The 72,089-nt window shown below is 40.8% G+C and overlaps 1 protein-coding gene across 5 annotated transcripts; it reads right to left on the reverse strand.

Annotated features, from left to right (window-relative positions):
- Positions 1–1,857: 1,857 nt before the first annotated feature.
- LOC105465683 (interleukin 20 receptor subunit alpha) lies at positions 1,858–51,858 on the reverse strand. Of its 5 annotated transcripts, none has more exons than XM_011714258.2 (7): positions 51,654–51,858; positions 17,471–17,606; positions 11,819–11,997; positions 9,882–9,991; positions 9,160–9,304; positions 5,181–5,320; positions 1,858–2,936 (listed from the first exon to the last, which is right to left on the reverse strand). In XM_011714258.2, the coding sequence occupies exons 1-7, from the start codon at positions 51,736–51,738 to the stop codon at positions 2,139–2,141; spliced, it is 1,593 nt and encodes a 530-aa protein (XP_011712560.2). In that variant the 5' UTR covers positions 51,739–51,858; the 3' UTR covers positions 1,858–2,138. The 5 variants fall into 5 exon arrangements, with proteins under 5 accessions (XP_011712560.2, XP_011712559.2, XP_011712562.2 ...); XM_011714257.2 differs by having other exon boundaries at positions 9,882–10,057; positions 51,654–51,853; XM_011714260.2 differs by lacking the exon at positions 51,654–51,858 and adding an exon at positions 51,108–51,128 and having other exon boundaries at positions 9,882–10,057.
- Between the last annotated feature and the right edge of the window lie 20,231 nt (positions 51,859–72,089).

A 72,089-nucleotide genomic window follows, 5' to 3' on the forward strand; every position in this document is an offset into this window, starting at 1 on the left:
AGGGATAGAGATGGAATCTGAAGCAGACCAGAGGGTGGCTTCTTGGAGATGGTGAGGCCTGGCCACAGAAGGAACAGGATGCATGACAGCTGCCTCCCACACAGATATACCGCATCTAAGAAGATGTCACCACCCCCATGAGAAATATATACTGTATGCTCATGTTTGTGTGTGTATATCTATATAGATTCAATATATACATATGTTGCAAAGAACTGAAGCAGCAAAATTAGAGAATGCTCAATATTTCTGACATGCTTGGAATAACAAGAGATGTAAAAGCAACTCAGAATTACATTCCCCTTTTACAAAGCCAGATAATGTGGCTGAACCACTGAAGGATTTCAATCTGAGGGCACAAAGTAGGAAACAAATTACTATTTACTCTCCGGTAAGAAAAACAGAGTTAGACAAGGTCTGCCTTTGAATCACTATAGTTGTATGTCTAAATGGCGTTTCTTTCTGGCAGTTAGTAATGAGACCTGGCAGTTAATGATGATGATGGCAAACACTTAGGGAGCACTCACTATGTGCCCAGCACAGGTCTAAATACCTTCTATAGTCCAACTCTCTTCATTCTCAAAACAGCCCTAAGGCAGCTCTTATTTCTATTGCACAGATGAGGACACTGAAGGACATATTAGGTGCTTAGAAAATATTTTGTGAATGGAATTAATAAGCAGAACTATCATCAATCACTTTATTTTTCTTTTGCTCTTAATAACAATTCATTCTCACTCTTGAACTACTTTTACAGTTAGTGTAATACATCTGTTCTTCAAAACCAGCAGAATCGTTTCCATAAAGATTGAGAATAACAGAACACTCTGCTTAATATAATTACTCTCTAAATTAAACCATTAGATCTGAAACTGTTTGCATTTGTGGGCAATCACAAAAGGTCATGACCCCAGAATCCATCTCTCCTACACGGTTGTCTGCCTGTACCAAAAATATCAATAAGGAAATATGGGTGATATCTGTTTTCTTGAAAGAGCATCAGTGGATTATGAGTTCATGATTAAAACAAATATATATTAAGGCAAACCATATGAAGTTACTGCTTGTCAGATTAAAAGCAAAATATCAACAATTATATAGGGTTCAACTTAATAGATTTTGTCCCATTTCAAAGCGGTGTGACTGAAGAATTTAATTTTCTTAACGAGTGGTAAAGGAGATGGGAACAGTTACTGGAATTGAGCTAGAAAGCTATTGTTTTATGGCATAGTTTAGTTCCCACAGTAAATTTTGTCAAATTTTAATAAACGCTCCCTTACCTAGTCATTTAACTTATTTCTCTTGCATGTCCTATATTTACTTATGGGTTTTAGTATTATAAGAATAGAGGATATTCATTCATAGATATTCCAAAGAGTCTTTGAACCACTGCCTACTCTAATGTTTAATATTATAATAGTAACACAGTGCTTTACAATAAGCCCCTACTAAATTATTGAGAGGACACTTTTCTGACTACAAAGAATACTCATTTATGTTTATACTCCAGAACTACTCATAAAGTATTAAAGATGGCCTCTTAAAGTAGCCAAGAGTGTGTGACATCATGAAGGTCTGTGCCTGATGTATTCACTCAAAATATGAATCATGATGATTAAATAGTTGAGGTTTTCAGATGTGACCAACTTACCACCAACCTGGTATATGTGCATGTTTTAAGTATCTCCTCCTGCTCGCAATAAACCCAGTCTGAAAAAGTGGTATTTATAAAGTGAATGATCTTTGGAAAATATTTTTTACAGTGCTATGTACACATGGGAAGTACTCAGAAAATAACTGTACAAGTGTGCTTGTTCGAAAATAATGAACAAAGAGGCCAGAGTATACCCACCTGAATAAATTCTGCACCCAGTCTGGCAAACATTTATTGACTGCTTTCTCTGCATAGAACAACCGGCCAGCCCCTGCACTCTAGGCACCCACCACCATCGTTAAGAGACCTGTGTGCATGAACCAATCAGACACGTGCTATGAGAATAGAGAAAAGAAATAAGTAATTCTCACAGACACTGACAAACTGGAAAAAACTTCTTTTATCCCAGGTACTTTATGGCTGGGATCAAAGGGGTGAATCACTTGTCTGCACAGTAGGGGTCTGGCAAAAGGAAGTGTTGGCATCAGTTTTCCATCTGCACATATAACCCCCATTCCTCCATGAATTGCATGAGATAGGTTTCATTTTCTCCTGGTGGCCGGTCTGGAGCCGGCTCCTCATAGAGCCTAGACAGAAGACCCTCCTCCCCGAGTCCATCCCCCTCAGAAGGCTCGCAGCCCTCTGAGTCCTGGTCGAAGCTGGACAGCGAAGGAATACACAGCCTGCCAGTTTGGGGGTCCCAGTCGACCAGGGTCGTCGACGGCTCTTCCTCTGGCCCCTCCTCTGAGTCTGTGTGCTCCCGCGTTAGGGGGTCTAAGTCTTGGAGCTGAGGGGTGTATGAGTACTGTAACGTTTGCGGGCCCAAGAGTGCCAACGCTGCCTGTGACTCCCATAATGTTCCTTGTGTGGACACCTCCTCCTGCAACCTGAGCTCCTGCTCTTCAGGCCCTGCACAAATGTCAGTGGTTCTGACATCATATTCATATTCAATGACTGTTTTATCTGGCGGTATTGTTCTGCTGAGGGACGCTTGCTGGGTGAGGGAAGTACCTTCTGCGTTTTCTTCAGAATCACAAACAATTTCCATCAAATGCGAGGCATACCCTAAATGTTTCACCTCCTCTTCCTCCTGAGGGGGCTTCAGGTTCCCGCTGGGCTGAGGATCATTAAGGCTGGATACATCACTGCTTTTTCCCAGTAAACTCATATCCTGATGAGAAATTTTAGAATCATCCGAGATATTGAGGGTGATAAAGTTAATCACGATTTTTTCAGCAGGCACAAAGAATCTTTTGTCAAATTCATTTCCATAAATCAAAATCTATAACGAGAAAAGAGAATGGTTTTCACCTTTTCACTTTAGAGAGACATTAGAAACAGCTGTTAGGTAGAATATCTTGTCACCAGATAGTTTTAAAGACCTACTCTTACCAACTCATCTAAATGAAAGTTATGCTTGCAATATACAGAAAACCTCACTCACTGGGAGGCAAGAGACCCAAGACACACAGAAGATACATGGAAGTGAGAAGTGGTTCACTGGGTGGGCATTTCTCCAGTCCAGGGCTGGGGCTGGGGCGTTGGTGCCCCCTCTTGTAACCGGCAGGGGAGTTCTTCATTTCTCGACCTTTTTTACATTCTGTAAAGTCAGAATCTTAGCCACATGAAGAGTAGCAAAGACTGAATGTGGCAGAGTTTGTGACATTGTTTTATTTATAGTTTGCTATGTACTTGTTAATAAGCTGTGGTTACCTGGGCTACCCGCTCTGTTTTTGGATATATTTGAAATGCGGACAGGCATGAGAACTGGATGTAGAAAGGGAGGGAAATACATGAGCAGGGATGGTTTTTACCCCTTATACCATTCTTATCATGCTATAATAGGGCCAAAAAAGGAAACTCATCTGCCAGTTTACGGTAGAGAGAGAAACTCCAAATCATGTCAGGGAAGCTCAGACGAGATTAAATTATTGCTGTGGGTACCGTGAAAGATACCTGTTTTCTAAGAGAGCATGAGTTACAATCCTCATTGTCACTCTACCATGTGATTTCATTTAACTTTACAAAACAGAACCTTCAGCCTCATTCTTTTACAACATTTTAAGTTTCTAAAAAATCACAGGTGGTCAATTCTCCTGTGAATGTTCCTTCCAGAAAAGGTCTCCCAATGCCATTAGGAAGCCAACTCTGAAACCTGAACGCAGGTAGAATCATAGAAAAACTTATAAACGGAACTAACAGGAACCAAGGTATGTTATCATGTACATGGGAACACATCTTTTAATAGTTCCCAAGAAAATGGTTTTGATTGTTAAAAATATGCTCAGCCCTCCAGAACCCTTCAGCACATGGTCCCACCTCCGTGGGTTTAATTCTTTCTTCTTTCTTGCTGCTTCTTACTGTGAAGGATTAAGTCCTGGCCATGTTCCTCCTAAGTGTGTTTCCATTCCACGTCTTTCTTGCTAACCTGATGTCCCACTCTGGCCTGTTAGACTTGAATCTTCTCTCCCCTGGACAAAGCTAGTTCCCTAGGTGCTTTTCTTGTTTCTAGTCTTACTCAGCTCCAAGTTGTCCTGGAACTAATATCTGGTTGGATCTAAACCTTGATACTGACTATGATGCTCCTAACCTAAAACCCTATGGAGATTTCTCTTTGCCGGTAGAATGAGGCTGAGCTCCTTAGAACAGCGCCTCAGTTCTCCCCTTACTTGGACCCACCGCCCGCTCTCCAGTCTCGTCGTCTTCTCTAGCTCCTCATCTGGAGCCTCCTGGTTTATGAATGTCATGCAGTTTCCACACATCCACCTTGCTGTTTCTTCTGCCTGCACTACGGATCCTAACTCCTACTCACCTCTCATAGCCAAGCCCTGGCATGAGAGCTGAACCCCTGTGTAGGGTTTCAGGGCTTTCCTTGTACCCCCCGAGTTCCCAGTGCCTGCTCTCATCTTAGCCTTCATGTATTATTTTGAAATTCTAGTCCCCAACTAGGCTTGAACTTCTAGAAGGGCAAGGCAGGGATCATGACTGAACTTATCTGTGGGACCTTATAAAATTTGGTCATTACATAGAAAATCTTTTCAAAGCTAAGGAAAAAAATTCTGTCAGTGAGCTAATCCAGAAAGCAGGTTTTTTTTTTTTTTTTGAGACAGTCTCATTGTCACTCAGGCTGGAGTGCAGTGGCGCACTCTTGCCTCACCGCAATCTTGGCCTCCCAGGTTCAAGTGACTCTCCTGTCTCAGCCTCCTGACTAGCTGGGATTATAGTCATGCATCACCACACCTAGCTAATTTTTGCATTTTTAGTAGAGATGGGGTTTCATGCTGTTGACCAGGCTGGTCTTGAACTCCTGACCTCAAGTGATCCAACTGCCTCAGCCTCCCATAGTGCTGGGATTACAGGCATGAGCCACCATGCCCAGCCCAGAAAGTGTTTTTTAATTCACCAGCTATTTAACTTTAATTTCACTCTGCCCTTAAAGGGAACTGAATCTGCTCTAGAACCTCCTCTTCTGTCCTCCTGGAGGTGTACTATTATAATAAAGATCCCTGCCACACTAAGCACTCACCAAATTTGCTGGGTGTTTCTCTTTGCCGACGTGGATATATCGATAGATGGAATAGCCCATCACAGAAAAAAGAAACACAGTAACGGATACGGGCAGAACATACCAGAAGATGATTTTAGCTTTGAACTCTGATGATTGATCTGTTAAAAAAAAAAAAAAAAAAAAAAGGTGGGAAGTGGGGGGAAGGGTTAGATAGTTGTGATTTGATGTGATGGGAAAAACTGACATCGTTAAGTGGCTTCTGGGCAGATCACTTGCATTTGGGAACTCAGTTTTCTCACCTCTACGTTGAGAAGCTTAAGCTAAATGTTATAAGCGGTCTCAGAATTCTTACTCTCCCTGACAAGAGATGGTCTGAAGGAATCATCTGAACACACCTCAAGTGTTTAAGAATACATCAATCATCCAAGTCAGCACATATTCCACCATCATATATCTGGCTATGAGATTCATGCAGGTTTCTATATTTGAAAGTAAGTGTATTTGATATTCAAGTAACTCACAGAACTTCAAACAAACAACAAAACCCTCCCGTGAAGATCCCATTGAATTGCTCCACTTTTCCACGCCACATGTTTGACTCAATCTTTCTGCATGTTCACTGAAGGACATGAATGCATGGCGCCTCCTTTTATGTGAGTAGCAGAACCGTTCTTGCACTGCTTGACTGGACTTTCTGGGTAGGGCTGGAGCCTGGGGATGTGCGTAGGGAGGTGGCTGGACAGGGTACAGTGCGAATGGCAGTTAACTCCCTTCCTGGGCCTGCTGTGCTGTAGGCTCATGATGAGTAAAAGTCTGCAGAGGAATGACAATACCTGGGAAATTGTTTTAATAAAAGTTTTAATAAAAGTGCTGGCCCACACCATTGATCAGGCCATATAGCTGATGACTAGAGCTCATTGTGACTCACTCATACTTGTTAAGCCACTGTGGTATACTTGGAAGTTGTGATGGTATATTTTACATGTCTAGTTGGGTAGGCCACAGTACTCAGATATTTGGCTAAACATTATTCTAGAGCTTTCTGTGAAGGTTTTTTTTTTTTTTTACTTTTTTTTTTATTTTTGGGAGACTAACATTTCAATCAGTAGGTTTTTGAGTAAAGCAGATTACCATCTATAATGTGGGTGGGCCTCATCCAATCAACTGAAGACTTTAATAAAAAATGTCTTCACGACCCAAAGGAACAGGGAATTCTGCCAGCAGACTGCCTTTGGGTGCGAACTGCAAACATCCACTCTTCCGTGGGTCTCCAGCCTGCCTATGCTACAAATTCGGACTTGCCAGCCTCCACAATCGTATGAGTCAATGCCTTAAAATAAATCAATATTTCTAAACAAACATCTATATGTATTCTATTGGTTCTGTTTCTCTGGAGAATCCTGACTGATACAGCTGTAGGAAAAAGAGCAGCTTCAGCACAAATGACAAAAGTCCGAGTGTGCTCCTTACACACTAACAAAACCAGCAGCAGTGTGACCGGAGCATCCTAATCCAGGAGAATGTTGGATGCTCTTGATGCTTGGGCCCAAGAGAAAGCAGCAAAGTCACTATCTGGTTAACTGTCCAGTTGAAAGCCTGGAAACAGATGTGTCATGGCTGATGAGGGTGGTCAACAAGAGCCGGTGGGAGAAGTCCCGCATGTGGGCCTGTTACCCTGCATAATTCCCACGGAGCACATTCACCACCAGCTTCCACGCAGAGACGTGCCAGCGCAGCAGTGCGGATGCTGCGGGTGTCAGAACTCCACCTGCCCTGCTTGTAGCCTATAACTCAGTCCAACCCTCTTAATACAATCCCTGGTCCCTGGATTGAGCCTGTGCTAATTGGAAAGAGTCATAACAATGACTGACAGCATTTAGTATACACTAATCCATGTTTACTACAACAAACCTAATAAACTGTATCTGTATTTTAGGGATGGGGGACTAGAGAGCAGAAATATGTTTTAAAAAATAGTTCCAATAGAGGCAATGCTGATTATTCAGAAAGCAGGTCCTCACACCAGTGTGTTCGAAAGATATCTCTGGTGATCTAACAGCTGGGATAGCAGGGGTTCAGAACCAGAAATAGAGCCTAGTTATTCCGTTAATTTTTCTTTCTTTTTTTTTATTTTTGAGACAGGGTTTCACTCTGTTGCCCAGGCTAGAGTGCAGTGGCACAATCACGGCTCACTGTAGCCTCCACTTCCCCAAGTGATCCTCCCATCTCAGCTTCCCAAGTAGCTTGGACTAAAGGTGTGTGCCACCATGCCTAGCTAATTTTTGTATTTTTAGTAGAGATGGGGTTTCACCATGTTGCCCAGACTGGTCTCGAACTCCTGGGCTCAAGTAATCCTCCTGCCTCAGCCTCCCAAAGTGCTGGTATTATAGGCGTGAACCACTGCACTTGGCCACTTTTTTCATATTAGTGAGAAGGTGAGCTTCATCTGCTTACCAAGAAGTTTTGAATTCAATCTGCATTTCATTGCTTTTGCTCCAATTGTGTTAATGATTTCCACTGGAAATTCATTCCCAGCAGCTGGCACTGATCAAGGTGTTAGTAAAGAGAGCATTTCTCCCAAATACAAATACGATTTCTTCAATAGGCTTTGTTTTGCTTGGCATTTTAGTTTCATTTGATATATGGTAGAGACTCCTTCATTGTAAAAGAAAAGCTATGATAAGCTATGATAAAGACAGAGAGTCAAGGGTAAAGCCTTGCACTTTTCATATGTACTCACAAAGTTCCCTTTCTTTACTCTGGGACAGTTTCATCGTGAAAGGTGGGAGGAGTGAGGGAAGAGGAAAGCAGGGGTTATGGATTCCTATTCAAGGCTGGTGATACAGCCAAGGTGTGGGGTGGAGGTCGTGGGCTTCTGTCTCTAGCCCAGCTGTTTGGAAAAGAAGTGGAGGAACAATGGATGACGAGTCCTTCGACGCAGGCAAACTTTAGGATTTATTTTCTTTGAATTTTCAAGTTTTGAGTTCAAGTTCCTCTCACTCTGAAGGCGGAAAAATTAAACGAATGCCAAGCTCACAACTCTATGTCTCCGCATAGGAATGGGTATCTCTAACCACGGTTTCCTGGAAGCCCAGTGTAGAAAATGTGAGCAGGAGATAAATAAAAGGAAACAGAGAGAAGTAACTGTAAGGACAAGGAAGTGATCACTGATTTGCAGATCCCAGACCCTCACTCAGACAATTAGTGGCACCTGAACACAACTGGCAGCACCTATAATTAGTATTCCCCAGGGAAAGTAAAAAATACATTCTCCTTTACAGTGGTTTCAGAATAACACTTTGTTTCTAGCAATAAAATTATCTGATGTTCTTGAAGACCAAAGAACTTCTATTGATCAGAGTGGTTATTTTTTATTTTTTATTTTTTGAGACAAGATCTCACTCTGTTGCCCAAGCTGGAGTGCAGTGGTGCACCCATGGCTCACTGCAGCCTCTCCTGGGCTCAGGTGATCCTCCCACCTCAGCCTCCTGAGTAGCTAGGACTACAGGCATGCACTACCATGCCTGGTTGACTTTATTTTTTGTAGAGATGAGATCTCACTATGTTGCCCAGGCTGGTCTTAAACTCCTGGGCTCAAGCCATCCTTCCTCCTTGGCCTCCTAAAGTGCTGAGATTTCAGGTGTGGGCCACCATGCCCAGCCTGATTATGATTTTAAAGAAGAAACAAGGCATGTGTAAAAGTGCCTCATTGTTATTTCACAAGGCACGTGGACGAGGGACCATGGGAAGATTGCTGGCAGTGGACACGGGACCCGTTTGAGTTCTCCGAGGGGGTGAGAACACTTCTGAACACTGGCCAAGCTCAGAGGCAGAGCCTCAGGCTGCTCCATGCATTTCTGGTGGTAGTTGTTTCTGCCTTTGCCTCAACCTGTTTCTGTTAGACACAGATATGTCAAAACTTTGTCTAAACCATCATACCGACTTCTAGTTTTAGCACATCTCCTTCCTAGACCAGCAAAGATTTTTAAAAGCTTACCTTTCAAAGTCCTGGCACACTGCTTCTCAGAAGGCTGAGCACGGCGAGGGGGACCTGGGACGAAGGACTCCACGTGGATGCAGTAAAGAGTGTTTGGCTCCAGCCAGGTGAGCACCAGTGTGTGGTTGGTCACACACTGGGACCACTAGGATAGGGAATTGCAAACACTGGTTAGAGCCAGACATTTCTGGGACCACCCCAGACAAATAACTCTAGAGGGAAATAAAAGACCAAGCCACCATTTAATCCTTTACTATCAGTATAAGCTGTTTTTTTTTTTTTTTTTTTTCAGCAACAGTTTCAATATACTCTTTTCCTTCAGCGCAGCAGAGCATGGTCAGGAACTGGACCAATGCTGGGAGGGATTCTAAACAACACACAGATAGTGTTCTCATTCATTGTCCTGGGTCCTGCTCACATTATTTTTTCTTCTTGGAGAAAGACTGTGCAAGTGAAAGCTCTCCATCAAAGTCAAGTGTACAATCTCTCTACACTCCAATAACAACACCATATCCTGTCAACAGAGTTTCTGTCAAGAAGATCTGAAGTTAGTTCTGTAAAATTTCTGTATAAAGGTTTCAACTGTATTTTGTGCAGCCTGTCTTTTGAATATCATGACTTCCCAGATTCACACGCAGAGAATCAAGGCATCAGAGTTGTCTGTTCCCACATTAGCTACAGAGGGGTTCATGAACATATTCCCCATCCCATTTCAGGCTTACCGTTCTATTTGATTTAGTATTCGACACAGACACGTTATACTTCAGATTGGAGTATATTTGTTGCATGGAAACAGGAAGGTCTTCTGGATTTCTCTTCCACTTCTCTGGAGCTGTTAGAACAACAGAAATGGACTTCTCATCTGTAGTCAGTGCCACCTCTGGTGGGCCAATTTGTGCTTAAAGTGGGAAGAAAGAGCGTATTATGCTCAGATGAAAAATTACCTTAGATAAAGCTACGATATAATCCTACTTGGATCGAGGCCCTAAAATACTTTCTTTTTCTTTTTCTTTTTTTTTTTTTTGAGATGGAGTCCTTTCCCTATCACCCAGACTGGAGTGCAATGGTGTGATTTTGGCTCACTGCAACTTCTGCCTCCTGGGTTCAAGTGATGCTTCTGCCTCAGTCTCCCAAGTAGCTGGGATTACAGGTGCCCACCACCACGCCCAGCTAATTTTTATATTTTTAGTAGAGACGGAGTTTCATCATGTTGGCCAGGCTGGTCTCAAACTCCTGATCTTGTGATCTGTCCACCTCGGCCTCCCAAAGTGTTGGGATTACAGGTGTGAGCCACTGCACTCAGCCTTAAAAGACACCTTCTTACAGGAGGTAAGAACGTACAAAGGTGGGCCTGAGTTATGCCAAATCTTGAAACCATTTCACAAGCCTGATCCAATGTTAGAACAGCAAATTAAAGTGTTCTATTTCCTTAGTCACATGCATAAACAGTAGATGGTTAATACAATCAAAACTCTGTAACATTTATGTGACTTGAAAAGTTGGTGATAAATGACAACATGATTTGATAAGTGGAAAATCAGAGATGTGATTAGAATGATCTAGAACAGAGACCAGGCGACTTTTATCCTAAAGGTCTGGACAGTAAATATTTCAGGCATAGCAGGCCATATGATCTCTGTTGCACTATTCCATTCTTGTTGTAATGCAAAAGCAGTCTAAGGTAACTATGTAAACAAATGAGTGTGGGTTGTGTCCCAATACAACTTTATGAATAGACATCAATATTTCAATTTCCTTTACTTTTCCAATGTCACAAAATATTCCTTGGATTTTTAGAAACTATTTAAAAACGTAAATACCATTCTTAACTCTTTGACTGCAGAAAAACAGAAAGGGGGTTGCTGGATTTGTCCCAAGGGTAGTTTTCTGGCCTCTGATCCGGAAGGGCTCCCGCACTTACAGAGCGCTTGCAGAGCTCATTATGGCAGCCCTGAGTGGGTCCTTCATGACTGAGTCAGCCATAGGTCAGGGGATAGCAACGTTATAAAAGTAAATACCAGGAAGAAGTTGCCTTAATTCTGAGTTACACTTGGAAATTACATCATCACACCACCAAGTTCATACAAGAAGAAGCATAGTTGGATAATCAGGACAATCTTTAATCAATCTTGTGGAGACATTAATAGTCCATAAACCCACATTAAATAAAGTCATTTTGTTCCTCAAACAAACTTCCACTAAGTAGCTTCCACTAAGTAGTAAGACAAAGTCAAAATTTAATATCATTGTCATTTAGTATCAATTTTGGATCTGGGAGAGATCTTAGAGACCACTTGGCTAAACCTTTCACTCTAAAGATGAGACTCAGGCTGGGTGCAGTGGCCCATGCCTGTAACCCTAACACTTTGAGAAGCTGAGGTGGGAAGACAGCATGAGCCCAGGAGTTTGAGACCAGCCTGGCAACATAATGAGGCCCTGTCTCCAAAGTCAGTCAGTCAATCAATCAATCAATCAACCAATAAAGGTGAGACTCAGAGCCAGCAAGGTTAAGGACTTTGTACTGCTCACTCAATCCAGTGGTCCAGAATAGAGCCAAGCAGAGCACCTTCCTCTGGGCAAGGCTGTCTATGAGGCTGAGACTGTTAAACCTGATATTAATACATGTTTAACTGACCATGGCAATAATGGCATTACTTACTTTCTAAAAAAGGATAGAACCGTCCACTTTCAGCCCATTTGGAACAGTTTGTTCCCCAAATGGCCTTAACTTTGGCATAATACTGGTGTTCGTAGTCAGAAGTTTCAGCAGAAAGATCACAGTAGGTTCTATTGATATTTCTGCATTCTGATTTATTCAGCCATTTCTTTTGCCCATATCTGCGAAGAAAGAAGCTGAATTAATAATGAGGTGCCCTCTATACTTTACAATAAAAAATGTAGTCGTTTTATAAAACTGAATGGAACTGACGACCTTCTCTTCAGAAAAACAAAGGTGCCTGTCATCGAGATAAAAAAGAATCCACTTTTGCTGCGGGCAATTTTTTTCATTAGCTGTCAGGAACATGAGTCAGAGTTTCTGTAATCACCTTTCTTTCTGTGAATTATAATGTGGATAGTATATTTTGAACGCGTATATTTTATTGTTATTCTTTGGCTACAGTGAAAGTTTTACATATTGTGTGATCAATTCTCCTAGTAATTATTTATGTAGGTTTTTAGTCTACTGTGCACACAAGGTCAGTTTGATGGATTGTCTGAAGAACAGTTCGTCATTGTTTTTCTTGGAAGAAAAATTACTTCGACGTTCTCAGTGCATATAAAAATCTAAGCATCAGTGATTCTAGGGAAAATACATGAGGCTGGAATGCATACAGAAATTTGCATTTTTGATAATTATAGTGAGGATGATAATATTGACTAGGTTGGTCATATTGATTTTTCTTTTCTTTATTAAAACCACAACCCCCATAGCAAATAGGGAGGTGGCAATATTTTTAGCCCTTTTCAGGTGGGAGAGACTGAAGTGTAGAGTTCAGGTAACATGTGATAAGCCAGTGAAAGGGACGGGGAGGCAGAGTGGGAAAGGTGATGGGTTACAAGTGGCAGCCTAGGGAACAGCTGAGAGGACACTGCAGTGGTCCAGGGGAAGATGTAGGTCACTTGGACAACGATGGGGGCAGTAGGATGAATAAGGACAGGACAAAAGCAAGAAATATTAGGAGACAGGACTTGGTGATAGAAAACATGTGACAGATCAGGGAAATGAAGGTATTAAGGATGCCGTCTCTTTCTGTCCAGGGCAGACGGGTGGAATGGTGGTGATATTTACCACGATAAACAGCACGGAGACAGAGCAGATTTGGGAAATGGATGGGGAGGCAGAGCAGAAGGGAAAGAAAACACGTTCACTTTTGATGCCTTGAGCCTGAGTATGTAACAGATATCCCAGTGCAGATGCCCAGCGGGCAATGGGTCTCAGGAGAGACATGTGAGTGGCAGGTAGGGATTTTGGAGTCAGTATCATCAAATTGCTCATTGAAGGCACAAGGATGAATGAATGATCCATGGAGACAAAACAAAGTCTAGGATAAAATTTCAGGAGCGTCAAGATTTAAAGGCTGGACGGAAAGAAGGCCTGGAAATAGCAACTAAAGAGGGATGAGAAAAAAACGTATCATAAAGGTCAAGGGAAGAGTGTGTCTTGAGAAAGAGGATATGTCCATGTATTGCCAAAGCTTAAGGATATTTTCTCTTTTCAGAATATGGCAACAGATTTCTGAAAGTAGATGTTTCCCATTTCCTAAGTACCACACCTACCAAAAGACATCAGAAATATAGTCAGATCTTACTGATCAACTTCTCCATCTAAGTGATCACTGTTACTTAGGGGCTTTCAATTTTTTTTTGACCATGATCCACGGGGGAAAAATACATTTTACATTTTGATTCAGCTCACAAAATATAAAACTAACATATTAAAACAAAAATTGTGAAAGAAAATATTTAAACTTTACCACAGGCCTTGCATTCAGTTATTTTTCATTCCACTCCATTCCACACCATTCCATTCCTTTCCATCAAAAATAATGTCCCTCAACATTCATTTCATGAATCATCAAAGAGTCTTGAGTTGTGGTTTGAAGACTATTGCCATTGCCTATGCGACCCCTCCCTCCTCCCTCCTCAAACTTCCTCACTCTGCCAAAGGCAAGGCAGCTTCCCATGACAATGCTGATGCAGGAGAAAAGGCTCTTTACAAGATTTTCAGCAAAATAAATGAATGATGCCAGAATCACTCAGCAAATACTCCAGTAATGACACACACACATGGCAAATGGCCATGTGGGGCCCTCAGTGGTGTCTGATTTACAAGCTTTATCTCATCTAATTATCATAATAATCCTAGGGGGTAGGTACTCTTATTTTCATCCCGTTTTACAGATGAGGAAGCTGAGGCTCAGGAAGATTAAGGGATCCACTCAAATTCACATGACTAGTAAAAGGCATACCTGGGATTTGAACCATTCTTCCCTGATGCCAAAACTTCTGTTTTTAGTGCTACATTCTATTTTTTGTATTAATTGTTTTGGTGGATAGAATTTAAACTTTTGTTAAATTTTCATCTTGGAAACAAACTTCACTCAAAAGTATAAACGTATAATCTGCAACCTTCCCAGCTAGGTTCATAGCCTGGCTATGAACTGGGGACCGTCTGACTTCAGAGCTGAGCTTGGAGCCCTCTGGCAGTGAAATATGCTGCCCTATATTCCTGTCCCTCTCACATGCACAGGCGTGTAAGAACGCCAACATGGCAAGCTTCTTTTTAAACACATATTTTTAAAAGTTGCACAATCTAAGTGATCTGCTCACACAGAGCAGTGATGACTATTTTTTAAAAATCCCTTTCTGAATCACATAAAACATAAAGGACAGAGCAAGCTCTTTGCTCCACCTAATGGATAAGGAGGCAAGGACATGCTCGTGAGTCTTTTTCCCTTTGCAAAGCAGTTTCTTTCCTCTAACACTGGCTACTGAGAAACTCCTTAGAAATGAGAATGAGGTTCTAGATTTGAGGTCACTGTGAGTCGCTGCTGAAGTCTTTCACTGGTTTTAGTGATCTGAATTTTTTTTTCAAAGACAAAACTGACTTTATTCTTTTTTGAAAATATGGTAATGTTTTTAAATTCAAACAATCAAACAATTCAGAAAGTATAATCAAAAGAGAAACAAATCATCCTAAAACCCATTACCCTGGAACATTTGGTGTGTATGATTCTGGATATCTCATTTTGCTTCTGTATAAACAGAAGGATGATATGATAGCAGAATAGATGGACAAAAATTAGATTATACCATACATATGGTTTTAATAAAAGTAGTCAATTCAATGTGCCTTGAACTTTGATAGAAAAAAGAAATTGACGCGAAATTAAAGGAACTGCAGAAGTGCAAATGTTTGTCACCACAAGAGATATTGGTTCCTAAAAGAGCTTTTAAATTAAGAAAATGATTTGTGAAAAATATTGAGAGGTTAATTATTAAAATAATAAAATATTGTCATTTTAGATCACATTGAATGGCTTCTGGCTATGAAAATCAGTACACTTATAGTCCCCCCACCTTTCCATCTTATATTATTGTTTAAATTCAGATTATTTCTAAGAAACTTCTACAATTACATTTCCATCACTATTTAGTCTTAGTTCTATATTTAGATAAATTCAATGCATGCTACCAGTCTTTTTTTGTCATCACTAAGTTCTTCTTTTGGGTTTGTCTTTATCTCTCTGTTAGCTGGAGGTCATCTTTAGTTAGTGCTCCACCTCATCCCCCAGGAAGGTCTCAGAAAAGTGATCTCCTGGGTTCCCACCCGCTTCCAAACACCAGTCTACTGAACTTAGTAAGAGTCTTAGGTCACACTTGTCTTTTCCTCAGAAAATGTATTCTATTGAGTGTTGCCAGATTGAAATTCTCCCTTTCTCCCAACTTGAGTTCTGCTTTTGCTAAAATGGCCATGAATCATTTAATTATCTTAAAGTCCAATAACTTCCCAGGATGTGTCTTGCTATTGTTTTTACCAATTTTTTTCTAGACATACCACACATTTATGACACACAGTTCCAAACAGTCTTTATTACCTGTTCAACCATTACTATCACTTAGCTCTAACAGGTTTTTCATCTTGATATAGTATTTTTATATTCCAGCATTTTCCTAAGCTCTGCACACTTCCTAAAAAGACATGTTCTTCCTGTTGTCTTTGAATGTCTTCTTTCACTGTTTTCTCTTCTTTGAGTTTTACCTTTACAGATCTTGTTGTTTATGCACTCTAACAAAATTATGGACTGTTATGTGTTTTAATTCTTCCTTACTTCCATAGCAAAGCTTTCTGGAAACTTGTATTCTTTTTTCCTCTTTCCCTCTTCCAGTAATTATGAATAGGTGCTATGCTAGTTCCTTTGGGACTATTACTGTTTGAATGGGGCCAGCTGTTTGTTGAACACGCAAATGGACATAAGAATAGGGCTCAGATAATGAGCTTTTGCTCTCCATAATTTTTGTTTGTTTGTTTGAGACAAGACCTGGCTTTATTGCCCAGGCTGGAGAGCAGTGGCATGATCTCAGCTCACTGGAACCTCCACCTCCCAGCTCAAGCCATCCTGCCATCCCAGTCTCCCAAGTAGATGGGACTACAAGCACACACCATCATGACTGGCTGATTTTTGTATTTTTTGTAGAGATGGGGTTTTGTCATGTTTCCCAGGTTGGTTTTGAACTTGTGAGCTCATGGGATCCACCATTTTCAGCCTCCTAAGGTGCTGGGGTTACAGGTGAGAGCCACTGCATCCGGCCAATTCTCTCCATAATTTTAAACTTCTGTTTCCATTAAACACCCTCTCACCAAATCTATTATTCCCTTTGCTCCCTGGGAAACCTGCCTGCCCTCAGGTTTGGGGCTGCAGGAGGCTGATGTTGTAGCCTTCCTGGGCTGCCTCCCAGCCAGTGCTACCTCCCTTTCCTCCTGCCCCTGGCTCACTCCCAGCTTCTCCCTGGGCTGTGACAGGGCCTCCACAATGGACATGTCCTGTGTGCCTGATTTCTATTTTAGCTCCTCCATCTGTGACATTCTGTGGCACCCAACTGGGGCTCCACGGGGACATTTCCTTAATTTCTGGTGGTGGCGATCCTTAGATTTCCATGCTCTCAGATTGTTAGGTGGGCTCTTGGTACTGTGACACTTATTTTGTGAAATCATTTCCTGTGATTGGAGGTGTGAAGGTATAGGTTTGCTTTCAGTTTCTGTAGCTGTTTTTCTTCAGATACCACAGGATTTGGCTTGGATGGTTCCTAGTTTGTGGTTAGGGTTGTGGCCATTTCCTTTGATTCTCTGAAGATGGACATTGACTGCCTGTTTTGCATTCTTTCCTGCTTGCAATGAGTTTTGAGGGCCAGATGAAATGTCTGTTCACTGCTATCTTTAAGTGCAACAGCTGATCGCACAAAATGTGCATGTGGTTTCAAGGAGTCTAAGGATGCCTGTAATTCCAAACAGCTTAGAAAATTCAGAGATGATGGATTGCCTTGTTTGCTCAGCCACCTAATAATGTTTTGACCAACTTTTCTGTTTAAATAACCTCGCCTTGCCTGAGCCTCCCAATGCCTCTGTCTCCATGAAGAAACTGTTTTCTAATTTAATCTTACAAAACATCAAGAAAACTTAACCTGAAATATCTAAAACTTTTCTCTTTTTCAAACACATTTAATACCGCAGAGAGTTTATCTTTGCACAATTCACAGGAGTCAGAGTCTTGTGTTTGTAAGCTAGCCAAAAGGAAAAGAAGAAACTTACATGAAATACTGGACAGTGTAAGTAACTTTAACTCCTTGAAGACACTCTGGTGGATTCCATTGTAGGACATTCTTCATGTTGATGGATAAGAAGGTGATGTTTGCAGGTTTAGGCAAACCACCAGAGACACAGGGAACTGAAAAAGGAGCAGAAAGGAATTGAAGTCTTAGTGGCAGAAAAGGAAAACATGATTCCTGTAGTAGCTAGTCTCCAGAGATGGCCCCCGATATGGCCTTCCAGTACGCATGCCCTGTGTAACATCTCTCAAATGCAAAAGAGAATGTGGCAGAGGTGGCTCTGGGACTAAGCCAGGACTTTTGCTTTCCAAAAAAAATTCCCGAGTTGCTATGTAAAATGACAGCTAACTTACTAGAGAGACCATGCTGAGAGATTGCACAAAGAGAGGCTCAGTTGTCCTGGTGTCCCAGCTGAGCCCAGCCTTCCAATTAAGAGGCCACAATGAAGTCACTGTGGTCATTCTAGCCCCTTCTGTCACAGACTGAAGCTGCATGAGAGACCTCGCATGAGACCAGCAGAAGAATCATCTGGCAGAGCCCCAGTTAATTCCCAGAATTTTAAGAAATAATAAAATGATTGTTTTAAACCACTAAGTTTTGGGGATAGTTTGTTGTGCACTGCAGAGAACTAAAACAATCTCTTTATTAAATGTTAAAATAAAATTTAGAGTAGGTGACCCCGAGAGGCCAGAGTTTCAAAGGTTAGAATTGGGACTGCCTTTACTAAAGAATATAGTAAAGCAATAATTAGAAAAGGAACCAATGAAATAAGACAATTTATTTAAATAAACACTGATATGTTCACATAGGTGCACTCTAAGAAAAACTGTATCCTACAGGATTAATTTATAGAAATCCTTGTGGAGAAATGGTAAAGAATTGAGAAACTACTAAAAACTTGGAAAAGGAAAGGAGAGGCTACTTTCTTGTAAAATAAAGCAAAGATAATCCTTGAATTAAAGTAAATGAAAAAATTCAGTGGTAATATGTAGGATTCAAAATATTAATTCAAAATATTGGAAAGATCACAAAGCACAGAGTGATAATCAATCAGGTTTTATGAAGAACTAATCCTGTCACAAATATGCACATTCTAGTCAATCAATGAACTTGAAAAATACAAAATATTAACACTGCAAATCAAACTTAGGAAATAAAATTTAGTTCAGTCACTGATGGTAGGTCCAATCTTGGCTAAGTATCATAATTCTTGAGTAAAGTAGCTGGGACTAACGTCAGAGAAAGGAATTATGTGTGAGGTAATCCTTGGTTAAGATTAGTTCTATACAATGTACTGTTATTTTGCAAGCCAAATGAAAAAAAATTATTTACTTTAGAATTAAACTTTGTAGGATCACCCTGATTCTAAGCAAAATTAGCTCTTTAGTGTAAAGATGGCTGAGTGTAGGTATGCTTGTGCTATAATTGTAATGACTCCTACTTTTAACCTTGCTCATAAAAAAAATTTTTAGTTTTATTTTTAAGAAAAAAGTTACTCACAGAGAAGCACAATCAATTGACCACTGCCGTGTATGTGTGTGTGTGTGTGTGTATGTGTGTGTGTTTGTGTGTGTGTGTGTGTGTGTGTGTGTGTGTGGTAGGGGTAGGGGAATCTCAAAAGGACATAGCCTGCCTAACATCTTCTTGTAATTATTTGGAACCATTGTGTAGCAAGTGGTGTTGGTATTTTCTGGAGATTACATAGAGTGAATATTTATCAATGATTTAATACTGCTTTATGGTACTACTAGGTTTACCAGGTTCTCAATTTTAATCAGATTTTTGAAGACAAAACAGAACATGGGGAGGCAGCACACTGAGTATAATACTTCTCAGCTCTTCAAAAATGCAGAACCCATTTAACATAAAAATTTCCAAGGATCTTTCCAGATCTAAAATGCTGTGGCCTGCATTTTTAGATGGCCCTAACACATGAAGAGTGGTTACCATGTCTTTATACAAAATAAAATAGACTGTGTATTATAATATCAGTGGTGAAAGACATTGTCAAAACATGGCTTTATAGAGCTGACAGGGAAATCAAATATTTTGGTTTGTGGCAACATGAGTTTGGAGATAGAACACGGAAGTTATCTTAGATAGTATAGTCCAGGCATATCGTCTCAAGTTTCAATCTATACAAATCTTTATCTTCTTCAACACTGTATTCTACTTGTCTTTTTTTTTTTTTTTGAGACAGAGTCTCACTCTGTCACCCATGCTAGAGTACAGTGGCATGATCTCAGCTCACTGCAACCTCCACTTCCCAGGTTCAAATGATTCTCTTGCCTCAGCCTCCCAAGTAGTTGGAATTACAGGCACCCACCACCATGCCTGGCTAATTTTTTTTGTATTTATAGTAGAGTTGGGGTTTTGCCATGTTGGCCAGGCTGGTCTCCAGCTCCTGACCTCAGGTGATCCTGCCATCTCGGCCTCCCAAAGTGCAGGGATTACAGATGTGAGCCACCGCGCCTGGCCCTATTTGTTTTTTAATGTGAGTGAACAAATGACAGAACTCTCAAGATGCCTAAAACATACCCAAAAAAGTTTTGAGAAATAACTTGGAGTAAAAGGAATAGGCAATTTTATTTTACTTTAGTTTTTTTGGTTGCTGTCATAAGGAAACAAAGCAATTTTTCTCTTCTGAAATAAACTATACTCTGGAATGTGCTGTCAATAATTAATGTTCATTGATTCAGTAGACATTTTGATTAATGCTTTGTAATTGTCTAAATGGTCCTTCACAAATGCTATGCCAATCGTTGAAATGTTAGCAAACTCTGGTAATGATATTAAACCAACAGAATCAATAATGTGACAATAATAACATTAAAAAAATAATGTTCTTATGCCATTCTATTCTTTGAGAATATATTTCATTATAAATGCTGTGGACTATGTACGCCTCCTCTGCACGTCTACATTATGAGTAAATCATTTCTATCACCATGACTGTGGTAGCTGGCCTCCAATAATCCCTTCCTCCTGGCATTCACAGGCTGTATTGTTCTCTCCCACATTGTGCCTGGGTTGGTCTGTGTGTCCAATAAAATATGACAAAAGCCAGGACAAAAGACACTTCTGAGATTAGGTGATAAAAGACACTGTAGCTTCTATCTTGTTTCCTTTGCCTTGGATCGTTTGCATGGGCAACACCAGCTGCCTTGTTGTGAGTGGCCCCGTGGAGGCCCATGTGGCAAAGTAACTGAGGCTTCCCAAAGCTGCTGAAGAACTGAGTGATGCCTCCTGCCAAAAGGAACCTTAGTGATCTTAGCAGTGGATCCTCTGACCCCAGTCCAGCCTTCAGATGCCTGCAGCCCCAGCTTGCCTCTTGACTACACTCTTGTGAAAGACCTTCAGCCAGCACCACTTGGCTAAGCCATTTCTGGAATCCTGACCCTCAAAAAATACGTGAGATAGTATTTGTTGCTTAAAGCTATTAAGTGTAAGGTAATTTGTTACCTAACAGTAGAGAATGAATACAATAACGATTCTAAAAGTGAAAGCATCTAAGACAGACAAATCACTGAAAACCACCCCCTCCATTCCCAATAATTTAATAAATGACTCTTGCCTTAACAATTTTGAGAAATATTCTTTCTAATAGTTCGATTTTATGTTTATGAAGAAAATTAAAAACTACCCAAGGAGAAGACCAGAAACTTACTATCTTTTTAATAGCAAGTGAAGATGACAGTAAAAACTTTTCGAAATTTTTTTAAAAACCCAAATGCTTAGTTAAGGTCATTGCAAATACACTGACAAGGTTTCAGAGTAACAAACACCTTTAACAGAAATCCACTTAAAAATGAATGTTATATTTTATACATTGTATCTGGGGGAAAATACTACAGCTTTTAGTCCTGCAGGTTCTTCCTCTGGATTGACATTATCTTTCCGATGGCAGAGGCAGAAAATGTTATCAGTTTTGGATCATCCTCTTGTCAATAAATCAAACTATTATTCAGGGGCAGACCTATCATGAGAAAAGTAGGTTACGTCTTGATATCAGCCCATCTCTAAATCTCTCCAGGACACAAAATATTCCTTGTTATGACATGGTCTGCTGGTTTTGAAACCTTTTTTTTCCCCTTAAATCAGAGCATATTAAGCCATGTTAGTCACCTTTCCTTATCAGGCAAAGCGCATCTTGTCTCCCTGCTTGTCGACATTTTATTTTCAGAAATGGATGTTTATAAATTGCTGTGGATTAGTAGTATTTTGTTAATTATGGACTTTTAATAGTTTGTCTTTGATCAATGGAAATAGATGGTTCTTACTACAGAGAGGTTTGACTTTTCTGCAAAGAGGAGTTAAAAGAATTCTCTCACATGGACCGCTTGTTCCTTTGGATTAGTTCTGGTTTCACCTGGAAATGGTATCATACATTTGAGTATTATTAAAAATAATGTTGTGGCCAGGTGTGGTATCTCACGCCTGTAACCCCAGCACTTTGGGAGGCCAAGGCAGGTAGATCACTTGAGGTCAGGAGTTCGAGACCAGCCTCGGCAACATGGTGAAACCCTGTTTCTACCAAAGAAAACAAGAAACAAAAATTAGCCGGCATGGTGGTGGGCACCTGTAGTCCCAGCTACTTGGAAGGTTGAGGCAGAAGAATCACTTGAACCAGGAAGGCAGAGGTTGCAGTGAGCCACTGCACTCCAGCCTGGGCAACAGAGTGAGACTCTGTCTCAAAAAATAAAATGTTGAAAGTGGGGGGGGGGCGGAGCAAGATGGCCGAATAGGAGCAGCTCCAGTCTCCAACTCCCAGCGCGAGCGACACAGAAGACCGGTGATTTCTGCATTTTCAACTGAGGTACTGGGTTCATCTCACTGGGGAGTGCTGGACTCGGTGATGGTCAGCTGCTGCAGCCCGACCAGCGAGAGCTGAAGCAGGGCGAGGCATTGCCTCACCTGGGAAGCGCAAGGGGGAAGGGAGTCCCTTTTCCTAGCCAGGGGAACTGAGACACACAACACCTGGAAAATCGGGTAACTCCCACCCCAATACTGCGCTTGAAGCAAACAGGCACACCAGGAGATCATATCCCACACCTGGCCGGGAGGGTCCCACACCCACGGAGCCTCCCTCATTGCTAGCGCAGCAGTCTGTGATCTACCGGCAAGGCAGCAACGAGGCTGGGGGAGGGGCGCCCGCCATTGCTGAGGCTTAAGTAGGTAAACAAAGCTGCTGGGAAGCTCGAACTGGGTGGAGCTCACAGCAGCTCAAGGAAACCTGCCTGTCTCTGTAGACTCCACCTCTGGGGACAGGGCACAGTAAACTAAACAAACGCAGCAGACACCTCTGCAGACGCAAACGACTCTGTCTGACAGCTTTGAAGAGAGCAGTGGATCTCCCAACACGGAGGTTGAGATCTGAGAAGGGACAGACTCCCTGCTCAAGTGGGTCCCTGACCCCTGAGTAGCCTAACTGGGAGACATCCCCCACTAGGGGCAGTCTGACACCCCACACCTCACAGGGAGGAGTACACCCCTGAGAGGAAGCTTCCAAAGCAAGAATCAGACAGGTACACTCGCTGTTCAGAAATATTCTATCTTCTGCAGCCTCTGCTGCTGATACCCAGGCAAACAGGGTCTGGAGTGGACCTCAAGCAATCTCCAACAGACCTACAGCTGAGGGTCCTGACTGTTAGAAGGAAAACTATCAAACAGGAAGGACACCTACACCAAAACCCCATCAGTACATCACCATCATCAAAGACCAGAGGCAGATAAAACCACAAAGATGGGGAAAAAGCAGGGCAGAAAAGCTGGAAATTCAAAAAATAAGAGCGCATCTCCCCCGGCAAAGGAGCGCAGCTCATCGCCAGCAACGGATCAAAGCTGGACGGAGAATGACTTTGACGAGATGAGAGAAGAAGGCTTCAGTCCATCAAATTTCTCAGAGCTAAAGGAGGAATTACGTACCCAGCGCAAAGAAACTAAAAATCTTGAAAAAAAAGTGGAAGAATTGATGGCTAGAGTAATTAATGCAGAGAAGGTCCTAAACGAAATGAAAGAGATGAAAACCATGACACGAGAAATACGTGACAAATGCACAAGCTTCAGTAACTGACTCGATCAACTGGAAGAAAGAGTATCAGCGATTGAGGATCAAATGAATGAAATGAAGCGAGAAGAGAAACCAAAAGAAAAAAGAAGAAAAAGAAATGAACAAAGCCTGCAAGAAGTATGGGATTATGTAAAAAGACCAAATCTACGTCTGATTGGGGTGCCTGAAAGTGAGGGGGAAAATGGAACCAAGTTGGAAAACACTCTTCAGGATATCATCCAGGAGAACTTCCCCAACCTAGTAGGGCAGGCCAACATTCAAATCCAGGAAATACAGAGAACGCCACAAAGATACTCCTCGAGAAGAGCAACTCCAAGACACATAATTGCCAGATTCACCAAAGTTGAAATGAAGGAAAAAATCTTAAGGGCAGCCAGAGAGAAAGGTCGGGTTACCCACAAAGGGAAGCCCATCAGACTAACAGCAGATCTCTCAGCAGAAACTCTACAAGCCAGAAGAGAGTGGGGGCCAATATTCAACATTCTTAAAGAAAAGAATTTTAAACCCAGAATTTCATATCCAGCCAAACTAAGTTTCATAAGTGAAGGAGAAATAAAATCCTTTACAGATAAGCAAATGCTTAGAGATTTTGTCACCACTAGGCCTGCCTTACAAGAGACCCTGAAGGAAGCACTAAACATGGAAAGGAACAACCGGTACCAGCCATTGCAAAAACATGCCAAAATGTAAAGACCATCGAGGCTAGGAAGAAACTGCATCAACTAACGAGCAAAATAACCAGTTAATATCATAATGGCAGGATCAAGTTCACACATAACAATCTTAACCTTAAATGCAAATGGACTAAATGCTCCAATTAAAAGACACAGACTGGCAAACTGGATAAAGAGTCAAGACCCATCAGTCTGCTGTATTCAGGAGACCCATCTCATACGCAGAGACATACATAGGCTCAAAATAAAGGGATGGAGGAAGATTTACCAAGCAAATGGAGAACAAAAAAAAGCAGGGGTTGCAATACTAGTCTCTGATAAAACAGACTTTAAACCATCAAAGATCAAAAGAGACAAAGAAGGCCATTACATAATGGTAAAGGGATCAATTCAACAGGAAGAGCTAACTATCCTAAATATATATGCACCCAATACAGGAGCACCCAGATTCATCAAGCAAGTCCTTAGAGACTTACAAAGAGACTTAGACTCCCATACAATAATAATGGGAGACTTCAACACTCCACTGTCAACATTAGACAGATCAACGAGACAGAAAGCTAACAAGGATATCCAGGAATTGAACTCATCTCTGCAGCAAGCAGACCTAATAGACATCTATAGAACTCTCCACCCCAAATCAACAGAATATACATTCTTCTCAGCACCACATCATACTTACTCCAAAATTGACCACGTAATTGGAAGTAAAGCACTCCTCAGCAAATGTACAAGAACAGAAATTATAACAAACAGTCTCTCAGACCACAGTGCAATCAAACTAGAACTCAGGACTAAGAAACTCAATCAAAACCGCTCAACTACATGGAAACTGAACAACCTGCTCCTGAATGACTACTGGGTACATAACGAAATGAAGGCAGAAATAAAGATGTTCTTTGAAACCAATGAGAACAAAGATACAACATACCAGAATCTCTGGGACACATTTAAAGCAGTGTGTAGAGGGAAATTTATAGCACTAAATGCCCACAAGAGAAAGCAGGAAACATCTAAAATTGACACTCTAATATCGCAATTAAAAGAACTAGAGAAGCAAGAGCAAACACATTCAAAAGCTAGCAGAAGGCAAGAAATAACTAAGATCAGAGCAGAACTGAAGGAGATAGAGACACAAAAAACTCTCCAAAAAATCAATGAATCCAGGAGTTGGTTTTTTGAAAAGATCAACAAAATTGACAGACCACTAGCCAGACTAATAAAGAAGAAAAGAGAGAAGAATCAAATCGACGCAATTAAAAATGATAAAGGGGATATCACCACCGACCCCACAGAAATACAAACTACCATCAGAGAATACTATAAACACCTCTACACAAATAAACTGGAAAATCTAGAAGAAATGGATAATTTCCTGGACACTTACACTCTTCCAAGACTAAACCAGGAAGAAGTTGAATCCCTGAATAGACCAATAGCAGGCTCTGAAATTGAGGCAACAATTAATAGCCTACCAACCAAAAAAAGTCCAGGACCAGATGGATTCACAGCTGAATTCTACCAGAGGTACAAGGAGGAGTTGGTACCATTCCTTCTGAAACTATTCCAATCAATAGAAAAAGAGGGAATCCTCCCTAACTCATTTTATGAGGCCAACATCATCCTGATACCAAAGCCTGGCAGAGACACAACAAAAAAAGAGAATTTTAGACCAATATCCCTGATGAACATCGATGCAAAAATCCTCAATAAAATACTGGCAAACCGGATTCAGCAACACATCAAAAAGCTTATCCACCATGATCAAGTGGGCTTCATCCCTGGGATGCAAGGCTGGTTCAACATTCGCAAATCAATCAACATAATCCAGCATATAAACAGAACCAAAGACAAGAACCACATGATTATCTCAATAGATGCAGAAAAGGCTTTTGACAAAATTCAACAGCCCTTCATGCTAAAAACGCTCAATAAATTCGGTATTGATGGAACGTACCTCAAAATAAGAGCTATTTATGACAAACCCACAGCCAATATCATACTGAATGGGCAAAAACTGGAAAAATTCCCTTTGAAAACTGGCACAAGACAGGGATGCCCTCTCTCACCACTCCTATTCAACATAGTGTTGGAAGTTCTGGCTAGGGCAATCAGGCAAGAGAAAGAAATCAAGGGTATTCAGTTAGGAAAAGAAGAAGTCAAATTGTCCCTGTTTGCAGATGACATGATTGTATATTTAGAAAACCCCATTGTCTCAGCCCAAAATCTCCTTAAGCTGATAAGCAACTTCAGCAAAGTCTCAGGATACAAAATTAATGTGCAAAAATCACAAGCATTCTTATACACCAGTAACAGACAAACAGAGAGCCAAATCAGGAATGAACTTCCATTCACAATTGCTTCAAAGAGAATAAAATACCTAGGAATCCAACTTACAAGGGATGTAAAGGACCTCTTCAAGGAGAACTACAAACCACTGCTCAGTGAAATAAAAGAGGACACAAACAAATGGAAGAACATACCATGCTCATGGATAGGAAGAATCAATATCGTGAAAATGGCCATACTGCCCAAGGTAATTTATAGATTCAATGCCATCCCCATCAAGCTACCAATGAGTTTCTTCACAGAATTGGAAAAAACTGCTTTAAAGTTCATATGGAACCAAAAAAGAGCCCGCATCTCCAAGACAATCCTAAGTCAAAAGAACAAAGCTGGAGGCATCACGCTACCTGACTTCAAACTATACTACAAGGCTACAGTAACCAAAACAGCATGGTACTGGTACCAAAACAGAGATATAGACCAATGGAACAGAACAGAGTCCTCAGAAATAATACCACACATCTACAGCCATTTGATCTTTGACAAACCTGAGAGAAACAAGAAATGGGGAAAGGATTCCCTATTTAATAAATGGTGCTGGGAAAATTGGCTAGCCATAAGTAGAAAGCTGAAACTGGATCCTTTCCTTACTCCTTATACGAAAATTAATTCAAGATGGATTAGAGACTTAAATATTAGACCTAATACCATAAAAATCCTAGAGGAAAACCTAGGTAGTACCATTCAGGACATAGGCATGGGCAAAGACTTCATGTCTAAAACACCAAAAGCAACGGCAGCAAAAGCCAAAATTGACAAATGGGATCTCATTAAACTAAAGAGCTTCTGCACAGCAAAAGACACTACCATCAGAGTGAACAGGCAACCTACAGAATGGGAGAAAATTTTTGCAATCTACTCATCTGACAAAGGGCTAATATCCAGAACCTACAAAGAACTCAAACAAATTTACAAGAAAAAAACAAACAACCCCATCAAAAAGTGGGCAAAGGATATGAACAGACATTTCTCAAAAGAAGACATTCATACAGCCAACAGACACATGAAAAAATGCTCATCATCACTGGCCATCAGAGAAATGCAAATCAAAACCACAATGAGATACCATCTCACACCAGTTAGAATGGCAATCATTAAAAAGTCAGGAAACAACAGGTGCTGGAGAGGATGTGGAGAAATAGGAACACTTTTACACTGTTGGTGGGATTGTAAACTAGTTCAACCATTATGGAAAACAGTATGGCGATTCCTCAAGGATCTAGAACTAGATGTACCATATGACCCAGCCATCCCATTACTGGGTATATACCCAAAGGATTATAAATTATGCTGCTATAAAGACACATGCACACGTATGTTTATTGCAGCACTATTCACAATAGCAAAGACTTGGAATCAACCCAAATGTCCGTAAGTGACAGATTGGATTAAGAAAATGTGGCACATATACACCATGGAATACTATGCAGCCATAAAAAAGGATGAGTTTGAGTCCTTTGTAGGGACTTGGATGCAGCTGGAAACCATCATTCTTAGCAAACTATCACAAGAACAGAAAACCAAACACCGCATGTTCTCACTCATAGGTGGGAACTGAACAATGAGATCACTCGGACTCAGGAAGGGGAACATCACACACCGGGGCCTATCATGGGGAGGGGGGAGGGGGGAGGGATTGCATTGGGAGTTATACCTGATGTAAATGACGAGTTGATGGGTGCAGCACAGCAACATGGCACAAGTATACATATGTAACAAACCTGCACGTTATGCACATGTACCCTACAACTTAAAGTATAATAATAATAAATAAATTAAAAAAAATGTTGAAAGTGGGATCCACTTATAACAGGCTAAGAGGCTCTGTTTTAATAATAATAATAATAAATATCGTGAAAGCCTTTATATGTTATAACGTATTTAGTCGACACGAGCAAGTTGGTTAGCATATAATAGAAATAGTCGCTAACACTTACTAAATCCTTACCACACAGCCAGCATGGTTTATGTGCTTTATACAAACCAACTCATTCGGTTTCCATAACTCCTCTATGGTACGTACTATTGTTATCATCTCTATTATACAGATGAGGAAACTGAGGCACAGAGTTTAGTAAGTTGCCACAAATTCACACAGCTAGTAAGTGCAGGAGCTGGGTTCAGAACCCACACTCTTTTTTTTTTTTTTTTTTTTTTTTTTTTTTTTTGAGACGGAGTCTCGCTCTGTCGCCCAGGCTGGAGTGCAGTGGCCTGATCTCAGCTCACTGCAAGCTCCGCCTCCCGGGTTCACGCCATTCTCCTGCCTCAGCCTCCAGAGTAGCTGGGACTACAGGCGCCCGCCACCTCGCCCGGCTAGTTTTTTGTAGTTTTAGTAGAGACGGGGTTTCGCTGTGTTCACCAGGATGGTCTCGATCTCCTGACCTCGTGATCCACCCGTCTCGGCCTCCCAAAGTGCTGGGGTTACAGGCTTGAGCCACCGCGCCCGGCCCAGAACCCACACTCTTAACCTCCTCACTCACATGCCAGCGTTGTAAACCAAGTAGAATTTAAACAGAATTTAAAGACAAGAAAAGGCTGATGAGAAAACATGTATTAATCTATGATATTAACACATCAAATAATTTGGGAATTTAAAAATGTTAGATACTAATCTGTTCAGCAAAGTTTTTTGGGATCCCACCACATTTTGTTGTAGGAGGTCCTTTCCTTTTCCTGCCAGAACATGTACTCCCTTATCTGGTCCTAGGGAATGCAAGCAGAAACTCCTTTTTTGACACATTCTTCAGATGATATGGTGACCACAAAGGTAGGGATTCCTAGAAAACTGTGTTGGACTCTACTCTGGTTTATGTTTAGTTGCCGAGAACAGGATTTCTATTCATTTGAAACCACAGTCAAATTTATAGTTGTGGATACATATATTTCACCTTGGCCTTGGACTTTAGCCATTTGTCTCCCATATAAATCATACTGTAGTCAATCCTATCTGTATTGATGAGAAACACCAGTTTGAGACTCATCTTATTCACTCATTCAACTCATATTTATTGGGTACTCTTACGGGTTGAATTGTGTCCCTCTCTTGCAAAAACAAATAAATACAAATAAAAGATATATTAAAGTTCTAACCTCTGAGTACTTCAGAATGTGACCTATTTGTAAATAGAGTTGTTGCAGATATAGTTAACATGAGATCACACTGAAGTCAGGTGGGCTCCTCATCCACTATAACAGATATCCTTATAAGAAGACAGCCATGGGAAGACACAGAGACACAAGGAGAATGCCATGTGAAGCTGAAGGACTGGAATGATGTACCTACAAGCCAAGAAATGCCTGGGACCACCAGGAGTTGGAAGAAGCAAGGAAGGAGGCTCCTCTAGTCTTCAGAAGGAGTGTGGTGCTACCAATACCGTGATTTTGACTTCTAGCTTCCAAAACTGTGAGAGAATGAATTATGTTGTTTTAAGCAACCTGGTGCTACTTTGCCATGGCAGCCCTTGAATACTAACACAGTGCCTACCATGTGGATATCTTATGGTGAATAGACAGGTAAGTTCCTGCCCTTGTAGAGCTTCCAGGGCAGTAGGAAGACAGACACCATTAAAAAGTAAAAAACAAAAACAAATATATACATAATAAATTGGTGACCAGACTAAGAAAGGGAATAAGGCTGGAGTGGTGGGTCACAGAACCTATTTAAACAAGGTCTTAGGAGTCAGCTGTGGGATGAGAGGGCAGTGTTCTAGGCAGAGACCCCTGAGATGGGAAAGGGCCTATCCAAAAAGACAGTGTCTTTGGAACTGTCAAAAGATCAATTTGGAAAGCTGACGAAGAGGACAATGGCCAAGATGAAATCTGAGTACAAAAGAGCTAGATCCCTCATCTCTCTAAACCCTGGGAAAAAGTCTGGATTATATTTGAAATTCATGGGAAACTATTGAATCCTTGGCAGCAGGGGAAAATATAAACCTATTTATATTTCAAATGGATCACTACACTCCTAAAGGGAGAAAAGACTGGATGGAACAAGAGAAGAAGGGAGAAGCTAGTGAGACCATAACTGCCGTAGCCCTAGTGTGCACCAAGATGCAGGCTGTGGAGAGGGAGATGCGTGGGAAGCTTGGAGCTCAAGTTTCAAACTAGAAGTGGGACCTGCTGATGACGCAGAACTGCATGGGTCCCATTAGGAAGAGAGTGGCTGTGCTGTGAAAGTAAAATTAACAGATGAAGATCTAGCAAGGAATACTCATGCTTTTATCTATTTTGATGATGCAAAGGAGTCATAAAAAACAGAATTAGGCAAGTGCGTGGGCTCACCGGGTGCACGGGCTCACACCTCTAATCCCAGCACTTAGGAAAGCCAAGGCAGGCAGATCACTTGAGGTCAGGAGTTCGAGACCAGTCTGGCCAACATGGTGAAACACTGTCTCTACTAAAAATACAAAAATTAGCAAGATACGGTGGCAGGCACCTGTAATCCCAGCTACTTGGGAGGCTAACGCAGGAGAATTGCTTGAACACAGGAGGTGGAGGTTGCAGTAAGCTAAGATCCCATCACTGTACTCCAGCTTGGGTGACAGAGTGAGACTCTGTCTAAAAACAAGACAAAACAGAGTTGGCACTTTTTTTTTAAAGGTAAAGAAATAGTACATTTAAAAAAGAAATAAATTTGATAACTAGTATTCTCTTTTGTTTAAAAAAAATTTGCAAAGTTTTTAGGCACTGTGTTTTTTTCAAGTTTGAAAAGCATGATGAAAGACATTCCTGAATAAACATTTCAATGGAGATAAATCAATTTTCTAACCTGCTAGTACTGATAAGATCACTGAATCAACACCAAAGTGAAAACATATCACACCCACATTGCTATTAGGAAATGTGTGCCAATTTATGGGTAACAAATGCACTTTAACAAATAGATTTATGGTCTGGAAGCACGGCTCTGATTCTCTGAGATATCTGAGATTTCACATCCCAAATTATAAAGCCACTGGATCGGTGCACATAGTTTTTATGTTTGGGGAGTGCCAGACCGTCATGACTTTGGTTTGGTACACAGATTCTTCAGATGGGCAGGTCCAATGTCTCCTTTTGCAATTCTGCCAAATGCACCGTGTTCACCAGCCACATGAAAATACCTTCAATACCCGAACCTACCCTGTTTATTCACACCTTTACAGTTTAGGTCCCTTCTGCCTCCAGTATTCTTTTGGAAATAAGAGACCCCTTGGTCTTCCATGTGTGCATCATTGAATAAATATTGGCTTGTGCTATTTTAATGACATGATTGTGCTGTGATGTGTAGGGTATGTGTGGTCTCCGCTAAAGTGAGCAATCCTGACTACAGACATCTGGGCAGGAGACTGATCTTTCCAGGGGAAGCAGAACTCAGAAGACTGAGGGAAGGGGCATCAACTCTGGACTCCCTTTGAGCTTTGAACAATGGAAGGATATGTGAGGGTGTAAAGATGGCCTCTGCTTTCACAAAGCTGTGAGGAGTTGGCAAGGAACTATCCACTTAATGAACTTCGAGGTAATGATTGATTTCCTGTAGCTTGTAAGCCACATCGAGATTTGTGTCCCCTCTCAGTGTTTATTTCCCTTTTATTATATTATGCCTTGGCACCATAAATGGAATGTGTGTGTTCCTCCTCCCCACCAAAAAATTCACAGGTTAAATCCTAACACCCAATGTATGGTGTTTGGAGGTGGGGCCTTCGGGAGTTGATTAGGTCGTAAGGGCAGAGCCCTCATGAGTGGGATTAGTGCCCTTATAAAAGAGACCCCAGAGAGGTCCCTCTCCCCTCCAACATGTGAGGACATAGTGAGAAGACGACCATCTATAAACCAGGAAGTGGGCCCTCCCCGTCCACCAAATCTGCCTTGATCTTGAACTTCCCAGCCTCAGAAGTGTGAGAAATAAACTGTTGTTTATAAGTCACTTAATCTATCACATTCTGTTCTAGCAGCTGGAATGAACTAATGCATTTGGCCTTTGGGAAATTCTTGTAGCCCAGCTTCATTTATGCTCTAGCACCAAAGGAAAAAGTCCTCTGTTTGCTCTTAGGTCCTTCCAGTAGGAAGATAATGGATTACTAAGATAGATCTAAATGGGTAAATTTATCATTAGTGGAGTTTTATAAAATGTGGCTGCTACATTGGTTCTAAGAATTACCTTGAATACAGGTCTGTAAATATAGCAAAATGGTTTGTGACCTTTTCCTAATGGCCTCAAAGTGAATACCAGGGTTGCCATCTAAGTATGTTACAGTTTTAATTATGTGTCTCACAGTAAAAGCTACTTCTTTTTTGTTGTACTCAAGGAAAAGCCTATGCATAGATGAGTGCCTGATGAACACCAGTTAGAAGTGGTAAGGCTCTCAGGGCGAACTCACAAAGAGCCAGGGTAATCAGCCTCTGTGGTTAACCCAACCTCTCTCTTTTGTGGCTGAGGCATTTAGACTTTCCCATTATGGCCATCACCTTCATTAACCAGTACAGAAAGCAAACAAATCGCAAGAGACCGGACAGCCAAATGTGATCACTTCTGGAGACTCCCCTTGGCGACCATTCAAGTTTCTGAAGCTTATGACCAACTGGGGCAGCCCTAGCATTGCAGAAGCCCTGCTCAACCTTGCTCAGAGAAGGTCCCCAGATGTCCGACCCCCTTTACCCTTCTAAGGCTGAAGTTGTGAAGGAATCAGAGGCTCTGATCTGTTGGACACAGGACACCAGGTCTTATAAGGTCTTGGTATTCTTGATGTCTGGCAAATAAATGCTTTGGAAATGAACTGACCAGGAACCCTTGGGGCTGACGCAAATCATGGCAGATCCTAGATTCACATGAGCATTGAATTGAAGTGGAACAGCTTGAACCACCAAATCTGTGTAGCTTGAAATCACCTCGGTAAGCTTACATTACACACAGGACTGCACAGTCAGAAGATACCCAACAGCTGCGTTTTAATGAAGACACAGGAACCCATGGTATGGCAAGCGGTTGCTACATATTTTATGTGTATTTTTAAATAGGAAAATAGCTTCATAGGCTTGTTGGGGAAAAAAATTTCCACCCAAAGTGAGTTTTCTACTGTGGGAACGAGGTTAAAAGGCAGTACAAAAACACCAGAGGATGATTGACTAATTTCAGGAAGCGGATGTTGTAAACAATGACATTCTAACCACCAAAGAGCAAAACAGGTATGACTGCCTTCACATAGATTACCTTAAGCATTGTTTTAATTTCATCATGCTGAAAGGAAAGGCATGTTTTCTTCTGTCCCAAGTTACAAACTCTTTCTCTTGAAAAATATTAATTGATCTCCCTTCTTCTTCCTAATTATATATCAAGTTCCCACAAAAAGTAAGTCTTCTTTTTTTTCTGAGATGGAGTGTCATTCTTGTTGCCCAGGCTGGAGTGTAGTGGCGTGATTTTGGCTCACTGCAACCTCCGCCTCCCAGGTTCAAGTGATTCTCCTGGCTCAGCCTCCTAAGTAGCTGGGATTACAAGCGCCTGCCACCATGACCAGTTAATTTTTGTATTTTTAGTATAGATGGGGTTTCACCATGTTGGCCAGGCTGGCCTCAAACTCCTGATCTCAGGTGGTCCACCCGCCTTGGCCTCCCAAAGTGCTGGGATTACAGGCATGAGCCACGGCGCCCAGCTGAAAAGTCTTCTAAACAGCACTTAAAATATGATTCAATGAGTACCTACCTGAGAAAAAAGCTGCACAACTGTCTTCTATAAAGGACAGAGCACGATTAGTTCCTTTGCACTTGATTTTCTTTGTCTAACCGTCACCTCACTATTATTTCTCTGACTAATTGCTGGAACAGTGCGCTGCCTCAGTTTTCTCTGTAATAATACTGTCCATTCTTACAGGGTACTGCCAACTGCCCTAACCCAGTGGTTTCTAGTCATTGTTTATGTGAGTAGCTCAGGGAGAGATTCCAGAACAAAAGTTCTAGAGTCACACTGGAGCCTACTCCATGCTCTACGTCTTACCAGCTTTGTGCCCTCAAGCCAGTTACTTAACCTCTGTGCCTCTATTTCTCCATTTGGAAAATGGAACAGTACTATCTGCCTGTTAGGCTTGTTGCAATGATTAAGATTCTTCACATAGAGTTCCTGGAACAGTGTCTCGCACAAAGAAAGAGCTCAATAATTATTCGCTCAGTATTGTCCTCCAAAGTTACTATCCTCATTTTACAGCTTAGTGGAGAGAGGCCCAGGGAGGTTGAATGACTGCCCATGGTTTTTCAGCCATTTGGTGGATGCTCAGGCCCAAGTGTGCTGGCCAAGACAGGGCTCTCCCCTGGGATACTTACCTTTAGGTGAGTGGGAAATGCTCCCAAGTACAGTGTTGTGGGAAGAAAAGATTATATGACCATGATCAATTCTGCATATTAGACTGTAGCTTCTAAGGAAAGATATAAGAAAGTCAATGAGGTAAACTCAAGTATTATTCTTTTAAGCTTTTCCTGGTGGAACTGTTCAGTTATATTCATGTGACAAATAGTTACTGGCACCTACTACGGGCTAGAAGTAGAATCTATGATAGGCACGGGGGTACAGTTGAGGACAGAAATAGACAGAAGGGCTGGGCGCAGTGGTTCACACCTGTAATCCTAGCACTCTGGGAGGCTGAGGTGATTGGATCACCTGAGGTCAGGAGTTTAAGACCAGCCTGGCCAGCATGGTAAAACCCCGTCCCTATTAAAATTACAAAAATTAGCTGGGCATGGTGGCGTGCCCCTGTAGTCCCAGTTACTTGGGAGGCTGAGGTAGGCGAATTGCTTGAACCTGGGAGACATAGGTTACAGTGGGCTGAGATCGTGCCACTGCACTCCAGCCTGGGTGACAGTGAGACTCCATCTCAAAGAAAAAAAGAAAAAAGAAATTGACAGAAGGCCTTGCTCTCATGGAGGAGATATTTTCTGAGTCTGGGGCACAACCATCAATATATACTTTCTCTGCCAGGTACCTGCACATTTATATGGATGAGCAATACATAAGTCATACAGAAAAATTGGTGTCATTTCTTTATGGCCACACCTCCATAAGTAAATCTATGATGTGCTTAAACATGTTTTTTTAGTATTTTGCTGTTGGTGCTTCACAGCAAGTAAGACTTTAACATAGAGACTATTTAAAAAAATAAATCTATTGAAGTTTACCCATTAAAGAGAGTGTGTACCTTCAAAGTCATTTACTTGGGAGGGTTTATGATTATTCTCATGATACTTCTTAGGTCATGGCATTTGAGGGATGCTTCCTTTCAGCTACAATTATCTTTAGAGGTAGCTTAGAAACACGCAAAAAAATTCAATCTCATTTTTTTAATAGTTACATCTTGCTTTTGCTCAATATAGCATTACCCAGCTTGATCACCCAAACTTGTGGAAAGTGGCTTTGAATGCTTTCAAAAATAAAATTCATTCCCCCAAGTTGAAAGTTTGCCACTCAATGGAATATTCTGATCAGTGTGTGCCAGGCTGTACCTGCAACTGAGAAAAGGGAGCTTATGAAATTCATTGTTGTGAGATTTTTGTGTGTAGCCTCCCATAATGACTATTATTAATTTGTATAAGCCAGCCCCATTGTTAGAAAACCAGTCCCACTACTTTATGTCATCTCTTAGATTATATAAAGCTCTTCCCTTACCTTTTAGAAAATAAACTTTTTGGGCCAGGCACGGTGGCTTGCACCTGTAATCCCAGCGCTTTGGGAGGCCAAGGTGGGTGGATCACCTGAGGTCAGGAGTTCGAGATCAGCCTGACCTATGTGGTGAAACTCCGTCTCTACTAATAATACAAAATTAGCCGGGCATGGTGGTGTGCAACTGTAGTCTCAGCTACTTGAGAGTCTGAGACAGGAGAATTGCCTGAACCTGGGAGGTGAAGGTTGTAGAGAGCTGAGTTCACTCCACTGCACTCCTGCCTGGGCAACAGAGCAAGAATCCGTCTCAAAATAAAATAAAATAAAATAAAATAAATAAAAAAAATAAACTTTTTGAGAGTGAGTACCTAATGTTCTTCACATGTTATAATCTCCAAAGCATCTCAGTTGGTAGTAATGATCATCATAGTAACTGGAAAAGTAGATTCGAATGTGGGTTGAAATCTTTACTACTTGGTAATATGCCTCAGAAGGGAAAATATAAAAGAAAGAACAAGGTCAAAGACAAACTGTTCAGGACCACTAAAGTACTGAAAAGAATAGCTGTTGGAAACTCCAAGTTCAATCAATAACTATTTCTTAAATATCGACAGTTTATTCCTCAACTCATTTTTAACACTCGTACTTCTTTTTATCCTCCTAGAGGTAATGCAATTCTTCCATTAATACCTTCATGACTTGAAATTTTCAGGAGGAAAGTCAACAAGATAAAAGTGGAAGAAAAAAATAATAGAAAGGGTAAAAAAAAAAAAAAGAGGCAGAAATGATTAAATGGTAAATGATGGACGAAAGAACATTAGAGAAAGGGAGGAAAATAGAGATTCTTTCGTTTTCATTAAAGAATTATGGTGGAAAATGTCAGCAGTTTGTGATTTTTTTTTTTTTTTTTGAGACAGGGTCTGACTCTATCACCCAGGCCGGAGTGCAGTGGCGTGATCATAGCTCACTGCACCCTCAAAATCCTGGGCTGAAGTGATCCTCCCTCCTCAGTCTCCTGAGTAGCTGGGACTACAGCTGCATGCCACCATGCCTGGCTAAGTTTTAAAACACTGTTTTGTAGAGATGGGGTCTCACTAATGTTGCCCAAGCTAGTCTCAAACTTTTGGGCTCAAGCGATCCTCTTACCTCAGCCACCCAAAGTGTTGGGATGACAGGCGTGAGCCACCATGCTCAGCCACCAGTTTTCAATGCATGTATCAGTAAGTACTTCAGTAAGCTGAAAAGCAACAGTAAGGCTATTTGGCAAAGAATAAATAAGATTGATGGGATGAAATACAGTGTAACTCTTTTCCCTCATGACACACACTTCTGGGTGCCTCCTTTACTCATAAAGACCACATGTCCCTATCATCAGCTTTCCCAAAGTTTTGTATTTATGTATCTAATTTATACTTTCACATGTGACATTGTCCTTAGGAAGGACAGAAAGAGTAAAGAAAAAGGAACAGTGGGACAAGACAATAACTAACATTATTTTTGTTGCCTTTCTCAAATGATTTAATCTTAACCAATCATTTGAGAAAGGCGGTGAAAATAATGTTAGTTTATTGATTAACCCCAAGAGTTGGTTCTTTTCCTTTTTGAAAGGGAAAAAATGAAAAAAAAAAAAAAAAAAAGGTTTCCCAATACTCAGGTGTAGTAACTTTTCAATTTGCCCAGTGGATGAGTACAGGGATGATTCAAACACTCCTTGGACATCTCTGGAGTATGCTTTCAGCATCATCTCCCCTTCACCTCCTCCACTATTATGTACCCATTCTCACCTTTTATACTTATTTCCTCCCAGCCACGCATCTCAACAGTTACTATTCATTGTAAATATTTACTGTTCTTTACCATTAACAATAACTATTGTTATTATATGAATAACTGCCATTATTATCAGTAATAAACATTGCCACGAATTACTTATCTGTGGAAAGCTGGCAAATGGCAGGCCAATGGCAGTGGACATCAAAAGACTTAAAACAGCCCATTTCCTGCAGGCGCATCCAATTCACTCGCCTAATGCTGGATACCCTTCCTGCACAAGTTACCTTTCATCCCATAACAGCCACAATAAATTAACAAACAGTGCTGTTGCTGGGGCTCTGGATGATGCAATGTACAGCTGGGTATAGCTGGTTAACTGCACTGCTACCTCAAAGATCAACTTAAACCACTGGTGCACACTTCAGAAATATGTCATGCGCTGCATAACGACGTTTGGTGATGCTGGTCCCATAAGATTATGTATATATAAGATGTGTATGTATTTTTAGATACACAAATACTTACCATTGTGTTACAAATGCCTACAGTATTCAGTACAGTAGCATGCAGTACAGCTTGGTAACCTAGGAGCAATTGGCTATGCCATATATCCTAGGTGTGTAGTGATAGGCTATTTCATTTAGGTTTGGGTAAGTACATTCTATGATGTTTGCACAAGGATGAAATCACTTAAGGACACACTTCTGAGAAGGTATTCCCATCATCAAGTGATGCTTCACTGTCTAGAACTATGTCCTTCGTATAATCCTGTATCAGGTTGTGATCAAGAAAATGAAAGAGGATGGTTATCCAGTATGAGGCTGGGTGTGTTGGCTCATGCCTGTAGTCACAACATTTTGGGAGGCAGAGGTGGGAAGATCACTTAAGGCTGAGAGTTCTAGACCAGCCTGGCCAACATGGCAAAACCCCACCTCTACCAAAAATACAAAAATTATCCGGGCGTGGCAGTGCATGCACCTGTAATCCCAGCTACTTGGGAGGCTGAGTCATGAGAATCACTTGAACCTGGAAGGCAGAGGTTGTAGTGAGCCAAGATCGTGCCACTGCACTCCAGCCTGGGCAACAGAGCAAGATTCTGTCTCAAAAAAAGGAAAGAAATCCAGTATGGTATCCACTAGGAATGAATTAGAATAAGCTCTGTGGAGAGAAAAAAGATTGTTGTGTTGTTGCATAGGTGGTAATGTGGGGAGCCTCCTGGGGGAAACGTAAGAAATGTGGAGTGTTAGGCAGGGGCTAGTCTCAGTGGCAGGAGAGAGCTAGTGGGAACCAGGGTACAGAGGCCAGCCCCAAGGACAGAGTGACAGGGCAGGTTCCCTCAGGCAGGTGGAGGGCACAAGGCAGGTGAAGTGATGGCCTGGTACTGCCCAGGCAGTGGTCATCTCTGGGCCTCAGAAATCATGGAACCTACTCTTTCATAGATGAGAAAACCAAAGCCCATTCAAGGTAAGTGACTTGCCCACAGAGGGCAGTGGATGAGGAGGGGCTGAACTTCCATCCTCTGATTTCCCGATTGCTATTCTTTCCACATGGCCCTGAGATCCTGGCTCCAAGTTCTCACTTTCTGTTTTGGTGGAAGCATTTGTGTACAGTAATTTCAATGTTGCATTTCTTTTAACTTTCAAGAAAATAATGAACAGTATTTACTTCTGCTGATTGTTGCTTGGAATTTGGAGGCAAATGAGATTGATGGTGTGATCTCAACTGGAATCTCAGACTTTCCAATCACACACTAGGAAGATGGAAGTGTTCAGTAGCCATCAAAAACACTATCAGAATGGTGAATTGTTCTGAAGGTGACCCAGACTAGGATCAGACCTCTTTAAGGCTGAATTATGCCTTGATAAAGTTATGTAACTAAATGCAGTAAAATGAACAGTTTCCACACGCTGAACAGACCTTGCAGCAGTAGACTGACTCTTTAAGGTACCTGCATTATTTTGCCACAAGATATAAAAGAAGAGTAGTCAGGATAAAAGCAGGGCAATAATGAAGAGATGTCCACAAAGAAGAGTCCAAGTCCCTTGTATTAGTTTCCTAGGGCTGCCAAAACAGTACCACAAACTAGGTGGCTTAAAACAATGGACATTCATTATCTCACAGCTCTGGAAGCTGGATGTCTGGTATCAACGTGTCAGCAAGGCCACACTCCCTCAGATGGTTCTAGGGAACAATCCTTCCTTGCCTCTTTCAGCTCCTGGTGGCCCCAGGTGTTCATGGCAACATCACTCAAGTCTCTGCCCACCTCAGCCTTCATGTGGCTTTTCTGAGTCCCATCCTCTTCTTACAAGGACACCAGTCCACCCTAATTCTGGGATGATTTCATTGTGAAATCGAATATAGTTTGGTTATGTGTCCTCACCCAAATCTCATGTTGAAGTATTAAAAATTCCCAATGTTAGAGGTAGGGCCTGGTGGGAGGTGATTCGACCATGGGGGTGGATTTCTCACGAATGGAATGCCCACAAAGTGGGCAATAGTGGTTTAGCACCACCCACTTGGTGCTGTTCTCCTGAGACTGAGTGAGTTCTCACAAGATCTGGTTGTTTAAAGTGTGCAGCGCCTCCCCACCATTGCTCTCTCCTGTTTCTGCTCAGGCCATGTGACATGCTTGCTCCCCTTCTGCCTTCTGCCGTGATTGTAAGTTTCCTAAGGCCTCCCTAAAAGCCAAGCAGATGCCAGCACCATGCTTCCAGTGTGGCCGGCAGAACCAAGTGCCAATTAAACTTCTTTTCTTTATAAATTTCCCAGTCACAGGTATTTCTTTGTAGCAAGGCGAGAATGGACCAATACAAAATTCTGAACTAATTACATCTGAAAAAATTTTACTTCCAAATAAGGTCACATTCTGAGGTTGTAGGTGGAAATTACTTTTGAGGGGACACTATTCAATTCACTGTTTCACTGGAACACCTCCCGAAACAACTTGGATACTGGACCCGGTGAGACAGTCCCTTTGATCTTGTTCATAACAGAGTCCTTAAAGGACTGAGTTGACTCAGGAAGTGGTAAATAGTACCTATGTCAGAAGCCACAGCATAATGTGTGCCTTTTGATTACTGTGGTTTGAGTGAGTATTGCAAGGAGCCGCAGACCACAGTGGCTTGCTGAGGCTGCCAATGATCTTGAGGTCAGTGTCCTACAGTCACAAAGCTCCTGACTCCTACCCACTAGATGACTACCACTCAGAAAAATCATCCTTTCCATGGGATTTTGCTATTACTGGCTTTTTGTTTGTTTGTTCATTTTTAGTGTTATAAGAAAGAATGTGAAAAGGAATATTAACTACTTGGTAATTTATACATGGAATATGCTGATAGCAGGACTTAGCTTTATTTGTTTGCTAATATTTAAATTTAAAAGACCTGAATTTATTTTATTTTTTATATTTAATTTTAAGTTTCAGGATACATGTGCAGAATGTGCAGGTTTGTTACCTAGGTAAACGTGTGCCACAGTGGTTTGCTGCACCTATCAACCCATCACCTAGGTAATAAGCCCCGCATGCATTAGCTATTTATCCTGATGCTCTCCCTCCCCCAGCACCCCTCACAGGCCCTGATGAGTGTTGTTCCCCTTCCTGTGTCCATGTGTTCTCATTGCTCAGCTCCCACTTAAGAGTAGGAACATGTGGGCCGGGTGCTGTGGCTCACGCCTGTAATCCCAGCACTTTGGGAGGTGGAGGCGGGCAGATCACAAGGTCAGGAGATCGAGACCATCCTGGCTAACATGGTGAAACCCCATGTTATATTTTAAAAATATAGGAAACTAATACAAGGGACTTGTTTTATATTTTAAAAATACAAAAAAAAATTGGCTGGGCGTCGTGGGGGGGCGGCTGTAGTCCCAGCTATTCGGGAGGCTGAAGCAGGAGAATGGTGAGAACCTGGGAGGTGGAGGTTGCAGTGAGCTGAGATCGCACCACTGCACTCCAGCCTGGGCGACAGAGCGAGACTCTATCTCAAAAAAAAAAAAAAAAGGAGTGAGAGCATGTGGTATTTGGTTTTCTGTTCCTGTGTTAGTTTGCTTAGGATAATGAATTCCAGCTTCATCCATGTCCCTGCAAAAGGACATGATCCCATTCGTTTTTATGGCTGCATAGTATTCCATGGTGTATATGTACCACATTTTTAAAAAGACCTAAATTTATATTGAATTATAAATATTTTATATAATACAGATGACAACCTACTTATGACTACTGATTGAATTACTATGGTTTTTCCTAAAAGTATTTAAGGCATTTATTCATAGAAAGGCATTTACTGGGATATCAAGTTTCTTTTCTGATTCACCTTTTATCCTTGAGTAAGAAGAATGTGATGTGATATATACATATACATACATGTATATTAATTAACCAACAACTCTTATAAGTCTCAGTTGAAAGGACCTTCCTGTAGGAAGCCCTGCCTGACACTATTATTAGATCAGCTGTGTTATCCTATGCCTCTAAAGAAACTGTTGTCCTCAATTCTGGCATTTATATTTTAATGCAATCACTTACTTGTCTATATTTCTCTGAAGACTAAATGAAGAAAGGGACCTTGCTTTCTTGTTTACCCTGAAGCCTAGAGCAGCTCTTCATATGTGTAAAAGGATGACACTGAATGAATGAGTGAACAAAAAGCACTCGAAGGATTATTTAGAAATTATATTGAGTCGGGATATAGTTAAACTTTTTGAAAACTCAAAATGGAGGCATGGGGTATTAAGGTAATCCTATTTTGTTAAATCTGATCACTTCAAATACCTCATTCCCCTAAATTATGGGCTGCATGTGATATTCTACTTTGCACTTAAAATTGATACGCTAATTTAAAAAAATAACAAGTTGAGCATTTAGTAGATAATTCATAGACATTCTGCAACATAGATAGGTTCGTTGGAAATGGAGAGGGATGCTGGGCTGGAAGACTATGGGTAGTTATGCCTTACATATGAAAACGGTCTTTGTTGGAACAAGGCAGAGGATTTCTCAGGGCAACTGCTCCCTAAAGCAGGCAAGATGGGAGGCAGAGGTCTCAGAAGAGTGAGCTTCTCTGCTGGATATAAAGGTCTTTATTCTTGATATCAAGTAACCACTGACAGCTCTGCCTTATGGTCAAGTTATGGAAAGCACAAGAGAAGAGACCTTGTCCGGGCCCTCAACATTCTCAGTAGAGGCTTTCAGCTCTGACCCTTCTGCAAAAGTTTTCCTTCACTGGACACAGACTCCAAAACATGTTGGAGAGGAGGAACCACTGCATGTGGCTGAGAAAACAGATTCTTTTCCACCAGGATGCCCACAGATCCTGCTTGCTACTCTGTAAGTCTTTGAGGGTGGTAGATGTGATGAGTTGGACTGTCTTGCCCAAAAGAAATACGTTGACATCCTAACTTCAGTACTTCAGAAAGTGATCTCACTCAGAAATAAGGTCTTTAGAGAGATGAGCAAGTTACAATGAGGTCATTAGGGTGGGCTGAAATGCAGTATGACTGGTGTCCTCATAAAAAGGGAAATCTGAACACAGACGGACATGCAGAGTCTTCTGGAAGACTACGTGAAGGCAAACAGGAAGAACGCCATGTGAAGATCGGGGAGAGATCAGGGTGTCGTGTCTACAAGCCAAGGGGTGCCTAAGATTGCCAGCACCACCAGAAGCTCAAAGAGGCACAGAATGGATTCTCCCTCACAGCCTTCAGAACGAATCCACCCTGCTGACACCTTGGTTTCAGACTTCCAGGCTCCAGGACTGTGAGGCAATCAAGTTGCGTTATTTTAAGTCACCCAGTTTGTGGCATTTCGCCATGGCAGCCTTGAGAAGCCAATAGACTAGGTGTCTGTTGCTTTCTCGTATCTTTCCTCAACAATGAGCACAATGTTTATTGAAAAGAAAAATGAATGCTCTAAGAGCTGCTGGAGTCTCCTGAAAGTGAAGATGAGGGGATTGATGTTGAGCAAAAAAACAAAAACAAAGAAAATCCTGCAAAGTTGGTAAGGAGGACATTTAAATAGGGTTGATAATGTAAACAAATGGTTTAACTAGGAGCATATAGCTGCCAAAATATCCCACGTCATCAAAATGCAAATGTAGCTGTATGGAATGGAACTTTGGATTATCCAGCCGAGAGGAAGCTCGGTGAAAAGTAGACATGGTATATATGTTGAAATCAAGAAGTACAAACAAAGCTTCCCCACAAGTCTGTACAGGACAAAGTATGCCTTTTCTCTGTGTTGTGGGTAGAGCTGGCATTTGCTTGAACAGTGGATAGTAATTGAGGTATCCATTTTGGTGGTGCAAAGTGTAATGCAGGGATCGCTACCCTCAAAAAACAGACCCAATTTCGTATAGATATTTATAGTCAATAAAAATTGTCCTTTCAGAAAAGAGTAGCCTTAGTTGCATTTAAGACCATTGTCATAAATTCTAGATAAAACACTATGCCATACTTTCATTCTCTATACTGTAAGAAGCAAACAGAAACAAAATCACCTCCAGAGCAATATGAAATTCTGCGTTTGAATGAGGGTCTGTGTCTCACAGATGACAACAAAGATAAGGAAGGAGGGCGCCTTTTAGACATCAGAGGCCTGTGTTCATCAAGAACCTGATGCTGAATCACTGGAGGGTAAATGAACCTTCCAAGGTTCAGTGTTTAGAATGTCGTAGACCTTCTAACAAACATTGTGCAGTCTCATCATGATCTATAGGAAGTCAGCCCGAGAGGCTGCAAACAAACTGGAACATACACTGGAAATACTGGGAGAAAGAAGGCACCTGGCAGTTTTCTGGGGAAGTGGTTTTCTGGAGAGGAAAGAAGACACAGAGGAAATGTGATGGTTGCATTCAATGATCTGAACAACTTGTCCAGTATGACTTCATCAGCTTAGAATGAGGACTAACAACAAGTGAAAATTGAAGGATCAAGGCTCAGCTCATTTTATGAAAGAACTTTTTAATAGTTGAAATCTGCAGTGACAGGACATCCTGCCTGCCTGGGTGCAGGGTAGTGAGTATCCTGTGATGAGAGGTGCTCACATAGCAGACAGGTCATTACTTGGAAGTGATGCTACAGAGGACAATCAAGAGAGTGGCAGCTGGGTGAGGTGACCTTTAAGGTCCTGTCAACTCTGGGTTTCTACATCAAAAGGAATTCTGAAAGATAAAGCAGAAGAAGTATTTAATTTTAATGTCTCTGACCAGCATGCTTTCTTTCTATAGTTCTTTCGTTCTCCTTTTTTTTTTTTTTTTTTTTTTTTTTTTTTGAGACAGAGCCTTGCTCTGTTGCCCAGGCTGGAGTTACAGTGGTGAGATCATAGCTCACTGCAGCCTCAAACTCCTAGGCTCAAGTGATCCTTCTGCCTCAGCTTCCCAAGTAGCCTGGCATTACCAAGGCTGGCTATTAAAAAATTTTTTTTTTGTAGAGATGGGGTCTCTCCCAGGCTGCTCTCAAATTCCTGGCCTCAAGTGACCCTCCTGCCTCAACCTCCCAAAGGTCTGGGATTACAGGCATGAGCCATTACCCTCGGCCTTGTTCTCCAGTTTTATATGTAATTGATAGATCTTGGAATTGATTAAAGTGATTTAATTCATGTTTCTGTATTTTGTGTCATGTAGTCATAAACTGTAGACTAAGAACATGTAAAAATGCTGTCAGAACATCACGATGATAGCAAAAGTATAATGTTATAATTAAGATGGATAACGTGGTTTTACTCCATAAAATATATGCTGCCTTAAGCCTCAGATGATCATTTTTTTTTAAATCAATATGGAAGTCAACATGTCAATGACACCTGGTAAAACTGTACTTTGAAGAAAATGGTGCAATAGAAAGTCATTTTTAAAATGTCAATGCATATAATGAAAGTTGATTTTAAGCAAACCATACAACTTTACTGAACAACCATTTTGTGAAAAATACTATGCCAAGCACTAAAAAAGGCAACATAGAGACATGCAGTATTAAAAAATTATAAAAACAGCAAATGCTTTATGTTGAAATGTTTATACTGAAATCTTAATTTTACAGCAGTAATCCCACTTGCCTATTGTCTTTACCCACAGTTTATAAGTAAATGAAATATATACGTCCTACCTCATGGTTCTAAGAGTCAGAGCTAAACGAAAAGGTATAATCAGGGAAGTGGTGCTTCCTCCTCAGCCCTACTACCTCATTCCTACTCCTCGCCGCTTCCCATGGGAAACCAATCTCCTTGACTGCTCTCCAGGTGGCGAATACTGCCTTTCCTGAATTCATTCTATAGGAAGCTGAGTAGTTCCAGGCAGGAGGAGTACACATTGTGAGGAGTGAGGCTGGATATACCTATAGCCATACACTTGGATGTTGGGTACATGATACTCTCTGGGGAGGCTGGGGCTGGGCCTCAAGCTGATAGATGGCGAGGCCTGCAAATCTATAGATAAGAAATCACCCCAAATCTGCTTGAAAGGCAATAGGAGAGAGGTTGAAAAAGAAGACATTCTTTTTCGATAAAAAGAACACTTGAGCGAACAAATCTTCCATGAGGTGCGGTACAGAAATCAGATTTAGACCTGGATCTTAAAACATACACATATTTGCTCATCGGTGCAAAAGAAATTCAGAAAAAATAAACAAGAAATGAAGGAGATGGCATGGAATGTGGACCAAGAACAAAGTAGAAATGCTGTTAGAATATCACAATGACAGCGTAAGTACAACGTCGTAATCACATTTATAGTGTAATGGGAAAGAGGTGGTGGTATGGTGAGGAATGGAAAGGGAGTAGTAGGGCTCAGGAGGGAGCCACAGTTCTCTGAGAAAACCGTTTTGTATAGTTCTGACTTTTATAAGCACAGTAATTATTTCACCTAGCTGCCTAATACCCCAAACGCCACAAACAAAACGACTAGCACGGGGGGAACCCAAATTGTAATACAAGTAGTTTAACAAATGAACTGAACTTCTCCCAAATGGATAGAATAACCACACCAAAAGGAATAAAGAAAAAGAAAGGACTAACCCAGGTAACTTTGGTCAACAGTATCTTCACTGGATATTATAAAGATTAAGACAAGAAAACTGTACATAAAGGCTATAATTTAGTAAGTACATGTTTTTCTCATAGGAGCATGAGTTAGCAATCCTGAAACTATATTAGAATTAGGTAAATACGTCTATTGTAGATAATGACATCTGGGTTTCTCACTGTTAGACAAAGAAGCTATAAATGAAACAGGAGGGCTAGAATGAACCTTGACTGTTAGGTTGAAATTGGTGGCACCATTATAAACTCACGGTCTTAAATATATATACACACCCAGAGATAGATACAGAAATATAGATGTGCGTGTATAATTAGGTTAGTCTACACACACATATTTCTCAGCTCTGTCCACCGAGAGCACCTAGAAACAACATTCCAGTAGCAATAAGCATGCCTCACACCCAAATCTTAGTTTCTAAACACCTTTCTCCAATAGAAGGAACCAGAGCTTCCTAAGGAAGTCATTAATTCCAGGCCTGGGGCAGGGAAAACACAGATGAGTCTGGAATGCTGTTGGTGCTAGAAAGTTAATGAAGCGCTCAAAAAAGATGGGGTTCCTCTGAGGGACACAGAAGCCAAACTGAAGGAACTCTTAGTGGCCAAAGCTGGAACAGCATGAGCAATAAAACTGATAATGATAGTATTGGATTATAAATGAAAGAATAAGGCACATCCACGAGTCCATACTGATATACTTAACCAATTGAATAAATAACTAAAAAAGCAAAAAAGATGGCCCTTCCTTGCAACAGAATTCCAGTGAATAAACGTGGAAGAAAAGAGTGAAATAAAAAATCACTACTAGACATAGTAGTTGTTGCAGTCAAAATCCACTGATGGATACTAAAAATAGTTGGGTGTGAGTTTGGGGAGAAGCAGGATTTTTGCATAATCTCAAAGTATCCGTCTGCAAAATATTTATTAGTCACAAAGTGAAAAATGGTAACTTTATAGTAAACTCTGAAGAGACCACCTTAACCAAGCGATGAAGGTTAACATCACCATTAAGAAGACATGTTGATATTACAAATTCTTTGAAGTGACAATTTACGTGGCATTTTTGCCAAAATGGAATAACCTCATTCTAAGCTTGAGGAAACTTTACATGAACCCAAACTGAGGGATATTCTAAGGAAGAGGTAACCGGGACTCTTCAAAAGGATCAAGGTCATGAAGTAAAGAAAGGCTGAGGAACTGTCACCAATTGGAGGAGACTAAGGGGACATGATCACTAAACGTAATGGGAGATCCTGGATTGGATCCTGAAACAGAAAAAGGGCATTATTGGAAAAACGGGTGAAACTCCAACAAGGTCTATCATTTAGTAAGTAGTGTTATACCAGTGTTAATTTCCTGGTTCTGAACATTGTACAATGGTTATATAAGATGTTCTAACTGGGGGAAACTAGGTGAGGGGGATATGGGAACTCTTTATCCCCCTGTGCTGTTTCTGAAACTTTTCTGCAAGTCCCAAATTAGTTCAAAATTAAAAGTTAAAAAAAGAAAATAATTCTGCAAGGTTAATTAGTTCACTAGAATCATTTATGTCTCTCTGTGTGTGTGTGTGAGTGAAGTATTTCCAGGAATAACTTCTCAGTGAAATAAAATACTGAATGCTGCTATGTTTGTATCAAAGAAGAGACATTCTGACAAATACTCTCACTCCATTAATTCATTCTAATAAGCATAGTTGTTTTAATATCTAGACTGCAATCTAAAGCTCCAAAACTAAAGTTAGGTTTATTTGTTAATAGACATCATAAGATGTACTTTTTTCCTCTTTGGGGATTTAGGGAAGACCCTGTTGTTTTTGGTTGTTTGAGATATATATACTTTAAGTTCTGGAATACATGTGCAGAACATGCAGGTTTCTTACATAGGTATACATGTGCCATGGTGGTTTGTTGCACCCACCAATCTGTCATCTACATTGGGTGTTTCTCCCAGTGCTATCCCTCCCCTAGCCCCCACCCCCGACAGGCCCCGGTGGGTGATGTTCCCCTCCCTGTGTCCATGTGTTTTCATTGTTCAACTCCCTAGGGAAGACCTTCCTGAGGGAAGCCCATTGGCAGTGAGAGGCCAAAGTCTGAGCAGGAGTTAGCTGCAGATAGAGTGGGACAGTGGCATTCTAGCAGAGGGGCTGCCAGTATGAATCTCCAGTAGGAACTTCCAGAGGAACTGCCACTATGAGTGAGATGGGAAACACTTTGGCTTGCTCTGGGAAGTAGAAAAACGCCAGGATAGCAGGAACTAGGTGGTGTGAGATAATGCTGGAGAGACAGACAGGAATTGGCCACACAGGATCTTGTAGAAGAATTGAGAATGATTCCAGGAACAGTAGAAACCTCTGAAGGGCTTTGAGCAGAGGAGACACATGACCTGAGAAGTCACCGTCTCCCACTCTATCTTAGTGACTTTAAATGCCTGTGTATATTATGCTAACCATGGTTCTTTATCTTTCCTGAGGACAGGATATGGGATAGGCCAACAGGGCAGAGTTTGATAAGCCATAAGGATAAACTTCCCTGTGAAATTCTGTCCCTGGAGGGGTCCAAGAGTGAATGACAGTGTCTCGCACCTGCCTTGAGGGGGCCGCAGAGACATTCTGAATTCCGTTACAACTTTATCTGAAATGAAATACCACGATTTCCCTACAAGGTTCATGACATGATGAATTTTTTTTTTTTTTTCCTCTTTGGATGTTTTGGTATTTTACAGCCTGATCTGGCACTGAGGTGCGAGATGAAATTTTTTAAAAGTTCAAAAAATGAGAGCATTAAAGCATTAATCTACCTGAGAGTAGTAAATTCATAGAACTCTTAGTAAGCCCATGTTGTAGAGAAGACATTGTAGTTAAACCTTCAATTAAGAGCAGGTAGTATCCAGGTAACTACATACAGCTTCTAAGGAGGTCTTCCCAGCAGTCCTTAGACCTTAGCCCGAAGACCCAGGAGAGGACAGGAACACCCTAAGAAGAGCTAAGAAAGTATCCAGGTCTCTTGGGTCAGAAAAGCGTTCTTATTGTTTCTTTTGCCAATTTTGTTTTGAAGTCAAGAATATTACTACCTGGTAATGTCAGCACCCAACGATTTTATTTCTCTTTCTCTCTTTCTTTGTTCCCCTGTCCCCCCAACAAAGACAGGGTCTCACCCTTGCCCAGACTGGACTGCAGTGGTGTGATCATAACTCACTTCAGTTTGGAACTCCTGGGCACACGGAGTAGCTAGGACTACAGGTGTTTGCCACCATGTCTGGCTAGTTTTTTATTTTTATTTTTTTCATTTTTAGTATAGACAGGGGTCTCCCTATGTTGCCCAGGCTGGTCTGAAACTCCTGGCCTCAAGCAATCCTCCCACCTATGCCTCTGTCTCCCAAAGTATTAGGATTACAGGTGTGAGCCACGGCGCCCAGCCTTCTCTCTTCGATTAAAAATAAAAACAAATTTCTGTTAGTTGAAGGCTCAATATTTGCCCGTCAGTCGTTTCTTCCCATTCAGCTTACCCACGAATATTAAAAGGCAAAATAACTATAACTTCTGATAAATTTAGAAGATAAAATATTTTATGTATAATAGCTATCACTGAAAATCTCTTCAAGATCTGTGTGCATACTTTTCTTACCGTTGTAACTATATTGAACTTAACTTCTTCTTTAACTACCAAGGACTCCAGATTCACCGTCAACTTTCTTCCCGCATTCACTCTTACTGTTCAATTCTGGGTTAAAAGACAGCGGGGCCTGAACCAAGTGTCTACAAAGCACAGTATCTGGAGAAACTTTGTTGTTGTTTTTTAAAATAACTTTTTTAAAAAAGGATCCCAGATATCTTGTTTTTTGTTTTTCTGTTTTTTTTAAAAAAAATCTTTGTCTCATATATGAGAAATACAGGAAAAAAAGCAATCAGGTGAATCATTCTGGTTTACTGGATTCCAACCGGTACAGAGTTTAAACTTAAAAACCAAACAAAACGAAAGAGCTCTTCAGTTACCTTACGTCGTAAACGAGTTAAAACTTTTGTTATTTCTGAAAAATCAAAGAGCACTGTCTGTACATGGTCATAACTGCAAAGGAAACAACGGCGTACCCAGGGCAGGGGGAGCTTACTTTAAGAAGCTGCGTCTTTCTGGATCCCGTTCCTTCGGGGCTGACCCTTTCAGGGAGTTTGGTTTTTAAAGCGCGGATCTCGCGACGCGCGGCTTGCAGGACCGCGGGGCCCGGCGGCCGAGACGCGGAATTCACAGGGGCGCCTCGGCGCGGCCGCGGCAGTGGTGGCGGGAGCCTGGGACGTGCGGGCTAGGGGCCCCGCATGGTAACCGTCCCCGACGGCAAGTTAAAGGCTGTGGGCACCGCGCAGAGCGCCCCCGAACGAACTCCCCCCACCCCACCTCAATCCTCCAGACCCAAAGTGCGGAACGCGGGGTCCTGCAAACTTGACCCCGAGCCAGGGTGCGCGCGGCGGCGGCGAGTGTCCCCCGGGCTTCCCGCACCCCCGGGCTGGAAGCGCCGGCCCCCGCGCACCTCGTACTCCGCCTGCAGGAAAGCGAAACCCAGCCGGCGAGCGGGAGGGAAGAACTCGGTCGCGCGCTCTGCCCGGTGGGGCCCCGGCCGGGAGACATCCCCGACCCGCACCTGGCGGCGCGACCCACCTACCTGCCAGTCCCCACGGCGCCGCCAGAAGCAGCAGCAGCAGCGGCGGCAGCAGCGGCCGCAGGGCCGGGCTGCTGGGAGCCCGCATGGGCGGCGGGGCTGGGTCACATGTCGGGGGGCAGCAGACTGCTCCGTCCCATGCCCGTTGGAGCCAAGCGCGTCGGCGCGGCGCCTCCTTCTCTCCCGAAGCTCTGCGCGCGACGCTTCAGGCGACCCGAGGCCCAGGACCGAGGCGCCGCGGCCGCGGCCGCCTTCCCCGGGCTTCCGCAGGAACCAGGGGCGAGCGACTCGCGCAGCCCCCACGCGCGCGACCCCGACTACCCAGCTGGATGGCAGCGCGAGGGCAGTTCTCGGGGATTTATAGTCCCCAGCCACTCGTCTGTCAGTCCTGAGACACTGAAAGTTTCCACCTCTCCGGGCTCATGCCCAGACCAACCGAGTCACTAGGCAGGTAAAACCTTCTGGTAATGAGCGAGGTGAGCGCATTGCAAAGAGATTCTGGTATTTAGGCCGGTCTGATGGTCACTTAAAGTTCAATACCGGAAGACGGATGAAATGGAGAGTTATTTCTCAATATACAGTTAGGCACTCAGCCGTAGATCTTACAGTCATGCATCATTTAAGATGACAGGATTACCTCCTGAGAAATGCGTCTTAGGCGAGTTTCTTGTGTGAACATCTTAGAGTGTACTTACACACACCTATATGGTATAGCCTCTTACACGCCTAGGCTCTATGGTATAGGCTGTTGTTGCTCCTAGGCTACAAACCTGTACAGCAAGTGACTATGCTGAATACTGCAGGCAGTTGTAACACAATGGTAAATATTTCTGTATCTAAACATGTCTGAATGTAGAAAAGGTACAGCAAAAGTACAGTATAGGGCACTTTCCATGAATGGAGCTTGCAGGACTGGAAGTCGTTCTGGCTGAGTCGGTGAGCGGTGAGTGAATGTGAACGCCTAGGACATCGCTGTGTAGTACTATAGGCTGTATAAACACTGTATTACACTTAGGCTACGCTAAATTTTTATTAAAAATTATTCCTTCAATAATCATAAATTAACCTTAGCTTACTATGATTTTTTACTTTCTACTTTTAAATCTTTTAAACTTTATTTATTTATTTATTTATTTATTTTTGAGACGGAGCCTTGCTCTGTAGCCCAGGCCGGAGTGCAGTGCGGGGATCTCGGCTCACTGCAACCTCTACCTTCCGATTCTGATGATTCTCCTGCCTCAGCCTCCAGAGTAGCTGGGATTACATGTGTGTGCCCCCACGCCTGGCTTTTTTTTTTTTTTTTTTTTGTATTTTTAGTAGAGACTGGGTTTCGCCATGTTGGCCAGGCTGGTCTCGAGCTCCTGACCTCAGGTGATCTACCCAACTTGGCCTCCCAAAGTGCTGGCATTACAGATGTGAACCACCACACCCGACCTAAACTTTTTGACCTGTAATAACGTTTAACTTAAAACCCAAACACATTGTGCAGCAGTATGAAAATATTTTTTCTTTGTATTCTTTCTATAAGCTTTTTCTATTTTTCTTTTTCTTTTTCTTTTTTTTTTGTTATAAACTAAGGCACAACCACACATATTAGCCTAGGCCTGCACAGGGTCAGGACTGTCAGTGCTACTGATGCCACCTCCACATCCTGTCCTCCTGGAAGGTCTTTAGAGACAATAGGAATGTTTCAGCTCCATTATAATCTTATGGGACCACCTTTGTATATGCAGTCTGTCATTGACCGAATTTGATTTCATTCAACTCTCACAACCTAAAATTAGGTCCTGGCCCAGTTTTCAGATGAGGCAAGGGAAACTCAGAAAGTCTAGGAATCAGCGTGAAGTCCCCCAAACCTGTGAGTGGCCTGTGACCAGTGGTGTGTGGACTACCACACAAGGCGGTGTGTTCTAGGTTCCATGCTCTTCATAATGGGAGCGGGGAAGAGTGCAATTAAGAGGTAAGTCTTGAAATGCTATATGAAACATCCGAGAGAGGCTTGCAGCTTTGCACCTTTCTAGGTGGTTCTAAAGGTTGGCTGCAGCCGTAGAGAGATACACAATTTACCTCGGATGTGTTCCATCTCTTTTGCCCTTAAATGCCTGTTTTCAAATGCTCCAATGATACTCCAATTAGAGCAACTATTGTTTTCTTTTTCTTTTCTTTCTTTCTTTCTTCTTTTTTTTTTTTTAAAGTGGTCTTTAGTATTAAAAAAAGATCTTTTTTGGTGAGGAGGGAATAAGGAGATAGAGGATGGGGCACGATTTTCTGAGTTGCCTAAATATGCTACTTTCTCCTCCCTGAAAGACTTAGAAACAGAGGAGGAATCTGGGTCAGAGGGCCCCTTAGGCTGAGATGTTAGCTTCGTGGTGCTGAGACGTGAGGCCTCTTCAAACTACTTTTCTTGTTTGTTAGCTGGTTCTTTTCCTTTCCACCAAAAGGGGCCCTGAAGGAATCCTGAAAGGTGGACAAGGAAAGAAGGAACTTGCTTCCTATTTATTTGCTGTTCTTGTCACTAAGGCCCCACAGTGCCTCTTTACCCTGGCAAGGACAGCTAGTTCCAGGAGCAATTGTTTCTAGTTCCCAGCTCCTTCCTGTACTCCCAGAATCAGCTTCACTGCATCTCCTGAGAAATAACAGCACTGAGTAGGCTGTGCCCCATTCTCAAAGGTCTGAGTCCCAGTTTCGTGGAGGCTTTGCTTCTAGGATCTAAACCCCATGTCTGCTTCTAGGATCTAAACCCCATGGTGGTAGTTGCTTCTAGTGGTCACTCTCTCTCTTTCAATCTCAGTATCCCCTTTTTACTTTTTTAGTACTCCAACATTTGTTTAACCAATTCCTTACAGCAGATTCTTTCTGTTGAAATGACTAGTGTGGTTTCTGTCTTCCCAACTGGACTCTTATTGATTCCATTGTAATCCCAGAACATTTTAGGAAGGACTCTGTGTGATCAGTACATTATCAATATTATCTTGAGTTGCTGTTGTTCTTACTTTTTAATTATACATTGTATTAGTTTAGTTTCATCATTATTATCTTAAGTCTTGTGGGTTAAATAGGGTAAATGTTTGCTACAAAAGTGTTTGGGGCCAATCATTTTTAGATATCTAAACTTTTTTATACATTTCTGTTCAAATATGAATCGATCAGATCCTTCAAGAGGCTAAAGCAGACTTGTACAAAGCCTTCCCTTACCTCCTAAGCGTTCTGAACTTGCACAGTGACGTTTCACTATTCCACCAAGTTTTTCGTCCAGCCAGGAAGTGGGAATGGGGTAGGCCATGGGGTAACTGCGAATTGGAGTTTCTCCCCTCATGAGTGGGCTGTCACTTGTTTGATAACCAACAGTTTTCTGCATGCCTCTCGTCCCCTCTCTCCTTTCCTCTTCAAGTTCCCCTTGGCACTTGTCAGAGGCAGTCAAAATTTGACCTCTAAGGCTTGTCTTTTACATATTCACAGACTCACCACTCTGTCCTCAGAATGCCTAAGGGTTCTGCAGGATGAGTGTGACCTGAGAACTTGCCATGTATGCAGTTGATGTTTCCCATGGATTGAAATAAAGAATGGAGTAATAGTTTTTCTTTTGTTTGCATCTGTGACCCAGAACTCACCTTAGCGGGTTTCCTTAGTACCTTTGCATCTGACCTCTTACCCACCTCTGTTAACTTTGGGAATTAGCAGTCCTGGTTCCTCCCCATCTAAGCCTTCCCAGGCAATGTAATCTTTAGTGTGTCCTTCAGAGATTTTTGAAATGATGTTTTTGAATTGAGGTTTTCTTCTACTTCTCAACTTTATAACTCCTCTTGTCATGATTTACCACATTGAGATCTTAATTTTGTGGAACCTGATGTATAGGATTTCCAAGCTTCCTGATCAAAAAGGCCATAAACCACTACTCCTTACCTCCCACCCCAAACACTAATACCGTAGACAAAAAATAATTTTTTTCTATCCTAGTTTAATTCCTAAATGGTTTCCAAGGATAACACATACTAATAATATGAAGTTACTGAATTCTTTCTTTGAGTCAGATCCTACCTAAGAAATTTAAATTTACTAACTACCTCCTTCAATCCTGACAACAATTCTGAGAATTAGTCACATTACCCCAAGTTTCAAAACAAGGAGACAGACTTGGACAGGTCATTCCTTTAATAAGCAACAGAAACTGGAAACTGAATGCTGGTTCATCTATTTTCAAAGTTTGTGCTTTTAATAATTTCCTTATATGCCTCTTACACTTGAGAAAATGTTATGATTTAGCTTTTATAATTAGGTCTATAATACATTGAGCTAATTTTTGTATATGAGAAAAGAGTCAAGATTGATTTTTTTCATATAGATATCTTACTGTTTTTTGAGGTCTGAACTGTAAAACAGCATGAATATAATTGCCAAAGGCCTGATATCCAGCGTATGTAATGAATTGCTTCAAACAAATTAAAAACAAAATAAAAAGACAATCTAATATTGAGTTTATATAGGTTACATACCAGTTAGTTGCCACTGTCTTCTTCTGAGAGAGGAAGAAAAACCCTAGCTCCCTAATGTCAACACATTTCTTGGAAAGTAAATTAATTCTCTCAGGAAGGCAAAGGGGAAAGTACCTACCCTGGAATATAAACATTTGGCTATGGTGGGGAGATAAATTTTATTACTCTTTCAATGAGACTAGATGGCTCCAGGTCTAACACCCTTGCAATGTGAGGAGCAAATGACCCTGTGGAAGAGGAGACAGTCTATGGCATAAGCCATCCAGAAACGTGAACATATCTGTGTTTCCCTGCTGTCTCATTATTTGAATATACTCCATTTGATTGCCCATTCTCCAGTTGATAGACATTTGGGTGGTTTCATTATTGAGTTGTAGGTGTCCTTTACGTATTCTGGGTACAAGTTCTTTGTCAGATATGTGTGTTGCGAATATTTTTGCCCACTTCATCACTTGCCTTTTCATTTTTACAATGATGTCTGCAAGAACAAAAGTTTTTAATATTGATATAATCAAGTTTTTCATTTTTTTCTTTATGATTGTGGCATCTCATGTAAGAAGTCTTTGTGTATCCGAAGGTTGAAAGATAGTTTTTCCTAGAAATGTAGTTTTAGCTTTTATAATTAGGTCTACAATACATTGAGCTAATTTTTGTATATAGTATGAGAAAAGATTAGAGATTATTTTCTTTCCAAATAGATGTCTTACTGTTTTTGTACTATTTGTTAAAAAGACTCATTCCACATTAAATTGCTTTAGCCATTATTGTCAATTGAAGATATATGTATTGGATCTTTTTTAGATGTCTACTCTTTGGTCTCTTTGTCCATTTTGCACCAATACCATGTTTTAACAAAAGGAACTTTTTAGTTTTTATTTTTGTACTTGTATACTGAAAAGTTTCAAAGGCAGTAGTGCAGAGTTTCTGTACAATCCTCACACAGTTGCATCACCATTGTTCATTTCTAAAACTAAGAAACTTCCATTTCCATTGGCACATTACTACTAAGCAAACTTAGATTTTATTTGGATTTCTCTAGTCTGTCTGTCTTTCTTTCTTTCTTTGTTTCTTTCTTTTTTCTTTGTTTCTTTCTTTCTTTCTTCTTTCTTTCTTTCTTTCTTTCTTTCTTTCTTTCTTTCTTTCTTTCTTTCTTTCTTTCTTTCTTTTTCTTTCTCTCTCTCTCTCTCTTTCTCTCTCTCTCTTTCTTTCTTTCTTTTTTTTGTCTTTTTGTCTTACTCTGTCATCCAGGCTGGAGTGCAGTGACATGATCTCTTGCTGACTGCAACCTCTGTCTCCAGGGTTCAAGTGATTCTCTTGCCTCAGCCTTTCGAGTAGCTGGGATTACAGGCGCCCACCACCACGCCCAGCTAATTTTTGTATTTTAGTAGAGATGGGGTTTCACCATGTTGGCCAGGCTGGTCTTGAACTCCTGACCTCAAGTGATCCACCTGCCTCGGCCTCCCAAAGTTCTGGGATTACAGGTGTGAACCACCACACATGGCCAGGATTTCTCTAGCTTTTCTATTGCTGTTCCAGGGTCCAATCCAGGGTATCATTGCTACATTTAGTCCGCATGTCTCCTCAGACTTTAGTCTGATAGTTTCTCAGTTTTTCCTTTTTTTTTTTTTTGACAGTCTTAAGGAATATTGGCCAGGTATCCTATAGAATGTGTCCCAGTCTGGGTTTATGGTTTTTTTTTCATGATTAGACTGGAGTTAATGGTTTCTTGAAAAAGTACCACAGAGGTGAAGGGCTCTTTTTATGAAGGGCTACTCTTTATATCAAGAGTATATGACATTACATGACATTGATAATGATGTTAACCTTCATCACTTGCTTAAGGAAGTGTTTGCCGGGTTTCTCTACTGTAAAGGTATTGTTTTACATTTTCCTACTCTATATTTTAGAAGACAATCATTAAGTCTAACCTACCCTTGGGGAGGGACAGTGGTGGTGGCCAAAATTAAGCTCCCCCTTCTGACGGGAGGAAGTATCTTTGTATGTTATTTGGGAATCTTCTACAAGGAAGATCTGTCCCTTCTCCCTATTTACTTATTGATTTATTTAAATCACTTATTTAAATTAATATGGATTCAGATGTATTTATTTTATACTTTGGGTTATAGTCCAATGCTACATTCTTTATTTTCTTGCTCAAATTGTTCCAGCTTTTGCCATTGTGAGCTCTTTCAGGTTGACTCCTGTGTCGCCTTGATACACCCCCATACTGTTTTGATTTGTCCTGAGCACTTCCTTGCTTTCTGGTAATGTAAGAGACTCCAGCCTCGTCTTGGATTTATCTCTGCTAGCCCTAAAACCAGCTATTTTTCCATGGAACCCTGGTTTATTTTATTGGAGAATGGTATTCCATTGTTTGGAAATTGCAGAATATAAAGGTACTCTGTGTGTGTGTGTGTGTGTGAGAGAGAGAGAGAGAGAGAGAGAGAGAGAGAGAGAGAGAGAGAAAGTTTGTGTGCGCGTTAATCTGGAGGAAACCAAGGAGAAACAATTTTTTAAAAGATGGGTCATTTTTATATAGACATATATATATGTATATATCCACCCCCACCCCCAGCCGTGTTCCCAGGCAACCACAGGCTACCTTTATAATATACAATCAGTGGCATCTGGATTTTATCCCTATGTTCCTCTTTCTCTAACAATCACCTACACACTAGAGTTCTTCAGTTTTGTCTTTTTATTCACTTTTCTTCTCACTCTACAATATTTCCATGGGTGATTTCCTTTTTTTTTTTTTTTTTGGCAGGGGGGACAATGTCTGTGGCACAGGCTGGAGTGCAGTGGCACAATCATATCTCACTGCAGTGTTGAACTCCTGGGCTCATGCAGTCCTCCCACCTCAACCTCCCAAGTAGCCAGGACTACAGGTCCGTGCCACCATGCCTGGTTAACTTTTAAATTTTATTTTTATGTTTGTAGAGATGAGTTTTGCCATGTTGCCCAGGCTGATCTTGAACTCCTGGCCTCAAGTGGTCCTCCTGCCTCGGTTCCCGAAGTGTTGGCCCTCCTGCCTCGGCTCCTGAAGGTGTGAGGCACTGCAGCAGACCACTTTCAATTTTCAATCTCCAATCTAGACCTCTTTGCTGAGCTCTAGAAATCCCTCTCTTAATTCCCCATCTCTACTTGTAAGTCCCATGTACCTCAATTTCAACTTGTCCCAAGCTGAACTCATCTGTACAGTGTCTATATCTTCTGTTACCCAAGTGAGAAGTCTGGGAGTTCTCTTAGACTTCTGTGGCTCTACTCAATCATCATATCCTTCCATCTTCGTCTTCAGTATGTTTCTTGCATTACTTCCAGTGTTTCTTATGGCTCCTTTGTGCCACTGTTATATGTATTCCATATATATCGCACAGTTCGGATATTGTCAAAAATACGTATCAATTATATATGTATTTATAACAGTACATTGAAGTGGTTACGTATATGGCTATTAGACTGTGAACTTCTTGAGGGCAAGAACTGTACCTTGTTCTTTCTTCTTTTTTATTTTTATTTTTATTATTTGAGATGGAGTCTTGCTGTTGTTGCCCAGGCTGGAGTGCGATGGCATGATATTGGCTCACTGCAACCTTCGCCTCCTGGGTTCAAGTGATTCTCCTGACTCAGCCTCCAGAGTAACTGGGATTACAGGTGCCCGCGCCTACACCTGGCTAATTTTTTTTTGTATTTTTAGTAGAAACAGGGTTTCACCATGTTGGCCAGGCTGGTCTTGAACTCCTGATCTTAGGTGATCTGTCCTTCTCAGCCTCCCAAAGTGCTGGGATTACAGGCGTGAGCCATGGCACCCAGCCTTGTTCTCTCTTTTTTTTTTTTTTTTTGAGACAGAGTCTTGCTCTGTCGCCCAGGCTGGGGTGCAGTGGCCGGATCTCAGCTCACTGCAAGCTCTGCCTCCCGGGTTTAGACCATTCTCCTGCCTCAGCCTCCCGAGTAGCTGGGACTACAGGCGCCCGCCACCTCGCCCGGCTAGTTTTTTGTATTTTTTAGTAGAGACGGGGTTTCACCGTGTTAGCCAGGATGGTCTCGATCTCCTGACCTCGTGATCCGCCCGTCTCAGCCTCCCAAAGTGCTGGGATTACAGGCTTGAGCCACCGCGCCCGGCCGCCTTGTTCTCTTTTATATTTCCAGTGTCTAGTATAATGTTGGGAATGTAGTACATTCCTAATGAATTTTGTTAAAACAAATAAAACCTCTCTGAAGTTTTTTTCTATGTATTTTAAGCTGCGAATCCAAAGGGTCTGTTTCTTAACCAGCATGTATATGCACCCACACAGAAAATACACACGTCTATGTGCAGACACACTCCCTTTCTGAAATCCTCACATCTCCATTTCAGTGTTCAACTCTCCTGTACACGATATGAAGTAACTTGGACAAATTAGCTATTATTTGAAAGTCAGAATCATATCTTGTTTATCATCCATATATTCTGACTTTTTTTCTTCTTTCATCAGTTGTTTTCTTATTCTGTGTATTGAATTAATATGAGGTAAACCTAAGAGAGATTTGCACAGAAAGGATTTATACATTTAAAGTGGAATGTAAAGTTTTGGTGTTAGTTTTGATAATTCAGTTAAGTACTTCTTTATTTACTTAGTATTCCAAGACATGGTTATTCAAATATTCAAATATATCAATCTTGTATATATTCAAATATATCAATCATGTATACCACTGCACAGTAATGTAAGTACTCAATGAACTAATACATTTAAAAATCAAGGCTGTAAATTCTTTGTTTTCTTTTTAATTTTTAAAAAAAGTTTTGTAAGGCTGTCAATTCTTTCCAAAGAAAGAATAGGTTTAATTCCATTCCTATCAAAATACTAGCAAGATTATCTTTTAGATATAGATGAATTTATTCATAAAATGTATGTGGAAAGGCATCTTAAAAATGTCCTGGGTCCAGATGGCTTCACTGGTGAATTCTGCCAAACATTTAAAGAGGAATGACTATCAGTCTGTCATAGACACTTCCAAAAATGAAGAGAACATTTCTTAACTCATTCTAAGTGGCCAGTGTTACTCTAATACCAAAATCAGACACAGATATAATAATAAAATGAAACTACACATCAGTATTCCTTATGAATATAGACACAAACATCCTCAACAAAATACTAGCAAACTGAATCCACCAACATATAGAAAAGATTATATATCATGACTAAGTGGGATTTAGCTGAGGAATGCAAAGTTAGTTTAATATCCAAAAATCAATTAATGTAATATACCATATCAACAGAACAAAAGACAAAAACCACGGACATGATTGTCTCCATAGAGTCAGAAAAAGCATTTGAAAAAGTCTAGCACCCCTTCATAATACTCAAGAAACTAAAAATAAAATGGATTCTTCAACCTGATAAATGGCATGTATGAATAAACAGCTAAGATCACAATTAATAGTGAAAGACTGAATGTTTTCCCTATAAAATGAGGATCAAGATGAGATGTCCACACTCACCTCTTCTGTTTAGTATTGAACTGGAGGTTTCAGACAGGGCAATTCAGCAAGAAATAAATAAAAGACATGGAAAAGAAGCAGCAAAACTATCTCTATTCACAGATGACATACCCTTAGATATAGATCATGTATATGGAAAACCCGGAGGGACCCATTAAAAAACTATTAGAACTAATGAATGAGTTCAGCAAAGTTGAAAGATACAAGATCATTATACAAAAATCAATTGTGTTATTTTACATGGTTGCAACAAACAATCAGAAAATGAATGCAATTCTACTTAAAATATAGTATAAAAAGCTATAAAATGCTGAGGAATAAATTTAGTAAAAGAAGTACAAACTTATACTACAAAAACTAAAAAACATTGCTGAAGGAAATTAAAGATCTAAATAAATGGAAATAATTCAATGCTTATAAGTTGGAAGATTTAATATTGATAATATGGTAATACTCCCCAAACTGATCTACAGATTCAATGCAATCATTAATAAAATACCAGCTGGTTTCTTTGCAGATATTGACAAGTTAATCTTAAAGTTCATATAGAAATTTAAGGGAGCCAGAATAGTCAAAATAATCTTAAAAAGCAAAGTTGGAGGACTCAAATTTCCTGATTCAAAACTTACTACAAAGCTAATGTTGCAGTGACGTAAGGACAGGCATATACATCAATAACATATGATGAGAGTTTCAAAATAATAATAATATATGGTCAATTGACTTTTGACAAGGGTGCCAACACAATTCAATGGAAAAAGAGTAGTCTTTTCAACAAATGACGCAGAACACTGTATATCCATAGCCAAAGAATAAAACTCTTTGAACTTTGTCTCATACTATATGCAAAAATTAACTCAAAATAGATCAAAGATCTAGTGTAAGAGCTGAAGTTATAAAACCCCTAGAAGAAAATATAAGGTAAACTTCATGACCTTGAGTGAGAAAATGGTTTCTTAAATATGACAGAAAAAACACAAGCAACTAAAGAAAACATAGGTAAATTGTACTTATCAAAATTTAAAAGATAGGTAAATTATACTTATCAAAATTAAAAATTATCACACTTCAAAGAACACCACTAAAACAGTGAAAAGACACCAAATGAATGACAGAAAATATTTGGAAATTGTATGTCTAATAAGACTTGATTCTAAAATATATAAATAAACCTTATAGCTTGATAATAAAAAGACAACTCAAGTAAAAAAAGGGCATAGGGCTTGACAAGAGATTTCTCCAAAGAGGATCTACAAATGGCTAATAAGCACAGGAGAAGAAGCTTGGCATCATTACTCATCAGGAAAATGCAGTTTAAAACCAGAGTGAAACCCACACTTCATACCCACTAGGGTATAAGTGCCATATTATAATAACAAAGACAACGATATTGTCAAGGATGTAGAGAAATAAAAGCCTTCATACACTGCTCGTGAGCCTATAAAATGAGTCAGCCACTTTGGAAAACAGTGTGTCAGTTACTCAAATGGTTAAACAAAGAGCTATGATATGACCCACCACTTTCAATCCTAGGTATCCAACAAAGAGAAATGAAAATATATGTCCACACAAACACTTGTACACAAATATTCGTAGCAATATTATTTATAATAGCCCCAAATTGGAAACAACCCAAATGTCCATAAACTGATGAATGGATAAATAAAATGAGGCATATCCACACAATAAAACATTATTTGTCAAAAAGAATGGAGTATGGATACATGGATGGATTAGCCTTGAAAACATATGCTAAGTGAAAGAGGCCAGTCACAAAAGGCCACACATTCTATTTATATGGAATAAATTCTATTTATATGGAATGTCCATAATAGGCAAATTTATAGAGACAGAAAATAGATTAGTTGTTTTAGGCGCTGGGGCAGGTGATGGTTGAGAGTGGTTTGGGGGTGATGGCTAAACAGTACAGATTTTTTTTCCTGGGGTAATGAAAATATTCCCAAACTGATTGTGATGATGGTAGCTGAATTTTGCAAACATGCTAAAAACCATTGAGTTACACACTTCACATGAATATACTGCATGGAATGTGAATTACAGCTCCATAAAGCTATTGCCAAAAAATCACACTGAGAAAATGCATGAGGATCCATCATAACAAAGCAGCATTTATTCACAAAATGTAAAGTTGTTTTAATATCAGAACAATCAGTAGTTGTAATTCACTACAAATACAAATAAAGGAGAAAAATCAGATGTCTATTTAAATAGGACAAAACAAAAAAAAAATCTGGCAACTTCTGAATAGAAGTCAACTTCCTTCATCTAATAATGAAGATCTTAGTGCTTCATGAGCATATACTTAATGATGACATACTGAAAGTATCCTTTAAGGTCAGGAATAAAGCAAGTATGTCTTCTGTCATTCCTTCTGAATTCAATATTATGCTGGATGTCCTAGCTATTATGGCAGGGCAGAAAAAGAAGGAAAGTTACAAGAATTAGAAATGATGATAAAATTGTTGTTTTTCATAGATAATATGATTATATGCACAGACAGTGGAAAAGTATCTCTGGGTAATTTACAAATATGAATGTGAGAGTTTATAGGTTTCTATTCATGCATTCAATATTCTCAAAGCAATTGCGTGCCAATAATACATATTTAAAATGAAATTAAAGTGCTATTTTGTAATAACATGAAAGATATCTAAGACATACAAGATCTTTATAGGAAAATGTATGAAATTTCATTGAGTGACTTTGAAGAAGACCTTTTTAAATGGAGGGATATGACTGTGGTTATGGACTGAGGACTCAGTATCTCTCAAAATTAGGTTACAGATGTAATACAATTCCAACAACATTGTAACAGATTTTTATGAAACTTGACAAAGTGATTATAAAATTTGAGTGGAATTGCAAAGGTCTAAAAATAATCAAGATATTTTTGAAAAAGTTTAGAGAGGGAGACTTTCCCTTACACATAACAAGACTCATAAAATTACCTTCAGACATTGTGGTAGACACAAAGATCTGTGAAACAGTATATAGAGTCCCACATTTAGTGACATTTGATAAGTGAAAGGGACATTTCAGATTAGTGGGGAAAGGATGGGATTTTCAGGGAGTGGTTCTGGGAAAACTGGGTATGTACTTTATTTTACATCACCTACAAAATAATTTAGGTAAATTAAAGAGCTGTTATGGGTTGAATGATGTCCCTGCATATTCAGATGTTGAAGTCCTAACCCCCAGTACCTCAGAATATGACCTTATTCAGAAATAAGGTTATTGCAGATGTAATCAATTAAGTTAGGATGAGTTCATACTGGAGTAGGGTGGGCCCTTCATCCAAATGACTGTGTCCTTATCATCAGGAGAAATTTGGACACAGACACATGCACAGGGACAATGTCACATGAACATAAAAGCAGAGATGGGGTGATGTGTCTGTAAGCTAAGGAACACCAGAGACTCCTGGTAAACCACCAGAAGCCAGGAGCGAGAGAGATGTGGAACAGATTTTTCCTCATAGGCCTCAGAAGGAACCAATCCTGCCAACACCTTGATTTCAGACTTCTAGTCCCTCAAAATGTCAGACACTTTCTGTTACTTAAGTCACTCAGTTTGTGGTACTTCGTTATTGCAGCCCTAACAAGCCAATATAAGAGCTAAATGTGAAGGAAGATTTTTGAAGACTAGCTAGTAGAACATCTGTAGGACCCTGGGGTCAGAGAGCATTTCTTAGACGTAAAAAGACTAGCCATAAATCAGAAGATTGACGGTCTGACTACATTAACAGAAAGAATTTCTGCCATGAAAAGACACTAAAAGGGAGTTAAGAGACAAACTGCAAACTGGAGGAATATATATGCATCATATATAACATATATTATGCAGAACATTATGTTTTATATATACATATGTTCTGGATGTTAGGTAATTTTCACTTAATTTCAAAGAAGTTTTTTTAACTCAAGTATTTGTAATGTTGTTTCATCATTTCTTTTCTATTTTGAGGCTGAGAACTACTATGGAAACATTACTGCTGATGACAGAAACAATGGTTTCTAGAAGGGTTTATAAATAGTTGCAGAAGTTACTTTAGTCAGTATCATAAAAAAATGATGGTCATAAAGAAGATGAAAATCCTTGCAAGTGTTGGATGACCTTGGCATTCATGATTACTGAAAAAATTCTCAATGCAACAACTGTTGACAATAATTCAGCTGATGGTTTTACCTGCCAGGGATGCTAATTAGCTAGAGTATGTGAAAAGAAACTAAAGATTCCTCTTTTGTGGCATGGAAAAACAAAGCACAATATTAATAGTTTGCTTTAATTCTAATTCAGAGGTAGTCTGGTTTCACCTCAGATGTAGCATAGTTCTCTTTTCTGGGTGATTTAGGGAGTTAGTATCTGAAGAGTTTTGAAAATGCTGGGTTAGCACACGGATTATTTGGGGGTTTTTAATTTTAAAATAGGGCCTAGAAGAACCAAGATAATCTTGATGAAGAAAAGTAAGTTTGGACCAGCTTGGGCAATACGGCAAAAACCTGCCTCTACTAAAAATATAAAAATTACCTGGGCGTGCTGGCATGTGCCTGTAATCTCAGCTACTCAGGAGGCTGAGGTGGGAGAATCACCTGAGCCCAGGAGGTAGAGGTTTAGAGGTTGCAGTGAGCCAAGATCGTGCCACTGCACTCCAGCCTGGGTGACAGAGCGAGACCCCGTATCAAAAAAAAAAAAAAAAAAAAAAAGATTGGGCAACTTACATCAAGATATCAAAATTTACTATAAAGCTACACATTAGTAAATTAGATTTCATTAGAATTAACAACTGTTGATTACCAAAATACACCATTAAGAGAGTGAAAAAGTAGAGGTCAGAAGATACTTGAAATACATATGTATATCAAAAGAAAGCAGATAATATACCTCTTACAAATCAGCAGGAAAAAGACAGACCAACCCAGTATAAAAATGGGCAAAACTTTGAACAGATACTTTACAAAAGAAGATATCAAAATAGAAAACAGTCCTCTCAACATCACTGGTCATCAGGGAAATGTAAAGTAAAACCACAGTGAGATACTAGTACACTCCCGTTTTGATGGTTAAACAATACCAAGTGCTGGTGAGACATTGGAACATCTAGAACATTCTTACATTGCTGGTGTTAAATTGGTTAAACTGGTTAAATCAGAAAACAAATGATTTTCCAGATGGAGCCAGCATCATGGACAGGCAATCTGTGTAGTCGCTCAGGGTCCCAAACTCCAAAGAGCTTTGGGTGCGGTTTAATGCTTGCCTATCCATGTCTTGAAACTCTTAATAATTTTGTTTTTAAACTTGTTTTTGTAAGTGAAGTATTATGAGAATGTGGAGCATGCCCAGAGGAGGTAAGGTCAATTTGCGTGTCTGCTGCTGTTCCTTGCTACATTCAGGTCTAGCATTCACCATGCTCCGTGAGCCTAGAATTTTAGTTGGAGCCAAGTATCTGGGAGTTCAATAAGACTCAAAGGAGTACATGGTAAGTGGGGGACTCTGAAGACCAGGAGAGGCCTCATTTCCATTTGAACCAGAATTTGCTTTGAATGCAGAGAGAGGGCAATGCCATTTTAAGAAACACACACACACACAAACAATCCTATCACAGCCTTTCTTACTCCTGTTACTTTCCTGTATTAGCCACATGGCTAGAAATGGCAATAGAGATGGAAAAGGAAAGATAGGGCAGCCTAGAGTTCTTTTTTCTCTCAGTGTTTCTTTTTCACTAATAAACTGAATGTAGAAAGTATTAGCATAATGTGCATGTTTAAAGAAGTGAAAGAAAAATATTTAACTTCGTTCTGTGTAGCATTTTTAAGAATGAAATGCCGATGCATGTACAAACTAATAAATACAAATTACATAATTTAGTGATTCTGCATACAGGTTAAATCCTCTCATATCTGCATTTAAAACTGCCACTGGGTACAATACAAAATGAATGGTAAAATTCAAGCTAATGTTTAAATATTTTAATTTTTTTCTACTTAGAATGACTTGAAATTGCAGATAAAAGAATATCATGACAAGTTGAGAGAGAAAGAAAGTGGAAAAAAGGAAAAAGCTTTACGTTTTCATACCTTTAATGACACTTTCCCCCCCACTTTTTAAATGAGTGACCTTACATTTTCATTTTGCGCTGAGCTTTGCAAATTAGATAATTGGTCCAGTTTATGAATCAGTAATTTTAATCCTAGATATGCACTCAACAAAAATAAACACTTATTTTCACCAAAAGACATGCACGAAAATGTTAATAACCCCAAGACTGATTCATAATAACCCCAAACAAGAAATAACCCAAAAGTTCATCAAAAGTATAAACTGTAGTATATTCATGTAATGGAATACTAAACAGCCATGTAAATAAATGATTACTGCTACATAGAGCAAGATGACTGAATTTCACAGACAGCCGAGCAAAAGAACTCAGACACAAAAAGAATATATGCTATTGTAATTTCATCTGTAGGAAGTCCAATACACAGGCTAAATAAATGTATCCTGATAGAAGTCAGAATAGTGGTTAAATTTAGGTAGATGGGGGAATGAAGGAGACTTCTGAGAAGCTGGGGTTGGATTTTCTTTATCTTGATCTGGGTGCTGGTTAAACATATACATGTTAGAAATTAAACAAGCATACTCTTAAGAGATGTGTACATTATTGCATATCAGTTATCATAGCCTTTCTTACTCCTGTTTCTTTCCTGTGTTAATCAGCCACATGTGCTAGAAATGGCAATAGAGACGGAAAAGGAAAGACAGGGCAACCCCAGAGTTCTTTTTTCTTTTAGTCCTTTGGTGCTTCTTGATGAGCAGAAATAAGAATGTAAGCTATACTTCAATAAGGAGGAAATACAAGGAAAAAAGGCATATCTTTCCCTTTTCTATTATCAAACACTTTAATGAATGTAAAACTTTCTAAGTGTGTGTGTGTGTCTGTGTGTGTGTGCGTGTGTGTAAAATGCCCTTACCACCAATGGGATGCTTGTAGTTGCATTGTTCCTGTTGAATGTTCTTAGAGTGAGGCCCTGAGTGGCTATTCTCACTCCTGACTAATGGTCTCTTTGCCTTTTCATGAAAATAAATTGTTTATAAATAGTGGCGTTTTGTTATTTTACTACACTATTTTGAATCTATGTTTCTAATTCAAAGATTGACCACAATTAACTTTATTATTATTTTTTTTTGAGACAGGGTCTCACTTTGTCGCTTAGGCTGGAGTGCAGTGGCACGATCTTGGCTCACTGCAACCTCTGCCTGCCAGACTCAAGTGATTGATCCTCCCACCTCAGCTTCCCAAGCAGCTGGGACTACAGATACGTGTCATCATGCCTGGCTAATTTTTTGGGGGTATTTTTTGTAGAGGTGGAGGTCTCATTGTGTTGCCCAGGCTGGTCTCAAACTCATGAGCTCGAACAATCTACCCACATCAGCCTCCCAAAGTGTTGGGATTACAGGCGTGAACCACTGAGCCCAGCTAGATTGACCATAATTAACCTTTGTGCCTTCTGTCTAAAATATGAAAGTTGAGCTTAGGCTCAGAGCTGCTTTTCTTCTTTAACTAAAAATAGAATTAAAATTGCTTTCAGGCATAATTATTTTCCTTTTAACACTGATGATCTCAATTTAAAATTTTCTCTAGAACGTTGGTTCTGCATGAAAGTTATCTTAATCATTTGCCTTTCTAGTTGTGTGGAAGTTCTTCCCTGATATGATTATGATCTGATCTTTCGCTTAATTCCAGTTTCTGCTCAAATGTTTTCAGAGAGACTTTGTATGACCACCCTCCAAAATAACACCAATCCCTCTGTCAAATTCTATGCCTTAATTCGTTTCATTTTTCTTCTTAGCCTTTACCTTGACCTGCCATTATGGTATGTCTGTGTATGCATATGTGCATGTACGTATATATTTGCATGTGTTATTGTCTGTCTTCCCCAATAAGAATGCAACTTCCAAGAGAGTAAGAATTTCTGTTTTAGTAACTGGCAAGATGGCCAAATAGGAGCAGCTCCGGTCTGCAGCTCCCAGTGAGATCAATGCAGAAGGCGCGTGATTTCTGCATTTCCAGCTGAGGTACCCGGCTCATCTCATTGGGACTGGTTAGACAGTGGGCACAGCTCACGGAGGGCGAGCAGAAGCAGGGTGGGGTGTCGCCTCACCTGGGAAGCACAGGGGGTTGGGGAACTCCCTCCCCTAGCCAAGGGAAGCCACGAGGGACTGTGTTGTGAGGGACGGTGCTATCCAGCCCAGATACTATGCTTTTCCCATGGTCTTCACGACCTGCAGACCAGGAGATTCCCTTGGGTGCCTATACCACTAGGGCCCTGGGTTTCAAGGACAAAACTGGGCAGCCGTTTGGGCAGACACCGAGTTAGCTGCAGGAGTTTTTTCTCATACCCCAGTGGTGCCTGGAACTCCAGTGAGACAGAACTGTTCACTCCCCTGGAAAAGAGGCTTAAGCCAGAGAGCCAAGTGGTCTGACTCAGTGGATCCCACCCCCACAGAGCCCAGCAAGCTAAGATTCACTGGCTTGAAATTCTCGCTGCCAGCAAAGCAGTCTGAAGTCAACCTGGGATGCTCCAGCTTGGTGAGGGGAGGGGTGTCCACCATTACTGAGGCTTGAGTATGTGATTTTCCCCTCACAGTGTAAACAAAGCCACCAGGAAATTTGAACTGGGCAGAGCTCAGCTTGGCAAAGCCTCTGTAGCCAGACCACCTCTTTAGATTCCTTCTCTCTGGGCAGGGCATCTCTAAAAGAAAGGCAGCCATCCCAGTAAGGGGCTTATAGATAAAACTCCCATCTCCTGGGACAGAGCACCTGAGGGAAGGGGTGGCTGTGGGTGCAGCTTCAGGAGACTTAAACATTCCTGCCTGCCAGCTCTGAAGAGAGCAGTGGATCTCCCAGCAAAGTGTTTGAGCTCTGCTAAGGGACAGACTGCCTCCTCAAGTGGGTCCCTGACCCTGTGCCTCCTGACTGGGAGACACCTCCCAGCAGGGGTCAACAGACCCCTCATACAGGAGAGCTCTGGCTGGCATCTGGCAGGTGCCCCTCTGGGACAAAGCTTCCAGAGGAAGGAACAGTCAGCAATCTTTGCTCTTCTGCAGCCTCTGCTGGTGATACCCAGGCAAACAGGTCTGGAGTGGACCTCCAACAAGCTCCAGCAGACCTGCAGCAGAGGGACCTGACTGTTAGAAGGAAAACTAACAAACAGAAAGGAATAGCATCAACATCAACAAAAAGGATGTCCACACGAAAACCCCATCTGAAGGTCACCAACATCAAAGACCAAAGGTAGATAAATCCACGAAGATGAGGAAAAAAACAGTGCAAAAAGGTTGAAAATTCCAAAAACCAGAATGCCTCTTCTCCTCCAAAGGATCACAACTCCATGCCAGCAAGGGAACAAAGCTAGATGGAGAATGAGTTTGAAGAATTGACAGAAGTAGGATTCAGAAGGTGGGTAATAACAAACTCCTCTGAGCTAAAGGAGCATATTCTAACACAATGCAAGGAAGCTAAGAACCTTGAATAAAGGTTACAGGAATTGCAAACTAGAATAACCAGTTTAGAGAAGAACATAAATGACCTGATGGAGCTGAAAAACACAGCACGAGAACTTCGTGAAGCATACACAAGTATCAAAAGCCGAATCAATGAAGCAGAAGAAAGGATATCCGAGATTGAAGATCAACTTAATGAAATGAAGCATGAAGACAAGATTAGAGAGAAAAGAATAAACAGGAAGGAACAAAGCCTCCACGAAATATGGGACTATGTGAAAAGTCCAAACCTACGTTTGATTGGTGTACCTGAAAGTGACGGGGAGAATGGAACCAAGTTGGAAAACACTCTTCCAGATATTATCCAGCAGAACTTCCCCAACCTAGCAAGACAGGCCAATATTGAAATTCAAGAAATACAGAGAACATCACAAAGATACTCCACAAGAAGAGCAACCCCAAGACACATAATCCTCAGATTCATCAAGATTGAAATGAAGGAAAAAGTGTTAAGGGCAGCCAGAGAGAAAGGTCAGGTAACCACAAAGGGAAGCCCATCAGACTAACAGTGGATCTCTGTGCAGAAACCCTACAAGCCAGAAGACAGTGGGGGCCAATATTCAACATTCTTAAAGAAAATAATTTTCAATCCAGAATTTCATATCCAGCCAAACTAAGCTACATAAACGAAGGAGAAATAAAATCTTTTACAGACAAGCAAATGCTGAGAGATTTTGTCACCACCAGGTCTGCCTTACAAGAGCCTGAAGGAAGCACTAAGTATGGGAAGGAAAAACCAGTACCAGCCACTGCAAAAACATACCAAATTGTAAAGACCATTGACACTATGAAGAAACTGCATTAGCTAATGGGCAAAATAACCAGCTAGCATCATAATGGCAAGATCAGATTCACACATAACAGTATTAACTTTAA

Source organism: Macaca nemestrina, chromosome 5 (assembly GCF_043159975.1).
Source record: "Macaca nemestrina isolate mMacNem1 chromosome 5, mMacNem.hap1, whole genome shotgun sequence".
NCBI lineage: Eukaryota > Metazoa > Chordata > Mammalia > Primates > Cercopithecidae > Macaca > Macaca nemestrina.

What these genes read in the sequence shown, in the direction of transcription:
- LOC105465683 (XM_011714257.2), bottom strand. Translation starts at nt 51,738, where the DNA reads ATGCGGGCTCCCAGCAGCCCGGCCCTGCGGCCGCTGCTGCCGCCGCTG. An exon ending in GGCGCCGTGGGGACTGGCAG is followed by an intron (nt 17,607 to 51,653) that starts GTAGGTGGGTCG and finishes CTCCTTTTTCAG; the next exon opens with TTCCCTGTGTCTCTGGTGGT. An exon ending in AGAAACACCCAGCAAATTTG is followed by an intron (nt 2,937 to 5,180) that starts GTGAGTGCTTAG and finishes TTCTCGTTATAG; the next exon opens with ATTTTGATTTATGGAAATGA.